Raw genomic sequence first — 57,656 nt, forward strand, 5'->3', positions numbered from 1 at the left:
AAAAAAGAAGAATTGCCGGTGGATGTACCCGTAGAACAACAAAGTGTCTCTCACTTCATACGGCATCAGAATCGTACTAGATTGAACGAGAAGCTTCGAACCATTGCTTCAACCGACTTTGACCAGTCTTCGGTATCAAGTAGAGGAGTCCTATATAATGAGAAAGTCGGAATGGTGTCTCTACCAAACAAGGAATGTCTTGAAAACAGAAAGACATTGAAAGACACAGAGAGAATAGACAATAAAGATGGCAATCAGATATATACCTTTTCTTCTGAAAGGGTAACTGATTTGAGTAAGGAATCCGGTGGTATAAATGACAATTTAACATTAAAGAAGAGCCAAGGTTTGTTGTTGGCGCCAATGAATTCATTTAACAGTGATCACTCGCTGAACAATTACATCCGGAAGAATGGTATTCTTCTTCCGGTCAAGATCGCAGCAGATGACAATTCAGTAGCCGACAATTCGTACAAAAGAGATACCCTATAATGTGTTGATGAATGTTAACGCTCCATTTGTATGTATTTAAGCCATCAAGGTTAGAATAAAGAAAACCGTCTCAAGGTGTTTGTCTTATAAACATCAAATATGATGACGTCACTCTTCCCCTTCCAACCCATACTGCATTTGAGGTCATGCAGCTCATCATTTAGGTATATCGACGACGTTTTGTCAATTAACAATGGTTATATCCATTCCAGCTCATCATTTAGATATATTGACTGCGTATTGTCAATTAACAATGGTAATTTCCATTCCTATATCGATACGATATATCCCGTGGAAAAGATACCACAGAGTCTGACACATCTGTTTCATACTTGGATATTTTACTTGAAAAAGACGTTAATGGTAATCTAACAACCAAGCTCTATGATAAACGTGATGACTTTAACTTTTCTATCGTCAACTTCCCTTACTTATGCAGCAATATACCTTCATCAATGCATACTGCTTTATATCTCTCAGTTGATTCGACACGCAAGAGCTCTACGTATGAAAAAATTTTAAAACGAGGTAAATTATTGACAAACAAGTTGATGAAACATGAATATTAGCTGTCTCGTTTAAGGTCATTATTTCCTAAGTTCTATGGTCGATACAATAACCTTGCCAGCAAATACAATTTACTATTGAGTCAAATGCTGATTGACGTTTTTCTTTCTAATTGTTAGTCCATTATTTATACACTGAATTGACAACGGATTTTTCCGTTATATCCTGATCATGACAAGGAGCACACTGCGGATGTGACTGGTCGGCAGGGGATGCTCACTCCTTCATGGCACCTGATCCCACCTCTGATGTTTTGGAGGTCCGTGTATGCTCTGCTCCTATTTTTTGTATTGTTTTATGGACTTTGATATTGAATACTGTTCGTTATCTCCATATCCTTTATTATTAGCGTCAGAAATCTTTTTAGCTATTTTTTTTGTTCTGATGCTAAAATAGTTTTATCTTAAAATATAACATTTCTTTCGGAAAATCTATTGCGTTTATGCAACAATTTGTATAATATAATATGAACCTTAAGGGATAAATTGGACTGTACAAGTGAAAGGTTTGAAGGTCAAGGCCGACCGATAATCTGGTTCTAATGACGTCGGAGAAATTATTTATTTCACGCAGACCGATGATCTCCATGCAACTTTTTACTACCAGAGATAAACGAAGAATCAAATGTTATTCCTGATTATGATCAGTTAAAGATTAACAAAATTTTGGTTAATTTGAACTCTAGTATTCCTGTCGAATAACACCGTGGAAGACTTAACTCTCTTGTGAAACCAAAGTTTAACAACTCCTAGCACGCTATAGCAGAAGAACATTTCAGAAATTAACATCTGTTTTATTTGTCACTTCAAAAGCGATCTCATCAATATACGACGGATTGGAGGTTATTGAACACGACTGACATTTAATTGATTGGTATAGTGAAGCATCCAGAAAATTTCTTCTTAGTATGTATTAGACTAATTTTATTTAGTGTGCCAGTAATTCACTCACTTTAAAGATAGTACCAAAGATCATAGTATGTGTAAAACATCCCATTACTAGAAATGTCTATCATTTCTCCTTTGATATTCGTGACAAGGGCCTTTAAAGATGACCTTGACTTGTTTTAAAATCAGTACCTTTTCAGCAAATACAAATTATCATTGAGTCAAATGCTGACTGATGTTTTTCATACTAATTGTTAGGACATAATATACACACTGGAATTCCGATATATCCTGATGTTAGAGAAGTTAAATATTTGACCGTGTACCTCTACTTGTACGTGTAAACCTAGAAGTGATTTTACACGTACAGGTAACTATCATCGTGTTCTGTTTAACAAACTGCACGTGTACCGGTACGTATAAAACGTAATTTCAGCAAGGCACTTTACAATCCATTTGTATAAAATAAATCTATGACTTAAAATAAAAAAGATGCATTGGATGTATGTAATAAATTCTCAACTTAATACCAAACAACAGCTGTAAAATATATATTCTGTAGTTTAAGTTTAAGAAGTACAAGTTCTCACCTACGAATCTACACGTCGTGTACAACTTGTAGAATTACGTGGTATGCAAAACTGATAACGTAAATCGCATTCAATTAGAGGATTTCTCTAGCTACACAATCTCCGTGGGGATCCGGGCTAGAATAGGTCCTCAGTACCCCCTTGCTTGTCGTAAAAGGCGACTAAATGGGGCGGTCCTTCGGATGAGACCGTATAAACCGAGGCCCCGTGTCACAGCAGGTGTGGCACGATAAAAATCCCTCCCTGCTCAAAGGCTGTAAGTGCCGAGCATAGGCCTAAATTTGCAGCCCTTCACCGGCAATGGTGACGTCTTCATATCAGTGAAATATTCTGGAGAGGGACGTTAAACAGTATACAATCAATCAATCAATCTAGCTACACGTAGACGTCCACGGTCATCTGCTTAACCCCTCTAATTACAATTAGGAGCACACGACGGGTGTGACTGGAGGGGATGCTAACTCCTCCATGGCACCCGATCTCACCTCTGATGTTTTGGAGGTCCGTGTTTGTTCTGCTCCTATTTTGTATTGTGTAATAGACTTTTGAGCTTGAACACTGTTCGTTATCTCTGTATACTTCATGCGTTCCTTTCTTACACGCGTTTATTTCCACAATTTACTATAGTCGCCCGAGTGGCGCAGTGGTTAGAGGGTCTGCTCTAGGGTCGCGGAGTTAGGAGTTGACCCTTACATCGCAGGTTCGAATCCCACTGTGGGACGTGGAGACCGGTCCTTTGGATGAGACTCACTCACTGTATAAACCGACGTCTCATGTCGCAGTATGTGTTAGCACGAAATAATCCCTCTCCGCTCAATGGCCCAGAGTGCCGAGCGTAAGACAAAAATTTGTAGCTCTCCACCGGCAAGTGGTGGCGTCTCCATATAATTGAAAAATTCTCAAGAGGGACGTTAAACAACAATCAAACAAAATAATTCTTTAATCCTCATTAAATAGTTAGCTTAATAAACAATGCTTGTGAATATTCTATTTTCATATTAGGAAAAAAAGTGATGTGTAAGACGGGATCAACGAATATGATGTGTTTGATGTATTTCAATGAAAATGTGAAAATTATAACACCGCCTCGAAAACAATGATAATTAAATACTAGTATGTAAATGAAGTATTCAACAGTATTCAAGATCAAATGTCCATTCAAACCATTAAAATCGGTAGAAGAGCAAACACTGAACTCTAAAAACATCAGAGGTGATATCAGGTGTCACTGAGGAGTGCACATCCCCTGCATGCTGGTCACATTTGCTGTGTGCTCCTTGTTATGATCGGGAAATAACGGGAAAAATCCGTTATCATGTGTTTAATGAAATCGTTTCGGTCAACAATGGTTTGCTAAAGTAATAATACAGTGTTATGATCGCTAGCATTCAAGATTACATCTAATTTAATAAATCATATAGCAGTATGTGTTAAAATGAAATGAATGACCTCTTTATATTTCTTTACTTAACAATTCCTCGATTTTCGACTTATCGAACATCTACTTATTTTCTCGTGATCGGTAGTTACTGAGTTTTGATCCCGTCTGCGAATGACTTAAGTAGATAAAAAGGGTAGCAGCTATTCTTTCGCCATGCACTCGGCACTTTGAAATAAAAACTGCGGGTTTTTCCGCATCGTCGGAACCCACGGGTTTTCTCTCCGTTACACTGCATTTAAATGCAGTGTCGGAACCCACGGGTTTTCTCTCCGTTACACTGCATTTAAATGCAGTGTAACGGAGAGAAAACCCGTGGGTTCCGACGATGGTTTTTCCGATGAAAAACCCAGGCCCCGTGTCATGGCAGGCGTTGGCACGATAAAGATCCCGTACTGCGCAATGGCCCTGAGTGGCCGGGTAGCGGTCAAAGTCTGCATATGGTGACGTCTCTATATTAGTAAAAAAAAATTGAATGGGACGTAAATCAATATACTAATACTATCAATCAATTAATCTGCTTATTTTCATTCAATCTACAATTAATCTTCAAAGATTCTACAATCTTATAGAAAGATACAGAAGATAAAATACAATTACAAATCCAGAAAATCAAAACTTTATCTAAAATTAATGTAATAGAATTAGAATCTAATGCTTTACCGAGTATTTAGAATCTAATGCTTTACCGAGTATTTAGAATCTAATGCTTTACCGAGTATTTACATATAAATTGTATTACAGAGGGAGAAATGGAATATATGGAGATAACGAACAGAATTCAAGCTCAAAGGTCTATTACACAATACAAAATTGGAACAGAGCAACACGGACCTATAAAACATCAGAGGTGTTTCAGGTGTCATGGAGGAGTGAGCATTTTCTGTGTGCTTCTTATCATGATCGGGAAATAATGGAAAAAATCCGACGACAACTTGACAGCATTTGACTTAATGAAAAACTGTATTTGCTGACAAGGTCATTTTATCGACCACAGAACTTACGAAATGATGACTTCTAACGAGACTGGCGATATTCTTGTTTCATCAACCTGTTTGTGAACAATTCACCTGGTTTTAGAGATTGTTCATGCCAAAATTTAATTCTACAAATGGTATTGCAACTTTTATCTATAACTGTCTTACTAAGATCATTTGAATAACCTTTTTCCACGTCCTGCAGTGGTTTTCGGAACCACAAACGTGTGGAACAACCCTCTTGCGACTCTAGAGCAAAACGCTCCAAAGATGTTTCATAAAAAATATCCTTTTGAGCATCAGTTTTTTATTGAGGAGGCACGAATTGCTCAATGAAAACTACGAAAATTGTTTTAAGGACAGATGATACAAAAAATGGATGTCTGGATTGGTATATACCGATATATTTTTGGGCCTATTTCTGTTGTAAATGGTGCAAATAATCATTTTCAAAAATATTAAGAAGTTGTAAATCTTCTATGATGATCAAAATTGTATCTTTCACCAACCATTCTTCATAATCTATATAGATTTTTGTCAATTCCAATCCCATTTCTGTGAAAGTTTAAATGAAAAATTAAAAACTTTACGGTTTAACTTGTTCATTTTACATACATAAATTTGATTCAAGTTGTTATTTTCAAAATTTTTGACAAACGTTTGTTTGTATCATCTGTCCTTTAGATGAGCATTTATTAACTACTGTCATCTTTACTTTTATTGTCTTGTGTTGTGAGCAGAAACTACTCCTCAATTTTAGGGTGACGTGATGTTTAGTCCGTATGTACGAATATTCCAGGTCTGGATACGCTATTTCATGATCTTGTTTATACCTGATAAAATCAGAGAAAATATCTAACAAAAGCCATACATTTATAAATCCACAAACAAATTACTAATTAAAAAGAAACGACACAAAAGACTAATTAATTGCACCTTTATAAGGATTGTTAATCTACAAAACTTTTACTTTCAAATATCAATATTAGAACACTTTATTGGAATTCCAAAGAGGCTAAATCTACAATTAATTGTTATTGGAAAGAAGCACAATAACATTTACATGACAGACTTTGTTTGAAGTCAGAGTCATTTGGACGTTTGACCTTTTGAACCAGAAGTTTATAAATGGAAAGTAACTAGATGCGAAGATACAGGTGGATTAGGCCCTTAGACATCGTATTCTAATAAAGGTTTTTTTGGGGGGTACCAAAAATAGACAAAACAAATTAAATAAAGATTCATGAAATTTTATTTCTTTTTGAAAGCAAATGTGGAGAGAAATTGTAATACCAAAATATCTCTCAGTCGATCTAATGCCGCTAATTTACAAAATGCATTAAGGATCGTACGAATGTCGGCATGAAAGGTAACCGTGGAAAGGTTTGAAGATTCGTCTGTCTAATCGGATGTTACAGGAAGTGGGTGTCTTCTCAGTCGTTAATTCAATTAACATCAAACCTGAAAAAGATCAGTAATTAATATCGAAAAGACACAAACTATCGGGAGAGACAGCCTCCGTGAGTTGGCCATTTTATAAAAAGGGGCACCTGTTCACCTATCAGTAAATCCTGGAATCAACAGCTGATTTCATTACGGAGAGAAAAATGGATAAAACAAACAGTTTGTCAAAAAAGAAAAGTGCCACTTTTACCTTTCTAGAAAATGGTGAGTTGCATGGATTTCTACATTTTTCATTTACAGGTGAAATTGTTCAAATTTAATGAGAATGGAGTTCTGCACTTAAAGCGATTCGATCGTATTTAAATTGAATGCAATATGTTGTAAAATGCAAAAGTAGAGTTGTGCATCTTATATAAGCAGGAATCTAAATGATCTGTCCGAAGTCAAAAATTTTCATTAAAAAATCAAGATTCTCACCCAAAAATTTGAGATTATGGAATTGTGAAGAATCCTTGGCGTGGAAAAAAACAAATGGGTAGCAATATGAAAAATCAAAAATTGTTTTTGTACACAAAATGATGAAAAAAAAACTTTTCAAAAGTTTACAGTATGGCAAATCATCACGTTTTCTCTCAGGAATATATAAGTAAGGAATACTGATGCAAAATGATTTGAAAGACTACATACATTAATTAAAACATATGTAAATAAGCGTAAGTATATTTACGTTGATATGCCAGGAATAAATAAGTCCACAAATGCGAGTTGAATGGATCACAAAATAAATTAATCATCCGATGATTTTTTGTGAGTTAATCATGGTCCATTCGAAGAGAAAACCGAACGAAATATATCAATTCATATTCTAAAAATAATATTTTCTCAAACTTTCATAAACGGTTTCTTAATTTGATTAAATGATGCATCAAGAGAATTTAAATCCTTTTTTGAAAATTTGAATATATCCATACAAATAAACTAAATTCTATTTACCAATAAACCTGGATTATGAATTTTTTTTGGAGTGTTATATTTTACATATGTATTTAAATCAAGTACTTTTATCGAACGACAATCGATTAAAGAATAAAAAATGCTTTACTGATAGCCATTTTAGCTATCTAAGCGATGGTCGTATTAGAATATCTTTATATCGTTAATATAAATCTCCATTTCAAAGAATATCAGCAGTCTCGTTTAAAGTCATCATTTCGTAAGTTCTATGGTCGATATACTGTATACAGGGTTATTTTCGCCCTTTCACACTTGCAAACAATTTTGGCCCGTTTTAAATTCGCCCAAATGAGGGTAGGGCGAAAGGGGCGAAAATTAAACTGGGGCGAAAATGTCCCTGTATACAGTAATGACCTTGTCAGCAAATACAATTAAGCATTGAGTCAAATGCTGACTGAGATTTTTCATACTAATTGTTAGGCAATTTTTTATATACTGAATTGACGACGGATTTTTCCGTTATTTCCCGATCATAACAAGGAGCACACGGCGGGTGTGACCGATCACAGAGGATGCTCACTCCTCCATGATACCTGATCCTACCTCTGATGTTTTGGAGGTCCGTGTTTGCGCTACTCCTATTTTGTATTGTTTTATGGACTTTGATATTGAATACTGTTCGTTATCTCCATGCATATCCTTCATAGATAAAGTTTTGATTGAATGTAAATTTTGAAGATAACAAACAGTATAATTAATTTCAAATTATGTAAAGTATAATCATTAATTACTCATGATATTCTGGAGATCAGGTGCCGACGAGAGGTAAGCATCCTTGTTGACCTTTCAACCCCACTGTGAGCTCTTTATAATGTTCAGGTAGACGAAAATTTCAGTAGTCGAATTCAGTATACCTGTAAACAGAGTCCTAACAATCGATATCAAACAAGTCAGCCAAAAACGACCCAATGATAGGCCATATTTGCTTACAAGGTCATTAAATGGACATTATAACGACAATAAAATTTATGAAATGTTGACTTAAATCGAGTATGAACTGAAATCCCTGAAAGATCAATTTGAAAAAATGATATAAAAACAAGGGGGAAAAATTATCGTAAAATCACAAATTTTCGTGGGTTCAAGTTTTCATTGTTTGAGTAAATACTCTTAGTTCATGGGGATTTGAATTTGTGGATGAAGCATTGTTGAGTGTTTATGTATGTAACATTTTACATTTCGTGGTGGATATGAATTCGTGGGTTAAAACAAACAGTTTGTCAAAAAAGAAAAGTGCCACTTTTACCTTTCTAGAAAATGGTGAGTTGCATGGATTTCTACATATTTCATTTACAGGAGAAATTGTTCAAATTTAATTGGAGTGGAGTTCTGCACTTAAAGCGATTCGATCGTATTTAAATTGAAAACAATATGTTGTAAAATGCAAAAGAAGAGCTGTGCATCTTATATAATCGGAAACCTTAATGATTTTCCGGAGTCAAAACTTTTCATTAAAAAATTAAGATTCTCACCAAAAACAATGAGATTAAGGAATGGTGAAGAATCCCTGGCGGGGAAAAATTGAATGGGTAGCAATATGAAAAATCAAACTTTGTTTCTGAACCCAAAATGATGCCAAAAAAAAAACTTTTCAAAAGTTTACTGTAACAGTATGACAAATCATCACGTATTTACGTTTTCTCTCAGGAATATATAAGTAAGGAATACTGATGCAAAATGATTTGAAAGACTACATACATGAATTAAAACATATATAAATAAACGTAAGTATATTTATGTTGATATGCAAGAAATAAATTAGTCCACAATTTGCGAGTTGAATGGATTACAAACTAAATTAATCATCCGATGATTTTTTTGTGAGTTAATCATGGTCTATTCGAAGAGAAAACCGAACGAAATATATCAATTCATATTCTAAAAATAATATTTTCTCAAACTTTCATAAACGGTTTCTTAATTTGATTAAATGATGCATCAAGAGAATTTAAATCCTTTTTTGAAAATTTGAATATATCCATACAAATAAACTAAATTCTATTTACCAATAAACCTGGATTATGAATTTTTTTTGGAGTGTTATATTTTACATATGTATTTAAATCAAGTACTTTTATCGAACGACAATCGATTAAAGAATAAAAAATGCTTTACTGATAGCCATTTTAGCTATCTAAGCGATGGTCGTATTAGAATATCTTTATATCGTTAATATAAATCTCCATTTCAAAGAATATCAGCAGTCTCGTTTAAAGTCATCATTTCGTAAGTTCTATGGTCGATATACTGTATACAGGGTTATTTTCGCCCTTTCACACTTGCAAACAATTTTGGCCCGTTTTAAATTCGCCCAAATGAGGGTAGGGCGAAAGGGGCGAAAATTAAACTGGGGCGAAAATGTCCCTGTATACAGTAATGACCTTGTCAGCAAATACAATTAAGCATTGAGTCAAATGCTGACTGAGATTTTTCATACTAATTGTTAGGCAATTTTTTATATACTGAATTGACGACGGATTTTTCCGTTATTTCCCGATCATAACAAGGAGCACACGGCGGGTGTGACCGATCACAGAGGATGCTCACTCCTCCATGATACCTGATCCTACCTCTGATGTTTTGAGGTCCGTGTTTGCTCTGCTCCTATTTTGTATTGTTTTATGGACTTTGATATTGAATACTGTTCGTTATCTCCATGCATATCCTTCATAGATAAAGTTTTGATTGAATGTAAATTTTGAAGATAACAAACAGTATAATTAATTTCAAATTATGTAAAGTATAATCATTAATTACTCATGATATTCTGGAGATCAGGTGCCGACGAGAGGTAAGCATCCTTGTTGACCTTTCAACCCCACTGTGAGCTCTTTATAATGTTCAGGTAGACGAAAATTTCAGTAGTCGAATTCAGTATACCTGTAAACAGAGTCCTAACAATCGATATCAAACAAGTCAGCCAAAAACGACCCAATGATAGGCCATATTTGCTTACAAGGTCATTAAATGGACATTATAACGACAATAAAATTTATGAAATGTTGACTTAAATCGAGTATGAACTGAAATCCCTGAAAGATCAATTTGAAAAAATGATATAAAAACAAGGGGGAAAAATTATCGTAAAATCACAAATTTTCGTGGGTTCAAGTTTTCATTGTTTGAGTAAATACTCTTAGTTCATGGGGATTTGAATTTGTGGATGAAGAATTGTTGAGTGTTTATGTATGTAACATTTTACATTTCGTGGTGGATATGAATTCGTGGGTCTCTTCATACCTCGAAAACAACGAAAATTAAACCCCACAAAAATTTGTGATTTCAAAGTATATGTTCTACAAAGCAATGGTTTTTTGTGAGATGTGATTTTCTAGTTTCTTGATAGGAAAAGATCCAATTCTTCCTTGTTAAAATTTTCAAAAACAAATGTGGAGCATGTTTAAGATACGGGTTGTTTTACAGTGGCTTGGAAAAGGTAATTGCATACGAGGGGCGTTCAATAAATAATGTCATTGGGGCTCAGAAAGAAGCAAACGACGCTTTTCAATGATTTAGTCTTCATGATTTTACTTATTAATCTCTTTTAATTCAAACACATGTCCGTAACATTTTTTCTCCAATTTCTGATTGTTTTTAGAACTCATTTTTGGGTTTGACCCTTAGTATACTGGAAAATGGCAGATCCAATGATTTCCTGGACTTGTTTTTTCCTTCTGAAAGGTGTTTTTTTCAAGTTTGGAAATAGAAACAAGTCAAAAGGTCAAAGATCTGGCAAATATTGTTAATGTGAAAAAACATTAACTTTCTGTTTATCCCGAAAACCCCTTTACTCTTTAGGGCATGCGGGTTTGAACGCTGTCATGAAGAAATTCAACTAGTGGATTCCTGATTCTGGGTCCTTTCTCTGATAAACCTTTCGATTTCTTTGCAAAAAACTGCTTTCTAGACACCTCCAGATATTAAACTGTCTCCCCGAATACGAATTTGAACAACAATACCACTAATATTTAAGAAAATTGCATTTAAATCTGTCTTTGTGCTCTTGCAAACCTTTGCTCTTGACAGACCATCGCCGTTTTTATTCAGTACATCTTATGTTAAAATTTGTTTTAATGGTTTTAAGCAATAGATTCATGTTCCAATATCTGTTTGAATGTAAAACAAACGTGGATTACTACAATTACTGATATTTTAAAATAATTGTTAAGACTTTTGTACACGCTGTCGTTTTCACTCATTTTTCAAAATACAGGGTGACCTTAGAGTACCAAGCTTAATTACTGTCAAACGTTTCTTAAAAACAGTGTAAACTACTCCCGATATGATGTCTATCAAATTTGCTATGTGTCTTAAAGTCAATCATACAACATCAAATATTATTTGTTGAAATTTGACATACAGTACATAAGTTGTTATAATTTTTGTTGGCAAGGAGGGTACCCATTTTTGATGCCCATTATATAATTTTTTATCATTGAAATCCACCTGCTCATTTGTCCATAAAACAGGCATCGGTTACTGTAAATGTCACATATTTCAGTGAATATTTATTTGGGATTTTTAACAAGTTTTACAGCAGCTTTAATGTAGCTTTTATTTTCACTCTAGTTTAATGATTCTTTACCATTCATTTATAATGCAGTGTCTCGAATAGCCCTTGTTTCCCAGCTTCTCACGATAAAACTATGTGATGAAAAGTGGTCACATAAACTGTTATAAATTCATTAAAGATTCAATAATGAGAGAAAGTCAAGCTTTATGTCATATGACTACTATGTTGTATGTCATCGAGCTAATGACATTATTTATTGAACGTCCCTCGTATTTTTATAATAAAAGCAGTAATTGAAATTGTTAATAAGAAAGAAATAATCTTCACAAGTCAATGTTTTCTAAGGAAGCCGTGTGTCAAAGAATTAACGAGGTAAAAAAAAAATGATTTTCAGAATCCTTAACCAGAGTTGTCGTTCCTTACACATACGTCTTATCTTTGAAATGACACACTACATCTAAACTTGATGGGGAGAGGGGGAGAAAAATGTTTTAAAGGATGACATTTGTTCCACTGGAATGTATTAATTCAAACAAAAAGTTCACATTTGACAATTTAATCATGATGTTAAAATTATATCTTGATAAACTTGAGAAAAATTCTATCTCTTAACATAAAGTTCTTTAAATGGTTCCGAAGTTTTGGATGCTGAGTTTTGAAATTAATTAGTTAATTGAAATTTGATTTGCCATAAAATATTTTTTTAGATAGATAACTTTTGTAGATGGATGCATTTTTCTTTTACAAGCACAGAAAACAATGTGATAATCTGCTTTAAAAAGCAACACTTCGTTATACATGTTTTCTGATGTGAATTAGAAATGCATGATAGTTGATAGTAAATATTACTTTTATATATACCTAATATTTTTATCTTAATGGTGAGATAAAAATTATTGATCTTTCAATTCACCATATAAAATTTTCTTCATATCATAAGACCTAATATTCATTTCAGAAAAAGCAAGTTTAATGACATATTTGGGAATAACGAACAGTATCCAAGCTCAAAATTCCATAAAACACTACAAAATTATCAGCTCCCCTTACTTATGCAGCAAAATACCTTCATCACCTGCATACGGAGTTTACATATCTCAATTGATTCTGCAGCATGCTCTATGTATGCACAATTTCTACAACGTGGTTGATTATTGACAAATTGCTGAAACTAGAATATCAGCAGTTTCGTTAAAAGTCATCATTTCGTAAGTTCTATGGTCGTTACAATGACCTCGTCAGAAAATACAATTCATCATTGAGTCAAATGCTGACTGAACGTTTTTCATACTACTAGTTATTGTTAGTCCATTATTTACACACTGAAATAACGACAAATTTTTCCGTTCTTTCCCGATCATGAGAAGGAGAAGTCATGGAGGAGTGTGTGACCGGCGGGTGTGACCGGTCTGTAGGGTTTGCCCACTCCTCCATGACTTCCGATTCCATCTCTGACTTTTTGGAAGTCTGTGTTTGCTCTGCTCCAATTTTGGATTGTTGAATGGACTTTTAAGCTTGAATATTGTTTGTTATGTCCATATATTTCAGTTCAAAGATATTCTTAATATTAGAAACAATTTAACAACTACGACAGTCTTGTTTATTTTAAAAACAAATATCTTACAGATTACTTCTACTCCTTAAGATATCACTCTCACTTTCCAAACTTTAAATGGATATCTTAAGGGACAAGCTACAGAAGTAAATCAGAATATAGTTGCTTACTTTGTAATGTTCAAGGTGAACATAACGATCAGTGATCATTGTGAAAAAAACATAAACAATACAAAAAGGAAAAGAGTGCATAAAACACAGACCCCTAGACATTCCAGTGGTGGGATCAGGTGCCTAGGAGGAGTAAGCATCCCCTACTGACCTTTGTACCCGCCCGAGTCCTCTGTATTGATAAGGTAGATGAAGTTATCCGTAGTTATTTCGGTATAAAAACTATAGACCCTTAAATCGAGTCCTTCCCCACGAAATACGTATAATTACTTTCTCTGCGAAGAAAAGCACCACTTGAACCGTTTTCTCCAGACAAATTTTATCATTAAGGCATGTAATCATTTTAAATTGTTGAAAAATACTTCACAAAAAACTGTGGTTACCCTTTTGTCTTTGTAGAATGAAAATGATTCTCAAATTTCCATTCATTTTTCAATCCTTAATTGGAAAGAGGCATAATATTTCAGGTGGTTGTAGGAATGCAAGGGAAATATCCCAGTTTTTGGTTATTATGAGTACTTAGTCTGACCTAATGGAACCCACGTTTTGTTTTACATAAAAACAACAATTCTGGATCACGTATTGTTAAGCATGTGATACTGGCATAGGTTTCTACCCCCAATGCTTTTAGTGTCTTGACAAAAATATACCTATATTGAGAATAAATCAAGCTTTGGACGTAGATTATAATAAGAAAAGTAAGAAAAAAAATTCTAATAAATTTTGTGTTTCTTTTGATGGAGAAGAACATTTTATATATAAATGTATTTTTTGTCTTCTCACATATTGATTCTGGTAATAAATAATGATAAAAACCTTAGAGCTCATAGTAAAAACTGTAAATTAAACTAATGAAAAATGGTCCGGTAGCTTCGAATGCAGATGAAGAATGAAAACAATACTAGAGAATGAGCAGATTATTTCAGACAAATTAACAGTATCAATAGAATTTGGAGCAGATTGCATACGACACAGAAAAGCGATCGTTTATTAGGTTTAATATATTTGATGACGTGCAGTCAGATGGATGATCATAAGTATTCATGCACTAATGAATAAAAAAATGATACTTAGTGTTTTATTGAGTACTAGTATGCATGCTTATCTTTTTTAACATTTCTTAAATAGAACTATTTCACTAGAAAATACCAAAAAAAAAAAAATCAACATAAAATGAACAATTCTATCTCTTTCATGGATAGTAAGTTTAGTAATAAACATCGAATGAAATACAGTATATAGCGATAAGAAACAATATTCAAGCTCAGAAGTCCATCAAACAACCCAAACTTTGCATCAGAGCAAAGACGGAACTCTAAAACATCAGAGGTAGGATCAGGTGCCATAGAGGCGTGAGCATCCCCTATTGACCGCTCACACCAACAGTGTGCTCCTTGTCATAATCTGAAATAACTGAAAATCCGTGGATCATTAAAAAATATCTTTAAATTTTCAAAGTTTAATTGATTTTACTGACTCATGTAAATAAATGATTTATACTTAAATCTTTTCGTAAAACACTCATTTCTAATTGATTTCTTTAAGATTTGGATGATTTCAATACGCCTTGCCAAGTCTAGATAGGCAGACTTTGATTTGATCTGCGTTTATCAATTTTGTATTTGTCTGACAGAATCTATTTAAAAATATATATTTTAGGTGACAGTTTTAGGACAAAAACATATACTGTATTTTTTCAAATTTCAATAATAGGGTGCAATATTTGTTTTGTGCACTCTTTAATTATTCTCAATGCATTTGCATGTGCTTTTGTTTAAAATAACGACTTATTATTTAAATACCTGCAAAACGAATGTGCCACAGGAAATAAAATATCGAATCTGAAGACAGAATAAATTAATTTTTCATATTATATAATAAATTGATATGCATGATGTTAACGTATAGAGATACTTGATTATCCTGTTACTTGCTTTAAAACTTTACAATGACACAATCATTCTTAATGCAGGGTGTTACTGATCGATAGGGGGTGCTTCCTTCTCCCAAGCACCTAATTCTGTCTCAGAAATTTCAAAATGTGTGTGCTTATGTCATGCTTACATAGTTGGCAATAACAGTATTATTTTAGAGTACCGTGCAACAACATTTTGAAGTGGAGAAGTGGTGTAATTCAGATGTGGATGCTTAAAAATTCTCAGGAATAAGGAGCGAAATCTATAGCTTAAAAACTTACGATTTTCAACTTTATACACAACCATTCTACACGATATATTAAAGTCCAGGCTTTTTGATATCATAGACTCATAGACAGCTGCTTTTTCAATAAAAATAGAACTCGAAAATTTACTTTCCTCGTCATTGGTTATTTGCAGAATTATTCTTTTAAAATGCATTTTGATTGTACACACAAGTACTCTGAAGTAGACATAAAAAAGATGCTGAAATTTCTGATTAACAGGTCTTCCAACAATCTTTTGGAATTTCCATGGGTACCAAACATCATAAGAATCCTTACAATCAAAGATACATAGCGGGTTTCATTAATGTTCAACCAAGCACCTTTCTTTATTTCTCATTAAGATATAAACAGTAGTGAAGGAGAAACTTCAAGAGTACTGTGCAACTACATGAAAAGTGGTGGATAAATTACAAGGAACTTTTGGACAATTTGAAATCATACGATTTTACCAAAACCAAAAGGTTAAAATCTTACGACTTTTTAACTTTACACACAACCATTCCCACGATAAATTAAAGTCCAGGCTTTTCGATATCATTGACAGCTGCTTTTTCAATAAAAATGGAACTCAGGAATTTCCTTACCTTGTCATTGGTTTGATATTTGCAAATTTTTTTTGTTAAAGAACATTCTGATTGTACACTTAAGTACTCTGAAGTTAACATCAAAAAGATCCTTGAATTTCTGATTGACAATATCTTTGTTGTTTTTGGAGACAAGGTCTTTCAACAATCTACTGGAATTCCCATTAATACAAATTGCGCGCCGTTATTAGCAGACCTATTTTTGTATTCATATGAGCAGAATTTGTGCAAAATCTTATACGTGAAAAGAAGAAAACACTTACTGTGGCCAACTCGACATTTAGATGTATCGATGACGTTTTGTCAGTTAACAATGGTAATTTCCATTCCTGTGTCGAAACGATATATCCTGGTGAGCTTGAGATAAAATATACCACAGAATATGACATATCTGTTTTATACTTAGAGTTTTACTTGAAAAAGACATTAATGGTAATCTAACAACCAAGCTCTATGATAAACGTGATGACCTTAACTTTTTTATCGTCAACTTCCCTTACTTATGCAGCAATATACCATCATCACCTGCATACGGAGTTTATATATCTCAGTTGATTCGATACGCAAGAGCATGCTCTGCGTATGAACAATTTCTAAAACGAGGTAAATTATTGACAAAAAAGTTGTATGATGAAACAAGAATATCAACAGTCTCGTTTAAGGCAATCATTTCGTAAGTTCTATGGTCGATGCAATGACCTTGTCAGCAAATACAATTTATCAATGAGTCAAATGCTGACCGACGTTTTTCACATTAATTATTAGTCCATTATTTATGCACTGAATTGACGACGGGTTTTTCCGTTATTTTTTCTTGGCAATGACAAGGAGCACACGGCGGGTCTGACCGGTACCTGCATGGTACCTGATCCCACCTCTGATGTTTTGGAGGTCAGTGTTTGCTCTGCTCCTATTTTGTATTGTTTTATGGACTTTTGATCTGATATTTTCGAAAATTTAAGTCGGCGACGGCTTTGGACACTAAATTCTAAAGGAAAATAATAACAACAACGAGTCATTTTGATGTTTATCTGCATAAAACTTTGAAGACACGTATTAAATTAATCACTGTATATTAAAGCCAATTTCATAACTTTTTAAAAGAACATTAAATTTTTAGGGCATAATCCACCCAAACCACTGTATCTTTCTCTTTATTCATAACCGTAACCTTAACCCTGTTATCTATTGCTATCTCTGACATAAACTTTTTTTTCAGAAATTATCAATATATTCTCATAGAATTATTCTGTATTTAAATTTTTAACCTAATTAGTGATTACAGTGTATATTGGGACACTTAAAAAAGAACTGTCATATGTCTAAAAAAATGTGAAAATTTTTGTATAGAATTATTAAGAAAGCGACATAAAGTCTCACATCTGAACACCGAAGAAAACTTAATTTTTTATGTTTTAGGGATTTTTATTTATGTCATTTCGAACCAAAATCAGTCAATAACTTTGCATCAATCCCTGCATCAATGTTTTGTTTGTGCACTCTTAAAACTGACATACTTGCAATGAATTATTTCTTCTTCATGATAAACCATACAAACAACAATGGAACAGTATGAAGATAAATATCCTAGATTTGTGGGAATTTAAAACATCTATCTTGTTAAACCATTGATCTTAGCAAAATAAGAATTGATTGTAAAAATTAATTTGGATCACTCATAATAAAAGGTCATAGCATTTTATCCGTTGTGAGAAAACAAGAACAATAATGTCACATAATATTCTTAGGATGATGTATACCTAAGATAACTTATTAAGAAGGAGCCCACGATTTATGACTAAAACATGAAAAGGCTGATTCAAGCTTCTATAGATTAAACGTGCAATAAAAATAATTTTTTTTATGAAATATGAAGACAGTTCAAAATATATAGATCAAAAGTCTAATGAAGTAATACAGGCCTGGGGGCCATAAAACATAGACGAGCTCACTTTTGATCTCAGTCTCACTTTTTTCAAAGGAATTAATAGTGGAAAAGTGAGACTGAGATCAAAAGTGAACCTGTCTAAGTTTTATGGCCCCCAGGTCAGAGTTTGCGCAGATTTCATTACATCGGAGGTGTGATCACGTGCCATGGAGGAGTGAGCATCCTCTGTCGACCGATGACACACCTGCTGTGTGCTCCCTGTCAGGATCGGACAATTCAGTGTGAGATCGCCTTACTATTCACATAAAATTTTTTTTTTTAAAAATCAGTCAACATTCGATTTAAAGATAGTTTGAATTTGCTAATAAGGTAACTGCATAAAACAAAGAATGCAAAATATTGATTTTAAACGAGATTATTGATATTCTTGCATAATTAACTTTTATGTCATTAGCTTTTTAACATTTAGGCATTGCTTTTACGAAGAGCGAGCTTGCATACAGAATCAACCTGTAGGCACAAACTCCATGTGCAGGTGATAATAGTGCATTGCTCTGTAAGTAAGGAAAGTTGAGGATAGAAAAGTAAAAGCCACCACGTTTAACAGTGTTTTGTAATTTAGCCATTTTATTTAAAAAAATAAAATGCAGATATTTCAGACTCTGTGGAATCTTTTATTTCTAGTTCACAGGGATACATCGAATAAACGTACAATAGAAAATTAATATTGTTACCTTAAAATGTGTCTGATATATCTTTATGTCTTTTTGAATTTTTTTTTTTAAAATCTGCTTCATATGGATAGAAAAATAAGTCTGCTAAAAACAGGATGCACTCGGTACAATTAACACATAGATATTGTCAATTAGAAGTTGATTATATTTTCATATCAATTTCGTGTACGCTCAAAATGTTTTTATATCTGTATTCATGCATATTTTCTTATGTAAGTTTATTTTTAAGTATGGATTTCATAGGTTAACTTAGTTTTCAATCCCATTTGCATAGCATGTAAAATAAAGAGATGTCCACAATGTATGTATATTATGATGGAAAAATATGTTTGATATAATTTTGACTTCTTAGTCAGATAATGATTTTGGAGATAGATTTAGATCCAATAAAAAATTCAAATAATTGAAAAATCACCTGTAGAAATCGAAATCTGAATAGTGAATAAAAACAATGTTCAAAAATTACCAGAACACTGTTTACAAAAATAAAACTTGGTGTCGATAAAAAGAAAAGCGATTGTTCAGCAGAATTTACAGATTTATCGACTGAAATATATGGATATTTTGATATGTTTATTCATTATTTGACAAATAAAGCCAAAAAATTAAGAAAATGATAATCAAACTAGTACTCTCGCTTTTGTAGAATCTACCTTAAAATAGTTTCCTTGGTATTCAATTTAATTGAGTTGCTATTTCTGGAGAAGATAGTATCAAATATCGATACATGTATTTGATTTACTGGATTCTGTAAATAGATTGACTTTTAATCTTAAAAAAAAACTTTATTTGCGGAGTAATTATTTAGATATATTTCTCAGATTCAATGTATCGGATGAACAACTCTAGTCTAGTCTAGGTATTTAGTATATTATATAATGTAATCTTCATTGATCATTTTTGTATTTTAGAAAAACGCAGTGCCTTTTATATACATGTACATATATACTGTATGTGAATAATATAAAAGAATAAGAAGCAAATTAAAATGTCTTGTCATTTGCAATATAATTTGATTTGAAATTCTGTTTGAACACAATCTGAATAAAATTAGATCCTTTGATCCGCTCACATAGATCGCTACCTTGATTTAAATCAGATTGTGTTTAAACATGAAAGTGCACCGAAATTGATATTTAAAAATGTTTGAGTGTCTGGTTAACAATATATTATTGTTAAGCCATTATTTACACACTTAATTGTCGACGGATTTTCCTGTTATTTCCCGATCATGACAAGGAGCACATGGCTTGTGTGACATTTCTCCAAATGATCCCACCTCTGATGTTTTGGAGGTCCGTGTTTGCTCTGCTCCATTTGTTTTGTTTAATGAAATTTTGAGCTCGAATTCTGTTTTCCACTTTCTCCATTTATTTCATGGGTAGGTTTTAGCTACTATATCATCTTACAAGCTGTTGGAATTACCATGGGTAAAAATTATGCCACGTTATAAGCATATCGTTTTTGTATTCATATGAGGCAAAATATATTCAAAAACATAATGAGAGACGAAAATACACTTTTTGGGGCCTTCATATTGCCTTTTAAATATATGGTCGACGTATTACCGATTAACAATCGTTCCTTTGATTCGTATGATGAATCGTTATGTTCCTATGAACTTGAAGCAAAATATACAACAGAATCTGACCCATATGTTTCATATTTGGATAGTTTACTAGAAAAGAATGTACAAAACTTTATGATAATTTTAATGACAAACTTTTTTATCGTGAACTTCCCTAATTTATGTATCACCTGTAACAGGATATTATTTCTCTGGTTGAGTCGAGATGCAAGAGCGTACTCCATGCACAAACAGCTTTTTAATGATGACTTTCAACGAGACTGCAGATCGTCTTATTTCATCAATTTGTTTGTCAATAACTCATCTCGTTTTACAGATTGTTCATACGTATACCATGCTCTTCCGTGTCCACTCGACAGAGAGATATAAACCTCGTATGCAGGTGATGAAGGTTTATTGCTGTATAAGTAAGGGAAGTTGATAGAAAAGATAAAGACATCACGTTTATCATAAAGCTTGTCTTTTAGACAAACGTATTTTTCAATGAAAATATCTAACTATGAAACAGATATATGAGCTCTGTGGTATCTTTTATTTCAAGTTCACCTTGATATATTGTATCAACACAAGAATGGGAATAACCACTGTTAATAGACAATAGGTCGTCGATATATTTAAATGTCAAGTTGTAGGCATCAGCAAGCGTTTGCTTCTTTTCATGTATAAGATTTTGCACAAATTCTGTTTCTTGCTAATAACGGAGCGCAATTGGTACCCAAGGGATTTTCAGTAGATTGTTGGAAAACCTGGTCTCCAAAAACAACATGGGGTGATTTCAAATTTTCCAAAAGTTCCAATGAATTTTAAAGATTTATCGACTGTGTTCTCGGTCAAAATGCGTTTTGTCGACCCTCAAAACAAACTGTTTGCCTCTCAGGCCGTCAGTTAAGTTCTTGGATCCGACAAATATGCATGTTGTCCTCGAATTCTGTCAATAAATGTTAAGTGTTCCCTCAGTGAGCCCTGAGGTCCAAGACCTATTTACTCACATTGCAAGGATATTTTTGCAATCATATCCTCTTCAATAATTGAAAATGAGTCCCTTTTCATTAGTGGGCGAGAAGTCTGTTTAGTTTTTATTAAGACGAGACACTAATGACTGGTCTCTATCTCACATAAGTAAACAAGTAATACCCAGAAAAGTATAGTCTGAATGATTTTTAAATTAAAAATGAATCTTAATTTTCCTAAGGGGAAAGGGGGCGTTACGTTGATTTATATGAAGTCTGCTGGGATTCTGTATTCTTCCTCATTCAGGAATCTCCATGGAGATCAATTAGAAATATCTGCCTAATATTCATACATCTACTTATTTATTCTTTTAACATGATCTCCCTTACACGATGCTCCTAGAACTTTTTAAACGGAAGTAGTCCTATTTATAATTTATTGTCGAAAATGAATTAACAGGATAAAATTGACAATATCCCAATAATAGATTATCATTAGCAGGATAATAGTTGATTTTAATGTTATAAAAAAGAGAAATAGGTAAAACAAATTGATACTTCATGACTTTATGTGCATTCAGTACGACTGTACTCTTTCTTAAGAACTATTGTCTGATTTGCCTTGTATTGCAAATCACAGATGTGTAGAAAACTGTCATCGCCTCTTTCAGCTGAGCTGAGAGAGTGTTCATAGAATTGTTTTATGTATGCCCAAGTCAATGTTTCTACTATGTATAGAATATTACTGCAATAAACATAGCTTTTCATCATATTTATTCTTTATTTGAACAATTCTAATCATAGTTCTCGCGACAATACTATGCCATTAAAGAGAAACCCAGGATCACGTTAATAACTTCAACACAAAAAAATACCCTGCCAAGATGACGCTTTTGTGGACTTAAAGTCAATACAGATTACAGGATTATGTATAGAGGATGTTCCCTGGTCTAATCTTTTTAAGTGTATAGAAATATAGCAAATACGATTTAATAAAACGTCATTTATTAATGTCACTGATCAATTATACAACATTCAAAGAAATCAAGTTAGCAAGTCAGGTGGAATCTCAAAAAGCACAGCAAAAACAGTTTGAACATCTTTTTTTTTGCTCTCAATGATTCTTTGAGGACTTTAAAAAATATCCAATTTTGGGGGGATTAATTAGGATGGGAATTAGTTGATTCTGAAGTGCTGGGGTGACGCTGATTGGCTGGAAACTGGTGGGTGGCATAATGACAGCAGAAAACATCAATGAACCGAGGAATGAGATTCAGGAAATATTACGCATTGATAAATACTTATAAGAAGTCTGTTTTATGATATTTTAATGATGGTATACAATTAGGCAGATCTATACATATAAGTCTGGACATCTAGGTTATGGATTTACGGGACTGGAGGCCCGCTTTACGATTAAGGTAATATTTTTTTCATTGAAAAAAAAATCTAAGAAATACACTTTTGAAATGTATGTACATGTATTGCAAATCAAGGATTGTTTGGAAAAACAGCTCATATTGCAAATAACTCCAGTCCAAAAGCACACGTAACTTTTAATTTATTTATAAGCATACATTTTAATAATACCATTACAAAGTTATAATTCTACTCAATGCGATATGTCAGTCAAGATTATCTTAAGTGAGGGCTAAATTCAGTGTTGTCTATATGAAAGTATAAAAGGGATGAATTGTCCTGAAAAATAATTAAAATTTTCCATTTCATGTAGTTATGGATATAGAATTCATATGATAAGGATTCTTGGAATCGGCAGATTATATCGGAGTGAAAGGAGTAGAATGTGTCCTTACAATGAACCAGTCTTCCTTTTGTTAACGTACAAGATCTATATTGTAAATTAAGCCACAAATAATACAATTAATATCTCACAATTTTAACAGTTTTTATTGATGAAACCACTAATTCTATATTTGTCTTCCTATTTTTCTGTGAGAGAGAGAGAGAGAGAGAGAGAGAGAGAGAGAGAAGGAGAGAGATATGGATTTCATGGTATTTAAATATTTTACCTATCTTCAAATATCCATATCTATCTTCAAATATGTGAACCTTTTTCCAAATGAATTAAAGAAAGGTCTAAATTAAATTAGAATAGGTGTTAAAATTACACCTATCTTTATATAACTAAATCTAAGTTCAAATGAATTGCATCTATCTTAATTCCATCAAAGATACGTTCCATTCAATTAAATCGATCTTTAATTCATTTGGAGATAGATACAGTTGATTTAAAGAGAGATACAATGAAATATATGAAGATAACGAACTGTACTCAGGCTCAAAAGTCAAGTTAAACAACACAGATCAGGATCAGAGCAAAGACGGACCTCTAAAACATCAGATGTGGGATCAGATACCATGGAGGAGTGAGCATCCCTTGCCGACCCGTTATACAATTAATTTAAAGGATTGGAGATGATTAAACTTCTGTTCAATTCAGTTGTACCTATCTATTAATCGATCTTAAAATCTTCGTATTTTACCTATCTTCAGTTCAATTATATGTTTCTTGAAACATCTTTATACCTGACTCCAAATGAAATAATATAAATTTAATTAAATAAGCATATCTTCAATTCATTTCCAGATAGGTGCAATTGATTTAACGACAGGTACATTTATTTTAATATATGTTAATTTGGCGTTCCATAAAGTTTTCTTGTCTGGTCTGGACAACAGTTTGAAAACCCCTCCCTGCTTCCCCCATAACCCTCCCTATCCTGCAATACCTATGAAAAAACAAGATGGTTTGTAAAACACTATGCCCCCGATGGTAACACAATTCTGAAGTGGGACGTCACAGACTTTGAGGTCACAGATAAAAAAGATTCTGTACCAATGGACACACTCATGTGAAATATTAAAGCCTTACCCTTGACAGTGCAATAGTTATGGACTAGGTTGACAACAGACAGACAGACTAACAGACAAACAAACAGACAGGACAAATACAATATACCCCCCAAATCTGTCGATCCAAAGGAATAAAAATGACAAAATTATTGGTTAGTGAACAACCTTCATTCTGGTTATTTTATAATCTGTCAAGATGTGAAGCATGGTTATTACGGTGAGTCCCACCATCTAGTAACACGTCCATGGTATATAATTAACGTCAAAGTGGGCGAGCTAAAGCTGTATATAAAAAGTTTGTATTGACGTCAAATGTATATGAAGAAATAATTGAGTTATCACATAGCCTTTATGTCGTTTTGGATCAGTTGACAGATATCAAGGTATTCCAACATATCGTGTCTTCTGTTAAATGCTAGACAAATTACAGGGAATGATATAAAATATTTAAACTATATATGAACAAGAAATGGTTCAATACATATCATGAAAAATGCAACGTCTACACACATGAAAAGTTTATTAATTATTTTACTGAAAAAATTGCCAAATGCAGAATGTGTCCTTAGAAGGAGTATAGTAAATTATTCTGATTGATATCAGCCGAAAAGTACACTCAAGGAAACAAAGAAAATGCTCTTTTATTAAAGATGTAGTTTTAAGATGCCTATTACGTGATTGCTCCAAATGTACAGAGTCGTACTTAATGAAGGATATGGAGTTTGTATTCTATTTTGATAAAAGAGTAAAAAATTCAGGATCAACCCTTCTTATATTGGATTCCTAAAGATTCTTACAGAGATATATTACAAGGTTAATCAAATGCTCTACTTAGCCTACTCCTTACAAAAATATTAATATAGGAAAAACTCCGGAAAGACTGTACTATATTCTAGGAGTATTGTAAATCAGATGTGGATTCTCATTAACTCCTAAAAACTTTTAGAAGATTTTTTTAAGTCTCCATTTTTTCTCTAAAGTCAAATGTCAAACCCTTTTATTTGTATTTTTCTGCACTTTATACAACAATTACTCTCGATTAGTACAAAAAATAGTTGTTTTTTTATATCGCAAATAACTGCTCTGTGGCAACGCACTTTGAAAAAATTACGCACTTCGAAAATTTTTTTCAAAGTGCGTTAAAATTTGGACAAAATCAACGCACTGTTACAACGCACTTTGAAAAATTACGCACTTTGAAAATTTTTTCAAAGTGCGTTAAATTTGGGACCAAATCAACGAACTTTGAAAAAATAAAATTTTATTTCAAAGTGCGTTAATATCGACCTTATTAACGCACTTCGAAACAATGTGTATGGCTTGGTCAATATTCTTGCAAATCTTAGGTATGATAAATAATTGGACCTGTTTGATAACTCTTCGGTGATGTGGTCACTTCAGGATGTGAAAGTAAGCGATTTTGATTTTTCCAGACTTTGAAATTTCTTTCCTGTACTTAATGTTTTCCAGTTTGCATGCATTTTATGTAAACTGAAATTTATTGAAAGTTTTCAACGTCAAACCAGTTATAAAATACAAATATTTGGGTGTAGCATAAGCATCAGTACCGGGAAGGGTGGATGAAGGGGAGAAGGGGTAAGCACACAAATGTTTTGCAAAGACATATATTATACATAATATATGCATAAAAATTGGGGCTTACCTTGGGGGGGGGGGGGGTCAACTTTCAATTTGCTACCGACGACTATGTACAATGTACAAGAAAAAAAGTCGGGGTGAGAGACCCTCTACTCCTCTTCTCCCTGTTCTAACTGAGGTTAAATGGGTATATGTAAATTTAAAAAGTATTTCAATAGTTATATTTATTACAAATTGATTCTCTCAATTACTAAAATAAGTCTAGAATTTTTTGTTTTATACATATTTTTTTTCAAAGTGCGTTAAATGCCCCCATGGTAAAAAATCTTTATGAACACTCTTAACGCACTTTGAAAAAAAAATTCAAAATGCGTTGAGTGTGTCCTAAATTTAACGCACGTTGATTTTGTCCCAATTTTAACGCACTTTGAAAATTTTTTTCAAAGTGCGTAATTTTTTCAAAGTGTGTTGCCACAACGCACTTTGAAATTTTTCTTTGAAGTGCGTTAAATTGGGACACACTCAACGCACTTTAAAAAAATTTTTCAAAGTGCGTTAAGAGTGTACATTATTTTTTTTTACCATGGGGACATTTAACGCACTTTGAAAAAAATATGTATAAAACAAAAACTCTAGACTTAGATTTTAGTAATTGACAAAATCAATTCTTTCGAAAAACTTTTTGATTTACATGTACTTATTTAACCTCATTGGGAACAAGGAGATGATAAGTAGAATGTCTCTCAGCCCAACTCTTTTCCTTATACATTGTTCATAGCCGTCGGTAGCTGATTAAAAGTGGACCCCACTAAAGGTAAGCCCCAATCTGTAATGCCTATATAATGTATATCTTTGCAAAACAAATGATGCCTTTGTTACCACCAAATATATATGTATATGTATTTGCATAACTGGTATGACGTTGAAAATTTTCAATAAATTTTATTTTACATAAAATACATGCAAAATGGAAAAATTAAGTACAGTAAAACATTTCAAAGAGAAAGAATTTTCAAAGTATGGAAAAATCAAAATCGCTCACTTTCACATCCTGTAGTGACCTCATCACCGAAGAGTAATCAAACATGTTCAATTATTTATCATGCCTAAGATTTGCAAGAATATTGACCAAGCCATACACTTTTTTCAAAGTGCGTTAATATGGTCGATATTAACGCACTTTGAAATGAAGTTTTATTTTGTTCAAAGTGCGTTGATCTGGTCCCAAATTTAACGCACTTTGAAAATTTTTTTCAAAGTGCGTTGTAACACTGCTCCTTTAAAAAATGAACTCCAAAATAGTGGTCATGAACAAAATGACCTCTTTAAAAGTCACTCTGATTTTACACAAAAATATTCTGAAGTTGAAATTAAAAAGATATCTAAATTCCTTATTGAAGTTTTGATGGGTACTTATTGTTCTCTTTTATAAGTGGACTTGTTTTAATATTCTTAAATAGAATTTTTATAGCCCCTTTACATTTTTTAAACATTGTTTTTAAATTTTTAAAAGATCGTTCACTGTTCAATATAATCATCTTTTCACTGGTTAAGAGTTAAATGCTTAAGTATGCACAGGGAAACATTTGTCTCGCAAGGTATCAACTGATAACAAAAATTGAACAAATGCCAGCGGGCATTCAGAAAGTCACAGCTGATTTTCTGTTGAATTTACTTTTCTTTTAAGTCGAATGTCTTGTCAGATCAATGTAATAATATACAATCATACAAAGACAGGAGAGAGAGGAGGACAGACAGACAGACAAAGAAAGACAGAGAGAAAAGGGAAAAAACTAGACTTCTGTATTTGTCAAAGAAGATGGGGAACAAGGCGGGCCGAATGCCTATAGCGTCAGATATTAAGAAATCATATTCAATATGTGAATTGAGTATTTAAATTAACTTCTCATTATTGAAATTTATGAAATTATTAGAAAAATACATTTTCTGAGAGAAAAAATATCGTAAAAAAAAAATTTCTTTTATAAAAATATTAGATGGTATTCGTGGGATTCGAACCCCCTAAGCAATAAAAAATCCGACGTATCTTCCTGCATTGTGACTAACACGCTAACCACTATGCTACAGGCTCATTTTGATATTGAGCATTTAAATCATGTTTGTGGTATGACCCTTAACTTAATGGACTTAAATTATTTTTCGGAAAGATGCGAATGTCTTGTCATAAAAGTGTACTTTTAAGGTATACTTGGTCTTCGCTCCATGTTTTTGTCAACCAAAAATTTCATATTATATTGCAAACTTTTAGGATCATCTTTCAAAAAAACTGGAGTGAAGACTCACTCATATTGAAAAATTGTGTTTAAGTAAGAGAAAATGATCGTTTTTGTTCTTTTTAGTGTGTATATGCTTTTTCATAGGCAAATATTTTCAATCTTTGTGAGATTTTTGTAAATTATAGAAATTTTACATTAAATATACTTTATTATTAGATAAAATATCAAATAAAATTTAGATATAATTTGGATTTAATTTTTCACTTCTTATCTGTCGCATTATAGGCACTTTGCCCGTCTTATCCCCCCATCTTCTTTCCTAAGACAAAGGACTACGTGCTGAAGCAAGCTTCGTTAAAAATAAATCATTTATCAGAAAAAAAACTGAAGTGAACATCATGCCCAAATTTACATATTTTTATCAATTCACTCACTATGCATGTGTTGTTATGGAATTTAATTGGAATGTTTGTTAGCCTCAACTATGTTATGTCATTTTACGATGCTCAAAGGACATGCAAGGCAAATAATTTCTACATAGGAGAAGGGATTGCTTGAATTATTCAAGACATGAAGATATCACTTTTCCAAGTCTTTGACATGTAAGTTTTTCTTACATATGCAAGTGAATTGTATTGGTTTCTGGAGTTTTTTTTACGATTCAACGAGAAATTGACTCCGTGACATTGAGAATTTCCCCCTTTACATTCTTTTCTAACTTAATTCACAAATGATGCACAAAGGATAATGATACTCTCCAGATAAAAATAATTTGCACTTTTTTGGAATCTGCAACAATCGTAATTTTAGTCTTTTTTTCTTGTTTCGATTTAAGTATTGCACAGCTGATTGTGTCCCTCGGTAGGTTGTTTTCTACCAAAGATGTGATTTTGCAGTACAATTTTATGCGGACCAACACAGAAAAATGCATGTGAATTTGAATAAAAAATTTCTACACTGAAATAAAATTATATTCACTTAATTGTTTAACTTTTCTCTAATTAATTCATTTTTTTAATCTTAATGACATACAATTCATTTATATGATGTTTAACATCAACTTGGCAAGTCATTTTCGAAACTAGTTGGATTTTATATACTAGTATTTATAGATTTCACGAAAAACGATAACAAGGACCTTTGGCTTATAAATGTTAATCACATGCAAAACCCGAACACATGATAGATATATGTACGTGTCCCCAAAACATTTTTGCTCCTTTGGTCATGCATTGGCTTAATTTTGATTTCTTTTTTTTTTATTTTCTAACGTGATCACGTTTCAGTGTCCGAGGTGTCATTACCAACCTTCAAATTTATGCAACATTATATATAATACAAATATGGTTACACTGAGCTATACATATAGTTTGTTGAGAAGGTCAATCTTTAAATATATTGACTCAAAAAAGAAGTTGTCGATGTGTAACGTGCAACGCGGCCGAGCTTGGTGTTTGGTGATATGGCTTGTATCACCAGACGTTACACTCAGGTTCGTTAACCTGTTAACTCAGGTTTTTGTTCTCTGCACGATTATAAGCCTCGAGTTCGACGGCTAGCCGGATGGCTTCATTCAGGTTTTGAGGACGAGATTGTTTTATGCGGATCCTCATCGCTGAATCTACCAAGGCATCTATGAATGCATCTTTGGTTTTCTCGCACATCACCAGGTGCTGATGCGTAGGCCAGATTGGTAAGTCGTCTAATGGCCTGACCTAACTCTGGTATTGACTCAGATGCTCTTTGTCTTCTTTCCTTGAGCTGAACACGATACAGATCTGTTTGGTTAGGAGGGGAGAACCTCTCTTCAAGGGATCTGACCAGTGTCTTATAGTCCTTACTAGTATCGCTTGGCAAGTCATCTAACACTGACTGTGCTTGGCCACGCAGTGATAAAGCTAAGTAAAGACCTTTCTTATCCTCTGTCCAGCCATTAACAACTGCACAGGCCTCAAAATGAGATTTGTAGTCAAGCCAGGAACTGGTTCCGTCATATGTGGCTGGCTTGATTATATGGCCTGTCTTGGCATTGTCTGTCCCCGTTGACTGCCTCTGTAGTTTTGGCGTGTCGAATAGATGACCCGTAACAACGTCGTCAACCCCAACATTTGGCGTGTAGCTTGGTTTGCCTTCGTCTGGAAATCTAACTTTAGGCCGTGCGCCGTACTCGTCAAATGACACATCTCCTGACATACCGGTATTATCAGTACTGTGTGTTGCATATCCAGACTCTCGGCTTGCCGCATTTGTCTGACCACCGTCACTGGTTGGCGTTCTCATCCTTTCTAAGATCTTCTCCACTCGCTCTATAGTTTCTGACACTTTCTTAGACGAATCCATGGTCAACAAAATCCCGACGCTTGCCACCAAATAATGTAACGTGCGACGCGGCCGAGCTTGGGTGTGTGGTGATATGTTTTGTATCACCGAGGCGTTACACTTAGGTTCGTTAACCTGTTAACTCAGATTTTTGTTGACCAATACGATTATAATCAAATATGTACAAATACAATGGGTTTCTTCTTGATTGGACAACCACTAACTGTGGTCAACGGTGTCTCCCGCAAGTAATTTTCTTCTTGCCCTGCCTCCTCTCTCTCGATCTATACTACCAAATGACTGCCTTATTCAGGTCTTACGCTTTTGGGTAGTCTACAACACTTCACTGTCTATCCCCCGCAACTGCCTGCCTTATTCAGGTCTTATGACCGTGTGTAAGAGGAGAAACAAGCTAAGGTTTAACAACTCCGTCACCAGAGAGGTCTCAAAGGTCCTGTATTTCAATTAGTATTATCCCGATGCAGTCTCAGTACGATGGCAGATTCATACTACTTGTATGATCGTAAAATTAATATTTTTTAGTGTTTAAGAAATGAAAAGAAAACGTAGGTCTAACGTTTGTACGAAACTAAACAACAACCATTTCCGTTTCAGATGATATAAAACATATTTTGTACGTTAAAGTGAGAACTGGTTGTTTAAAGCGCAGAAAGTCATAATTCCTATAGAAGTAATGGAAATCGAGGAAAATAATTAGTGTTTTTTTTTTTCATTTTCATTAATGTTGCGAAAGAAACGACCAGACGTTTCAATTCATCAGAGTCGGATTCACTTATTTCACTAAATAGTGGTTCCCCGTGTTTCAGTTCTTAAATATTACGAGACACACAAAAAATTCAAGTTAACAGTTATCACATGGATATTTTGACATACGAGTATATATGGAGGTAACGAAAAGTATTCAGGCTCAAATGTTGTTGTTATGTTACCGTCATTTTCCAGTAAGTTATCTGTGGTATCTTTTTTCAAGCTCACTGGGATTGTATATATCTTGTAGACATATGAATGAAAATAACTTTTGTTAATCGATAATTCGTCGTCGATATATCTAAATGTCATATTGAATGCGTAGTAAGTTTTTTTTTCTTTTCATGTATAAGAGTTTGAATAAGTTCTGCTTCATATGAATGCAAATATAGGTCTGCTAAACACTGAACGCAATTGTTATCCCACGAATGTTGGAAGACCTGGTCTCAAAAAATCATAGAGATATTGTCAATCAGAAATTCGAGCATCTTTTAAATGTCAACTTCAGAGTACTTGACTGTAAATCAGAATATGTAGAACAGAATAATTTGCGAATGATTATGTCAAAGTAGGTATTTCTTCTTCAATAACCTAAGAACCAAAACGCAGTCTAAACTTCTTCTATAGCAGAAGTGTACCCCTTTTCTATATATTTTTGGCTAATGCAGATTGAATTAAGTTCTTTTTAATTACATCACGATAAAAAAAAACCTGTTATAGTTTCAATTGATATAATGACAAACATTATGAAATCTTTCAAGTTCTTTTAAAATCAGACTTCTATAAGGAGTTCGATTCTATGGGAAAATAATCAAGTTCTTTCATTTTTGAAGGAAAAAAGTCCAATGTTGTGTTTTAATTTTCGTTTTGAAATGTTGCATTTGATTTCTCAACTATTTATTCAAGAGATGCATGTCATATTTTTTTAGGAATTCAGACGTATAGAAGAATGGTTAGGAAAAAAGACATAGTGAAAGTGTTTGTAATCTATCTGTCTCTCTGCCACGTTTGTCCTGCTCATCCCTGTGGTGAGAACCCACTCCGCAGCTTAATCAGCATATCAGTCAAAACAGGTGCGTGTTATTAGCATATCAGTCAAAACAGGTACGCGTTATCAGCATATCAGTCAAAACAGGTGCGTGTTACCAGTATATCAGTCAAAACAGGTGGGTGTAATCAGCATATCTGTCAAAACAGGTGCATGTAATCAGCATATCAGTCAAAACAGGTGCGTGTAATCAGTATTTCAGTCAAAACAGGTGCGTGTTATCAGCATATCAGTCAAAACAGGTACGTGTTATCAGCATGTCAGTCAAAACAGGTGCATTTTATCAACAAATCAGTCAAAACAGGTACGTGTAAATAGCATATAAGTCAAAACAGGTACGTGTAATCAGCAAATCAGTCAAAAAGGTCCTGGAAAATATTAATATTTCCTGCTTTTTTACCAATCCTGGTTCATTCGCATACTACTCACAACAGGTACGTGTTTTCATTATAAAACCGGTGCGTGTTCACAGTATAGCAGTCAAAACAGATGTGTGTTATCACCATATCATTCGAAACAGTGTCGTGTTTACAGTTTATATTTGCACATAATGCAGAGTTTTTGTCCTTTTCGTACGCTTCTGTTACCTTTTTAATTTTGTTTTTAGGTGTTTTTTGTCCTTTCTGTTTTTCAAATATTGAGATAACCGACAGTAATTTAGCTCAAACGGCCATTGAAATAATATAAACACGTACAGACTGTTACGTTACTTGATAGATACATACCTTTATGTAATGTATAACGTATGGTTGCAGATTGGACGTAATTACAAGATAAAACTCGTTTAAAAAGTATTTACCAGTAATTTTTCGCAAACTTTTTATGTCCTAAAGTGCAGTCATTCTTTCACAGAAGATTAAAATTTAATGAGGAAATGTTTTTGGGGTTAAACTCTAGACAGTTTTATGCTGGATTTGGAATATAACATGCATGGTCGAAAAAGTTTGTACTTTCAATGAAATATAAATATTTCGAATAGAAATAAAGGTGAAAATCCTTTGAGAAAATACAAACTAGAAGCAGAGGAAACACGGATCTCTAAAACATCAGAGGTGGGATCGGGTGTCATGTAGGAGTGAGCATCCCCTGTGGACTTGTTACACCTGCTGTGCTCTTGTCATGACCGGACAATAGGAAAAAGTCCATACACAATCACAATTCAGTGTGTTAATGATACTGAAAGACAACTGATAAAAAATGCATTTTTGTGATTTAAAAGTTTCGTAGGTTAAAAGAACTCATACCCATAAACACGCATTTCCAACAGAATCTTTACAAACTTCGTCAGTCAATTTTCACGATAGGGCTAGGTATCAAGACATGTAAAATACGTCATTTTGTTGTATGTCTTGTTCAAATCAAGCTAACCATTATTTATTACTTCCCTTCTTTATATCCCTACGTCTTATACCCCTGCATTTCATTAGAGATACAAAATCATTGTTAAAAGAACCCCTCAGTAGTTAGTTCACATCTTGGTCGATGGAATATGTCTCAAGTGTGACAAAAACTATTTGTCTTCATTAGGAAGCAAGAAATGTGTCATCCTTAATAAATATCTATAAACCAGACGCAGAAGATGGTAACAGCTGTATTTGGCACCGAATAGAATGATGATATATACTATTCGTAAAAATTCACCTTCAAAGTAAAAATTGTGTTAGTTTTAAATTAGGCCTCTAAGGGCATTTACTAAGAAACTCTTAAAATGTGATCAATTACCATCAGATAGTACTTGATCACATTTTAAGAGTTTCTTATACCTGCTCGGTAATCTGGAAATGAAATATTCAATGGTTAGCCTTTAGATGTCTCTGATATCTATAGTTTTAATGATTTACATCAAATTTGCGTTTGACGTATTCTATTTTGTTATTTAGAATAGCATAAATTAGGCTATTTTATTCACTTAAAGTAAATCTTTTCTAAATCTGTGCTTTAATGAAACATATCAAGGGGTGTTCAATAAATAATGTCATTGGAGCTCGGAAACAAACAAAAAACCCTTTTCTACGATAAAGTCCTAATAATTTAACTAAAATATTCTCCTTTAATTGAAACACATGTCCATAACATTTTCATTGAATTTCTAACTGTTTTTAGAACACATTTTTTAGTATGACCCTTCTTATACTTGAATATGGCGAAGCTATGATTTGCTGTACTTATTTTTTTACTTTCTGATAGATGTTTTTTCTAAGTTTGGGAAATGAAACAAGTCAAAGGTTGAAAGATCTGACAAATTTTGCTGGTTTGACAAAACATTAACTTTCTGTTTATCCCCAAAACTCCTTTACTCTTCATGGCCTGTGGGTTTGGACGCTGTTGTGAAGAAATTTAATGTACTGAATTCGTCATTCTGTTTCTTTCCTTTCAAAAACCTTTCAATATTTTTGCAAAAAATTTGTTTTCTAGACACCTCCATAAATTGAACTTCCTCCCTGAATATGAATTTGAACAACAAGACCGCTAATATTTAAGAAAATAGCATATAAAACTGTTTCTGTGCTCTTGCAATTCTTTGCTTTTCTTAGGCCTTTGCAGTTTTGTCAAGTGCATCTCACTGTAAATTTGTTATTAGGGTTTAAAGCAAAATGGATTCAAGTTTCATTATCTGTTTGAATTTCAGACAAACGTGGATAAGTACATTTTTTTGATTTTGTTAAAATTAATTGTTTAGATATTCCTACACGTTGTCGTTTTCACTCATTTTTCAAAATATAGGGTGACCTTTGAGCATTTAACCTTTTTACTATCAGATGTTTCTTTAAAACAGTGTGAACTACCCTCAAAATCATTTTTATCAATTTTGCTATGTGTCTTAAAGTCAATGAAACATAATCAATGATAATTTGTTGAATTTTCGCAAATCTACATTGGTTGTTGTAAGTTATTGTTGCCAAGGAAGGTACCCTTTTCTGATGCCCATTATATAATTATTTTTTATTAAAATCTACTTGTTCACGTGTCTATAAAACAGCCATTGGTTGTTGAAAATTTCCTATATTTCAGTTAATATATTTTTGGGATAATTACAAGTTTTACAGCTGCTTCAAAGCGTTTAATTTTACTCTAGTTTTTTGATTTTTGACCATTCATTTTTAATGCAGTATCTCGAACAGCCCTTGTTTTCCAGCTTCCCACAAAGAAATAATGCGATGAAAAGTGGTCACATCAACAGTTATCAATTCATTAAAGATTCAATAATGAAAGAAAGTCAAGCTTAATGTCATATGACTTCTATGTTGTATGTCATCGAGCTAATGACATTATTTATTGAACGCCCCTCGTATGGAGATAACAAACAGTATTCAAGATCAAAAGTCCATAAAACAATACAAATTAGGAGCACGGACCTCCAAAACATCAGAGGTGGGATCAGGTGCCATGGAGGAGTAAGCATCCCCTGCTGATCGGTTACACCCGCCGTGTGCTTCTTGTCATGATCGGAAAATAACGGAAAAATCCGTCGTCAATTCCGTGTATAAATAATGGACTAACAATATTATGAGATGATCTTGAAATGTACCTAGAGTAATGAACGTATTTGTTTTGTTTACAGCATAAATGTATGTACAGGATCGTTCTTCCGTACATGATTTTATTATTGTTAAATTTTGAATTTCTTTTTTAAGGTCATCCATTACGCTCTGTTCTTCTTGCTTTGAGGGAGATGAATGGTGTGATGTATAAAGAACTCCAGAATAACTTTCAGCGATATGCAGGCTGTATTGGAATCGTGGATACAGGTTACTTCAAACGTTCGGCTGCTTCAGTTTCACCTTACAAGCGCACACTCGACAACGACCAGGATCATATAGAGGCTTTAGATTTATTTAAAACTTGGATTAAACGGTGGGTATTTAACATTGACTATTGTTTCTATTTTTGTGGTTCTATTTGTTTCATGTTGTTTCATGCTTTCGGTTTAAATAGGTCGCCAGATCTGTTCTCACAAAACTTTCAGTAACAAATAAATATTTCAAATATATATTCTTTAATATTGTATTACCTGTTAGTCTTACAATTTGACTGAAAACAGTCAGTCAAAATCGGACTTAATAGTACATTGTATTTGCTGACAAAGTCATTATTTTCCAAAAATTGACTCTAAACGATGCTTTTAATACCCTTGTTAAGTCAACTTATTTGTAACTATCTTACCTCGTATTACAATTTGTATATACTTGGATCATGCTCTTACGTATTGTTTCAACTGAGAGACATAAACTTTATAAACTGCATAGCTTATAAACCTCAAGTGATATTTTTCTGAATAAATAAGGTTTTTTTTCATAAAAAAATGAAGTCATCACCTTTACCATTAAGTTGATTTTATTAGATGAAATATATGGAGATAACGAATATTATTCAAGATCAAACGTCCATTAAACAATACAAAATAGTAGTAGAGCATACACGGACCTCGAAAGCACAGAGGTGGGATCAGGTGCCATGAAGGAGTGAACACTCCTGTCGACCGGTCATACCCTCCGTTTGCTCCTTGTCAAGATCGGGAAATAACGTATAAAACCATCGACAATTCAGTGTGTATATAATATGGCCTAACAATTAGTATCAAAAACGTCAGTCAGCATTTGACTTAATTATAAATTGTATTTGCTGACAAGCTCATTGTATCGACCATAGAACTTACGAAATGATGACTTAAAACTGTTGATATTCTTATTTCAGCAACTTGTTTGTCAATAACTTACCTCGTTTTAAAAATTGCTCATACGTAGGGCATGCTCTTGCGTATAAAATCAACTGAGAGATATAAAACCCGTGTGCAGGTGATGAAGGTATATCGCTGCATCAGAAAGGGAAGTTAACGATTGAAAAGTTAAAGTTTGGTTAAAAATTCCAAGGAAGTTTTGGGCAATTTGAAATCACAAGATATTAACAAAATCAAGCGCTTAAAAACTTACGACTTTTCCACCATTCCCCACAAAAAATTAAAGTCCAGGCTTTTTGATTTCATTGACAGCTGCTTTTTCAATAAAAAATGGAACTCGTAAATTTACTTACCTTGTCACTGGTCATTTGCTAAATTATTTTTATTAAGAAACATTCTGATTACACACACAAGTACTCTGAATCTGACATCAAACAGTTACTTGAGTTTCTGCTTGACAATATCTATGTTGTTTTTTGAGACCAGGTCTTTCAACAATCTTTTGAAATACCCATCGGTACTAATTGCGCCCCGTTATTAGCAGACCTATTTTTGCATTCATATGAAGCAGAATCTGTGCAAAATCTTATGCGTGAAAAGAAGAAAACACTTGCTGTGGCCTTCTACTCTACATTATACAGTTATTGACTGGGCATGAGCGCAACATATGATTTGTTGGACCTGAAGGTGAAAATGTTGCCCTTGGTCTGCTTTGTTGGACCTGAAGGTGAAAATGTTGCCCAAGGCCGCAGGCCAAGAGCAACATTTTCACCTTCAGGTCCAACAAATCATATGTTGCCCGAATCCCAGTCTATAACTGTTTTGTTATACCCTTCACTGCTCACTTAAGCTTTAATCAATACACGCTATATTATCAATTACTTTATAAGGAAACTTATGGCTTAATCAGTAAATATTAAAACATCAAGCTGAGAAAGAACAAAATCAATTTTATTTTTATTATATCACAAAAATTATTTATCACAAAATATATTTTTCCCTTCTTCCTTACCTTGCTATTAGCAACAACTCTTGCAGCTCTTAACTTCGGCCATTTCCGTGTCGCCGATATTGAACGATGATTACTTGTAACGTAGCTGTGACGTTGCGGTCTAACAATTCTTATGTTGGACCGGCAGGCCGGTCAATAGTGAAATTGTTGGACTGTTGTAATAAACGTTTCTTTTGTTGGACTTTTTATTAGTAATAAATATGTAGAAAGCTATTTATAAGGGTATAACAATTAAATATATCGACAACGACGTATTGTCAATTAACAATGGTAATTTCCATTCTTATGTCGATACGATATATCTTTGTGAGCTTGAGGTAAAAGATACCACAGAGTCTGACACATCTTTTTCATATTTGGATATTTTACTTGATAAAGACGTTAATGGTAATGATAAGCGTGATGACTTTAACTTTTCTATCGTCAACCTCCCCTACTTACATGTATGCAGCAAAAAATCACCTACATACGGAGTTTATATATCTCGGTTGATTCGATATGCAAGAGCATGCTTTACGTATGAACAATTTCTAAAACGAGGTAAATTATTGCCAAACAAGTTGATGAAACAAGAATTTCAGCAATCTCGTTTAAAGTCATCATTTCGTAAGTTCTATGGTTGATGCAATGACATTGTCAGCAAATAAAATTTATCATTGAGTCAAATGCTGACTGCCATTTTTCATACTAATTTTTAGTCCATTATTTATACACTGAAGTGACGATTAAAGACGAATTTTTCCGTTATTGCCCGATCATGATAAGGAGCGCATGGCGGGTGTGACAAGTCGGCAGGTGATGCTCACTTTTCCATGGCACCTGATGCTTTAGAGGTCCGTGTTTGCTCTGATCCTATTTTGTATTGTTTTATGGACTTTTGATTTTGAATACTTTTCTTTATCTCCATATGTTTCATTGTTAAATTTTCTTTAACGTCTTTTTCAACTATACCATAGTATATTATCCAAATATAAAACAGATGTGTCGGACTCCGTGGTATTTTTTATTTTTTATTCAAAGGGATATTTAGAACCGACATAGTAAAAAACCTCGTTCTAGATTAAGAGTTGTTCATATATCTGAATGTTGAGCTGAAATAAGCAGCGAAAGGTTTCTTTTCATGTAGAAGTTCCTGCTTCATACATGAATACATAATGAATTGGCTAATAACAGGGATGACTTATATGTATAGTGATAAATTCCTTGTATAACTTATCAATTTTGACCTAGTACATGTACATACATTCCTGTATAACTTGTTAATCGTGATTGTGTATTGTGAATTCTAAATATATAGGAGTCGTTGATACTAAATTCTATCTATATGTTTACGTACATGGGTTGCTGATCTAACAAAAGTACATGTTTCTTGTTAATAACCGACTGATTTATGAAGTTCGAATTCGAGAATTTGCTTTACTTGGCATATTGTATGGAGGATATGGAGATAATGAACAGTATTCAATATCAAAGTCCATAAAACAATACAAAATAGGACCTCCAAAACATCTGAGGTGGGATCAGGTGCCTATAATGAAATATGGAGATACGAAGAGTATTCAAGCCCAAAAGTCCACTCAAATAATACAAATCAAAACCACAGCAAATATTTCTACATCTGTTTTACACCACTTCACACAAAAAAAATATTTTAATGCAGAATTTCTTACAACGTAAGGTGGTGGAAGTTCCATTTTCAGTTGAACATCCACAACGTATATCCACATTTATTACAGTACATATTAAGATAAACAGATGAATTGCATCATTTGAAAAAAAATATTATTTTTAAAACTAGGTGTTGTCTAATTAAGACGAATCCGTCGACTTATTGAAGATAAAAAGAATTGTAACTGACAGAGCAAAATAAAGTTTCTCTTCATTAGTTTCAATATCTTGGTCAATGGACAAATAAATATTACTAGGTCTAAAAAGAAATATTACCATTATATTCATTTTTTCCAGTTCTGACGCAAAAGTGCATCGAAATGAACTTGATAATAAAAAACAGTGATTATTATTAAAATGCTGATTATGAGAAGAGCCACAATAAGGATTAGGTCCAGTGGCGGGTAAAAATCGGCAAAACATGTACAGAAAACTGTCAATTTATCATAAAAACATTTTCATAAATATTTGTATATTTTATTGCAATGGATGAGATATGTACAAAAAATAGTATAGTAATGAAAACAAGTTTTTATTGACAAATTAAAGTACAGGCTTTTTGTCATCATAAACAGCTTTTTATTTAAAATAAAAGTGCCATTGGTCATTTGCAAAATTATTTTGATTCCCAAACTTTATGACAAACGTGATCATCTCACCTTTTTTTAAATCTTAATCTTCCCTTGTTTTTGTAGCTCATTTCTTATTACCTGTATATAAGGTTTTATGACTCCTAGTTGAGTTGATATGCAAGAGTATGCTCAACGTACAAACAATCAAGGCAAGCTATTGACAAACAAGTTGATAAATCAAGGATATCAACAATCTATCATTACCTTGAATGAGGAGTGATGTTTTCATAGTAATTTATATAACATTTTTCACACATTGAATTGTCTTAGGATTTTCCGTTTTTCTCGATCATGACAAGGAGCTCATTGCGGGTATAATCCGTTGGCAGGTACACAATATAATTATATTAAAGCATTTTATAGAGGAAAAGGATTGCCCACGAGAAATTTTCAAAAATTTCATTAATTAAGCAGTAGTTAATTAACAAAAATTGCATTGAAGTCTATGGGGAAAAGCGTTTTTTCAAAATAAAAATTCAAATAATTTGAATATCAAAAAATCCTGCGGTGAAAAGATGCATTGAAACATTATAAATAGAATGATATTTGAAAACATTTTTTTTTAATCTCATTAGGACACATCCCACTAACCTCTGATATTTTAGAGGTCCTTGTTTTTTTTTTGGTCCCTATATGTATTGTTTCAATAGACTTTTAAGGTTACTGTTTGTCATCTCCATATTTCTTTTGAAAATCGTGCACACAAATAATTACTAGTTGATTTTTTGAAAGATGCTTGAAATTCTGATTGACAACCTATATTTTCGAAATCATCTCTTCCAACAATCTATCGGAATTCTCATGGTACCTACTGCGCCCTGTTATTAGCATGCCTATTTTGTATTTATATAAAGCAGAACTTATTCAAAAAATTAACTCTGCAATTAGATAAATCGACGACGATTTATCAATTTAAATAGTTTCTTCCATTTCTATGTAAACTCAATACACTATATATCCCAAAGAACTTTGCAACTTAAAGTCTGATACACCTGTTTCATATATCGTGACCTTGAACCTTGATATTTGACCTACCTTTCAAAAATGCTATTTTTTTCTTATAACTTTTGATTGAGAAGAGAAAGGGATTTCACATTTGACATGTGTATTACCCGTGACAAGATATTTCCGAGCATGCTATGATTTCTGGCCCCTTGACCTTGACCATCATGTTTGATCTTATTTTTTCAAATAAGTCAATTTTGGTAATAAGTTTTGAATGACATATGATAAGGCGTTCATATATGACATATGCCATAAATAATGACTTCTAACCACAAAGACACCGAAAGCGGGGAACCACAATTCTTTGAGTTTGCTTGTTTGCGGAGTAGATGCTTCTCCTCGTGTCATTAATACCTTACCTCCTGGGGCTCGTTACATAAAGCTTGTTAAGATTTTGGCTTTAGTGGGACATAATATATCTGACTTAAGCGCCATTTTAGAACCCTTCTAAGTCCTGCTTAGGCACGCCACAATTCCTAACATAAAGACATGTTATTTTGCATCACTAATGAATTATGTAGACCTCATCAATGTTTTATAACCCTTTTTTCCTTCAGTAACTTGCGGTGATCCGTCGTCATCTGTGAACATTTTAGAGTGAGCATGAAATCGTCTTATGTTTGCGAGCATGTTTACAAATGAACAAATAGTTTTGCGGTCTCTTTTCAGTAATTCGGGAGGTTGATTCTCTTCTGAAATCGCCCCCAACAAGCACATTTTCCTTCAAAAATAGCACTCTAGGTTGTTTAAGCAACTTGAATTTTCCTAAGAAGTAGAACTGTTTTATTAGCGGCAGTTTTTCTCACGTAAGTTTACGATAAATGATCTCAATTACATGTTTCAAATCAGGACAAAGCTTTTTCAAATCAAAGAGAGAGAAAATCATTTTATAGATACATATTACTAATATCACATTTGAAAGTCTCCCTCCCAACCACTTTGGACACCATTTTGTAAGAGATTTTGATTTGTATTTAAAAAGCAATCTTTACTTCTTTTCAACAGAAAACTGCACAGTCTAAACCTTGAACTCTAGAGAAAACTTACAAATTATTTATATTTTCAGTTATTATCTTGGTTCTTATTAAATCTATCTAAAATATATATCAATCTAGGAGTCATTTTTTTAAATTGAGCTATTTGTCTTTAATCTTTAAATTGGTTACGTTATGTAAAATTTTAGGATTCAGTGTATAACTACAAGGAGTATATGAAGTATCTTAATTATATTACCCTAAATTTTACTTCTCATACAGTGTAACATTTAACGTAATGATATATGTTGCTTAGAGAGAGGTCGAAAATACATTATAGATAAAAGGCATACTAAAAGAAGATTCCTCGTGTATTGTAAATTATTAAGACCACAGGGAATACACTTTAAAATGTATAATTCTATCAAACTGTCACAGTTCTGTTTGAAATGTCTCACGACTGAATTAATTCCCTTATTTGACGTTTTTTGGCGGAATAAACCTAATCTTCACATTTTCTCTGTTAAATTGTTAATAACGGTAATTTCTCTGGGGAATTACCTTGTTGACAGAGAATAATTAATAAATAGATTTTACACTCTTCAGATGAAGGTCTGCTTCAAACATTCCAGCTAAAATTCAAGGACTGTATTTAATAATTATTGAATATAAAATATCGCGATTAATGAGGACCTGGTTCGACCTGATCCGAGGTCATTGGGTAAAAAACGACTTCTTGTGTTTCAGTAGCTGCAATAATGTATCCCAGATTTTTTAATCCGCTAATTTCTAGTGCCTCCCTCCCCCATAAAAAGGAGAGGGCTACATTATTGCAGCTAGTGTTTCATCATTCATCACATACTTTAATTTAATTATCTCTCGAGAAGTTTTAAATATTTGAAAAGTTTTAAGGACATAATTGTGCTCACTGTGTCCAGCTGTACATTTTCAACAAGAAACTCTCTCTCTCCGCTTGTTTTACCCAGATATTTTGTTTCTGTACAGTACATTGATCTGTGTTCGTAATTAAACAATAATTTATGAAGTTTAAATTCGTGTTCCTATTTTTGGAGAATAAAGTAATTCCATCTTTCAACAAATTAGGTAACCAAAATACCTTATCTTATCACGTTCAGAAAACATATTCATAGAAAAATGGCTAAAAATCATTGATTTTCATAAGGATTTATGAACCCGTAGCTAAGGAAATGAACTTCCTTGGATACCAGTCCCTTCATACGTTAAAAAAAATTTAGTTGTGCTTTAGCATTAGGTAGGACAAAATCTTTTTTATATCAAAGTCTTTTGAAAAAATAAAATTTTGACTTTCAATTTAATGCTAGATGCTTGCTGATTTTGACTCTTAATAATTTTATTTTTATGAAATATCAATGCATATGATTCAATTCGTGTTTTTTTTTCTGTACAGTAGACTAATTTGAGTCGTTAATTGAGTTAATAATTGTATTTTTACTTTACCAAATCAACAGCTTAAAAACTTACGACTTTTTTTTAACTTTATACACAACCATTCCCCGCTATAAATTAAAGTCCATGCTTTTTCTATAAAAATGGAATTTGTCAATTTACTTACCTTGTCATTGGTCACTTGCAAAATTATTTTCTTAAAAAACATTCTGATTGTACACACAAGTATTCTGAAGTTGACATCAAATAAATGCTTAAATTTCTGATTGAAAATATCTAAGTGGTTTTTAAGACAAGGTCTTCTAACAATCTATTGAAATTCCCATGGGTACCAATTGCGCCCCGTTATTAGCAGACCATTTTTGTATTCATATGAATCAGAATTTGTGCAAAATCTTATGCGTGAAAAGAAGAAAACGCTTGCTGTGACCTTCAACTCGACATTTAGACATATCGACTACTTATTGTCAATTAACAATTGTAATTTCCATTCTTATGTCGATCTATATATTTCAGGGTGAACTTGAGATAAAAGATACCTACATATCAGCTGTTTATTTATTTAAGTCTGTGAAATAAATGTTGAAAAAAAAGAAAAAAAAGATTAAAATTACCACAGAGTCTGACACATCTGTTTCATATTCGGATATTTTGCTTGAAAAGGACGTTAATGGTAATCTAACAACCATGCTCTATGATAAACGTGATGACTTTAACTTCCCAAGTACTTATGCAGCAATATACCTTCATCACCTGTATACGGAGTTTTTTTTTTATTGTTATAACACTTTCACATGTACTGTATGATAATTTTGATCTATTGGTACACAATTACATTCGATCTACACACAACACATAATTATACTTATAGAATGTGAAAGTTGTTTTGAAGAAAAAAAGACGAAAAAGGGGGGTCGGCAAGAAAAAAAAACGATTCTTCTATTACAAATAATACAAAAAAGATATAAAACCACTCAAATAAGGTATAGGATGTATATATATATATATATATATATATATATATATATATATATATATATATATATATATATATATATATATATATATATATATTCATGTATATGTAACTCTTTTGCTTACAATGTATCGCAAATATTTTGCTTTTCGTATTCCTCATATCTGCAACTCTTCAGCAACAAAAATTTTTCAATAAAAATTCTGTGATCCTCTTTAATACAGCTTCAGCATATATATTTGGAACATTCTTATATTTTCTGGCAATTGTTTTACAATAAGTTTTAAAGGTCTTGAAATCTATAAACATTCATATTTTCATAGTTAGCAAATATTATTGCTTGTCTATTAAAACTACAATGAAAATTAAACTTATACAAATCCTTACCACCTTTATCATGTTTATAAAATACAAAAATGGAATTTGGGATATGTGTTCCAGTTAACATAGTATTTTTATTTTCATCACTGTTTATATTTTTCAGTCTATCTAACACTGCTATTCTAAGACCATTATAATCAACAAAATTTGTTTTCACTTTCAAATTTATTAATGAGTCGAGACTTACGAAACTACCCTCATTGTTGAAGAGTTCAGTAAGAAAAACAATGCCTTCATTAGAATATTTTTTCCAAAAAGAAAGATTTATTATTAATTTTAATCTTTGGATTATTCCATATATGATCAAAGAGCACATGCCTGTCGTTCTCTTGATTTATCTTAATTAGCCTTGCCCAGCTTGACAGAACTTCTTTCCAAAAACATTATTTAATCGTGTTGAGAGATTCAGAATGTAATCCAAACCCCTTATCCAAAGATTGTTTATATCTATTTTAGTTCAGCTTCAAATAGTTTTACCCAGCTTGCATGTGAGTTAATAAGTCTTCTGATCCACTTGATTTTAGAGCAGAAATGAATTCTGTATAATCAATCATTTTTAGGCCTCCATATTTATAGTCCTGGATTATCACATTTTCCTTTACCTTATGAATTTTGCTATCCCATAGAAAATAATACATTTCAGTCTCAACATCTTCAAAAAATCTGACTTAGGGTTTGGTAAAGTAAGAATTAGATTTGTTAGTTTAGGTTATATTAAAGTTTTAATTACTGTTAACCTTCCGATTGGGGTAAGTTTCCTCAAACTCCACTTACTAACAAAATTTTGATTTCATTTAGCTTTATGGAATAATTAAGATCGAGCATTTCATCCAAGTTTACGGAAAATTTTATTCCTAGAAGATCAAATATTGAATTTTCTCAATCAAGCTTCCACCTTGACTGATGAAATACTTCCCTTGAAAATTCTTTACTTCCAATCCACATCATTTTAGTTTTTAAGAAATTTATCTTTAAGCCTGATATATTAGCAAAATAATCTAATTCTCGGAGAATACCATCCATGGATCTTGGTGAACCATCTGAGAAATTTCATCAGCATATTGGGAGAGTTTGTAATCTTCACCCTCAATTGTTATACCTTTTATATCTTGATTATTTCGAATTAAGATTCCAAGAATTTTAGCACATAACAAAAAGAGATAAGGTGAGATCGGATCACCTTGTCTACATCCTCTTTGGGGGAAAAGATACTAGTAGTCCGAAGTAAATCCATTTTGTATAACACATGATTTAATACCATTATAGAAGGTTCTATTCCAGTTTTTAAAAGAGGGTTAAAAATTTAAAAAGTCAAGGGTTTGATATATAAAATTCCATGAGATTGTATCAAATGCCTTTTCAAAGTCAATTAACATCAATAGGCCAGGTATTTGATTACATTCTTCTGTATAATGCATTATATCATATATCAGTCTAACATTCTCTCCGATAAATCTACCTTTTGTAAATCCAGTCTGGTCTCTGTTTATCAATTTGCTCAATTTAGTTTTCATTCGTTCAGCAATGCATCCTGATGCTATTTTATAAACAACATTTAAAAGACTTATGGGTCGCCAATTTTTCAGAAATTGTTTTGGCTTTCCTGCTTTTGGGATACAAGTAATGATTCCTAATTTATTTGAGTCTGAGAGTTGAAGTTTTTCATTTGAATTATTAATTGCTCTTGTAATAAAGGAGCCAATATCTTTCCAGAAAAAATTGAAAAATTCACATGTAAATCTATCTGGTCCTGGACTTTTGTCATTTTTCATTTGTTTCAGTAAATTAAAGACTTCAAAGTTTTTTCCTGGTCCTTCAAGACTGTTTGATTCCTCTCTACTTAATTTGGGAATATCACATTCTTTAAGTCTTTCATGAATATTTTCAGATTCTACATTTTCCCTTTTCTTATATAAGTTTTCATAGAAAGCTTTTGTTTCATTTAATATCTCACTTTGGGAAGAAACAATTGATCCATTTCCTTTTCTATTTTAGGTATTTGCTTACAAAATACCCGGTATTTTGAAGGTTTTTCTCCCTCCTCAATCCATTTGATCTTTGACCTTATGCATTGACCTTTGAATTTTATATTCTTTATTTCTTCTCCTTCTCTTTTCTTTTCTTCGAGTTCATTATTAATTGATCTGTTAAATTCTGTTCTAATTCTAATATTTCTCTCTCTAACTGTTGTTCTCTTTCAAAAGTTTTTTTACATGTTGAAAATGAAATTGATTTTCCTCTTATTTCCATTAACAAGATATCAAGAAAGAGTTGGTCACTAATGGTAAATTGAAAAGTACCATTCTCGATGCAACCTATTTTTTCCATATTATATACTGGGCAAGAATATTGAACATCCTCAATCTTACATTTTATTTGTTCAATATATTCTTTTTCATGTAGCAGGGAATTATTGAATTTCCAGAAACCCTTTCCCATTTTAAATTCATTTAATTTACAATGTAATAGAACTGTTGAATGATCAGAACAATGACTATTTTCAAATTTGACACAAGAATTCATAGCTATCATAGATTCTGATATCAGGAAATAGTCAAGTCTAGCTTGTTTGAGTGGATTTTTTCGTCTCCAGGTAAACCTTTTTAAAATTCAAAAACCCGCATACGGAGTTTATATATCTCAGTTTATTCGATACGCAAGAGCATGCTCTTCGTATGAGTAATTTCTTAAACGAGGTTAATTATTGAAAAACAAGTTGATGAAACAAAGAAATCGGCAGTTTCGTTTAAAGTTATCAATTCGTAAGTTCTATGGTTGATACGATGACATTATCAGCAAATACAATTTATCATTGAGTCAAATATTGGCTGACTTTTTTCATACTAATTCTTCGTAAATTATTTATATACTGAATGGGCGACGGATTTTCCCGTTATATCTCGATCATGTCAAGAAGCATACGGCGGGTGTGACAGGTAGTCAGGGAATGCTCACTCCTCCAGGGCACCTGATCCCACCTCTGATGTTTTGGAGGTCCGTGTCTGCTCTGCTCCTATTTTATATTGTTTTTTGGATTTTTGACCTTGAATACTGTTCGCTATCCCCATATGTTTCATCTTATGAAGTATCAAAGCTTATGAATTCTGGGTTTTTTTTTCTGTACAGTAGACTAATTTGAGTTGTTAATTGAGTTAATAATTTTATTTTTATGAAGTAACTAGGCTGAAATATTCTGGTTGGTTTTTTTCTGTACAGAAGACTAATTTGAGTCGTTAATGGAGATAACAATTCTATTCTTATGAAGTATTAAGGCTTGGTTTTTTTTTGGGGGGGGGGGGGGGGGGGGGGGGGGGTTATTTTCACTCTTCAGTAAACTTATTTCAGTCGCTAATTGAGTTAATAATTCTATTTAATTTTTATGAAGTACCAAGGCATATGAGACTGTACAGTAAACTAATATGAGTGGTTAATTGAGTAAATAATTCTATTTTTATAAAGTATCAAGTCTTATAAATTCTTTTTTTTTTTGTACAGTAGACTAACTTAGGTTGTTATTAACGGAGTTATTATTTTTTTGTGAAGTATAAAGGCTTATAATTTTTTGGTTTGGTACTGAAGACTAATTTGAGTCGTTAATTGAGTTATTAATTCTATATTTATGAAGTATCAAGGCTTATGAGTTCTGGTTTTCTGTACAGTAGACTAATTTGAGTCGTTAATTGAGTTATTAATTTTTTTTTACGTAGTATCAAGTTTTATTAATTATTCTGTACAGAAGGCTAATTTGAGTCGTTAATTGAGTTATTAATTTTATTTTTGCAGGGATTCCAGTCAGACGGATCGTTTGTCACTTCTTAAGGAGGCAGAGGTCATCATGAATAATGAACTTTCTCCATTCTCACGACAATTTGAGGAGGACTACATTACCAATACGTGAAATACAAGTCTTTGTAATTAGCTGCAATAACTTTCGCCGGTATTCAAATCAATTATCTCCATCTTTTATTTTTCTTATAGGATATGATTTTAAATAAAGGTGCTTTTCCATACTCTAGCGTTCATTTTGTTTTTGTGCAACTTTTAGGAATGGATGCTAGATTATCTACTCTTTATGTAATAAGACTGCAGAATTAAATTAGTCGACATTGTCTCGTGGGTTTTGGGAATGATCAATGAAAACTTCACATTCTTTACATTCTCAAAAACGACGATTCCTATTTACACGGATTATTTCAGTATTTAATGAATTTTCAATTTTCACACGTCATGCATTATGCTCAAACTCATGAATTCAATTTATAAAGTAATTAATTAATTTCCTCCATGTACTTAAAGGCTTCGAATTCAGACATAAATCACCCAGCTCAGTCAAACTTCAGATTAATTCATGAAAAATGTGACGACAAATACAGAGATAGATGAAAAACAGATCTCATGAAAACTACAAACAAAGCAATTCTTTAAACAGGCGTGAACACAGTAATTCCAGAGGTAAGATCGGGTGCCTATAAGGGGAGTAAACGTCCCCTGTTGTACGTCACACCCTTCGTGAATCGTGTGTATTGATCAAATATTCGGATCATTCCGTAGACAAATTTAGTACAAAACAGTTCACGAAGGCTTAACAAGTCAGCAAAAATACGACCAAGTGATAGGTTATACTAGTATTTGCTAATAAGATCATATGAACGACCATAGAATTTACAAAATGTTAACTTTAAGCGAGGTTATTGAAATTCCTGTGACCTCAACTTATGTGTGAGTATCCTGCATCGGTTCTAAAATTTGATCTAATTCACACACAAGTCCCTTATATTCCGTTATAAACTGGAGACAGTTGATTTTGGGTGTCTGTTACGGGTTGAGCACCATAGAAATTTGGTTTTTAAATAGTTATTTATTATACATTCCAAACACTCAACTTAATTTTACATTTGACAAATTCTTCTTGATAGGTGACTACATTTATCGTTTATTTCAAACCTCATCATCAACAGACGAGTCTGTGGGGAATTCAAGATAACATTTATTCAAATTAAATTGATATCGAATTTAGTTGGAGGTATTTTTAATCCATTCTTTGAATAAATGCTTTTTATAATTGAAAACATCCTTAAATAAGTCTGCAAATCGATACAAACGTCCCTACATAGCAATGTAGAAGATTTTGTGTCATAACCCAGAAACCCTATCTACAAGGATATGAATGACTTTTAATCCAATTTGCATTAAACATCGGTAATTATGAATGATACAACACAAATTATTGATTACCATTAAAATACATAACTCACTTACATTCAAGAGCTCCCTAATGGTTTTCTCTCCTTTTTTGCAGAAGACTCTTTAACAGAAAATACTTAGTATCGATGTTACGATTTTGAAGCAACAGCAAAAGACTTTTTAAGCATTTTTAAAATTATACGTAATTTGTGAAATAGGCAGAAATTGGCCGCATCTGATATTCATTTGAGGCTCACTAAATAAAATACTTCAAAATCAAGTTTCAGATTAATTTTTAAATTTCTAAAATGAGGTAAGTTTTTGACAAACAGGTTGATGAAAGAAGAATATCAGACGAAATGATGACGTTTAGAGTCATCATTTCGTAAGTTCTATGATCGATACACTGACCAAGTGTCAGTAAGTACAATCAATCACTTATTCAAAAGCTGATGGACGTTTTTCTTACTAATTGTTTGGGTATTATTTGAACACTGAGTTGTCTGCGGATTCCCCCCCCTGCTATTTTCCGATCCTGACAAGGAGATCATGGTGGGTGTGACCGGTCTGCAGGGGATCCTCACTCCTTCATGGCACCTGATCCCACCTTCTTGTTTGCTGTGCTCTTTATTGTTTAATTGATCTCTTATACTTGAATACTCCTCGTCGTCTCCCTATATTTCATTTCAACCGTTTAATTGACCCAGTCAGCAAATGTGTACTTCGTACCTAGACGGGAGATCAGTACTTCATAGTTATCTTCTAAAGGATACAATGATTGTTCCAGTGAATGATTTACTATAAAATTTATCTTTACTCTAATAGAATTTGCAATGCAATGAAGGAGAAATTAACTTCGGACGTACTGTATTATATCATATTTGAGAAGTGATGCAAAAGAAGTAGTGATTCTTTAAAACCTAATGGAATTGGATTTTTTTCAAAAATATATATATTTTTTTTACAAACTTAATGGCGAAAAACATGAATTTTTAAAAGGTAATGCAACCATAGCTTACAATTAAGACAAGGCTCTTTAACTGTTTTTTTTTCTTTCATAAAAATAAAATCTTAAGTATTCGAATCTTTTGATTGATCATCGACAATTTTTTGGTTAAGAATTACTCTGACTCTACACGCAAGTACTCTGAAGTTGATATTGAAGGAAAACCGACAAAGCAGGTAACAAACAACATATATTGTCTTTGTTTTTAAAGCTAATTACTCAAATTGCATTTTGGAAGAAATGATTTTTAATTCTGCAAGTTGTAATTCTACAATCATAATTCTAAATCATACCTGAATGTCAGTTTTAAATTTTGTTAATTATCCAGTAACAATCAAATTGACTTTGATTTACTACATGAAGGATATGGATATAACGAACAGTATTCAATATCGAAGTCCATTAAACAATACAAAATAGGAGCAGAGCAAACACGGACCTCCGATACTTCAGAGGTGGGATCAGGTGCCATGGAGGAGTGAGCATCCCCTGCTGACCGGTCACACCCGCCGTGTGCTCCTTGTCATGATTAGGAAATAACGGAAAAATCCGTCGTCAATGCAGTATATAAATAATGGACTAACAATTACTATGAAAAATGTCTGTCAGCATTTGGCTCTATAATAAATTGTATTTGCTGACAAGGTCATTGTATCGACCATAGAACTTACGAAATGATGACTTTAAATGAGACTGCTGATATTCTTGTTTCATCAACTTGCTTGTCAGTAATTTACCTCGTTTTACAAATTGTTCATACGTAGAGAATGCTCTTGCGTATCGAACCAACTGAGAGATATAAACGCCGTGTGCAGGTGATGAAGGTATATTGCTGCAAAAGTAAGGGAAGTTGACGATAGAAAAGTTAAAGTCATAACCTTTGTCATAGAGCTTGATTGTTAGATTACCATTAACGTTTTTTCAAGTAAAATATCCAAGTATGAAACAGATGTGTCAGACTCTGCGGTATCTTTTATCTTAAGCTCAACAAGATATATCGTATCGACGTAGGAATGGAAATGACCATTGTTCATTGACAATACGTCGTCGATATATCTAAATGTCGAGTTGAAGTCCACAGCAAGTGTTTTCTTCTTTTCACACATAAGATTTTGCAAAAATTCTGCTTCATATGAATATAAAAATAGGTCCGCTAATAACGGAGCGCAATTGGTTCCCATGGGAATTCCAATAGCTTGTTGGAATACCTGGTCTCCAGAAACCACATAGATATTGTCAATAAGAAACTCAAGCATCTCTTTCATGTCAATTTCAGAGTAATTGTGTGTGCAATCAGAATGTGTTTTAACAAAATAATTTTACATACGACCAATGACCAGGTAAGCAAATTTACGAGTTCCATTTTTATTGAAAAAGCAGCTGTCAATGATATCAAAAAGCCTAGACTTTAATTTATCGTGGGGAATGGTTGTATATAAAGTAGAAAAGTCGTAGGTTTTTAAACTGTTGATTTTGGTAAAATCATTTCAGTTATTTTTGAGAATAAGAAATCTACTCGGCAGCTCAATAATAACATATACGAGGGTTGATCCAAAAGTTCGTGGAATTTCTTTCTAAAATTTTATCGTATTTTGATGAAATTAAGCAACAGGCATATTCATAAAAAAGAGCCATAATGCAGCAATATTGGAAAATTTCACCACTTTCCAATTACCAATAAGTTCACACGAGCTTTCTGAAAATGGATAGTCGGTAAACCCCTAGGAGACTTCGACGTAACGTCAAATTAGATATGTCACGTCACGTTATAGAAGCATCTCGCTCAAATGTCCAATTATAATACGTAATTCTACAAAATGCTGCCCTTTTCTCCATTTTATTCTCTCAAGAAAAGCCTGGGCATCCTCTGCAACAACTTATTTTCATTTTTTACTCATATTACAAAAAACTACCCATCCTTCCATATGATGTTCCGACTTCAGTAGCAATGTCAAGAACAGTGCCACAGCCAACAACGTCCATGAACGCTTTTAATTTTTCTAGGGGGATACGTACGTAAACAGAACCTCTAAAAAGCGACCACAACTTTTATCAATGTCCATGAAAGTTCTATTTTTCTTAAACTTCTTATGCCACTGGATAACCAGTAACTAAATGCATTTTTCCCAAGCCTATGTCAATGAAATACGCGTTTAAAGTATAGTGATACCGTGATTTTCAAAAAACGTGTGGCTTGACCGAAATTTTACGTTATTCAACAACTTAGAGATGAACAATACACCATCAACTTATAAACTAAATATCCAGTAAAATCAGTAAAACTCTCACACACAGGTTTATAAAAGATAAAACAATCATAATAATGCAATAGTTTTCGTTTTATACCACATAGGGCGGTTTAATTCTTATTTCACGAATTAAGAGTATAAATGATAATAAACGCGTTAATGTCTCCCCCGCATTTCCAAACAACCGTTTCTATGGCAACTGCCATGAAGTTACTATCAAAGATATTTAAAAAATTTTTAAATTTAAAATATTCATTAAGTGTCTATATTTTTATTTGTAATTTTCAACCACATCCACTGAAAAATGAATAAAATATGAAGAAATTCCAACAACTTTTGGATCAACCCTCGTAGATTTAATTAATATCATTTTCTAGTTCTATACTTGTATGTAAACTTATGGTAAAATACTTTTTAAAAGTGATATGTATAGTGGCAAATTAAACAAAAAGGGTAAGGATACTGAACAGTGATAAAGCTATACTACAAACAAAACAAATCTGTAAACAGGGCGGAAAACAAGGTTCCAGGAAATTATACTGAGGTTGGATCAGGTGTCATAGAGACGTAAGTTTTTTTTTTTTTACCAACCATTCAAACTCACTGTGAGCCCCATGATTTGTTGTTTAGGAACCAGATTGGCTTCCAATCAAAGTATTATTTCTATTCTACCATTATTCAAAATTATTCAAACGTTTGTTAATGACAATGTCTTGTTAATCCCAGTCAAAAGCAGATCTTTAAATCTAAATTGCACTTAGTCATAATAATCTCGAATTAAGGATATCCGATCCTCAGCCAGGAAGGATAACTCCACAAATTAATATTTAATTTGAAATGCATCAAAATCAAGCTTGAAAATGATTTTTACATGCAACAATTTTCATTTTATTCATCTTTATAAAGTTCAAGGTTTTTGGAAGTCTTAGAAAAGGTCTTTCAAAAGTTGACATTTGGAAAAACATAATACAGTTTTAGAGAAATAAGATGTTCTTGAATCCAGCCTTAGATGCCAGTGCTCATTAGCATGATATGAAATAAGAAGTGATTTGTGGTGTCTTGCAATGATAGCAAAAATAGAAACTCAAGCATCTTTTTGATGTCATCTTCGGCGTACTTGTTTGTACAACAGAATATTTTTAACAAAATAATTTTGCAAATGACCAATGACAAGGTAGTAAATTAACGAGTTCCATTTTTATTGAAAAAGCATGTGTCAATGATATCAAAAAGCCTGGACTTTAATTTATCATGGGGAATGGTTGTGTAAAAATTGAAAGGTCGTAAGTTTCTTAAGGTGTTGATTTTGGTAAGATCTTGTGGTTTCAATTAATTTTTCAAAAGTTCCTGAGAATTCTTAAGGTAGGATTCTTCTCTGGTTTCTGATTAGATGGAATATTCAAAGACTATTAGTACATTTGTTGATTTGTCATATATTTATATGTAAGAGATCTAAAAGGCCATATCTTTCTTTCCTCATCACAATTACTTAACTTTAAATAGAAATGGTAAACTGCGTTTGAAAACTAGCAGGGACTATATTTTTGGCGGAATGGTGGCGTATGAAAATATCTTCTTTTCTGCCTCTCAAAATAATAATGGAACAATGAATTTAGTTATAATTTTTACACAATCGAAGACTTTGAGAAATTTTCAAATGTAAGTTAAATTAATAATGAGGGACTAAACTTTCAAAATATATCAAATAAATGTGATTTTTCAAACAAACTAGAACTATGTTAGCTTTTAAATGCTTCCTATCAAAGTGCAGATTTGAGCCAAAAATCCATAAAAAGTATTTTTTCTCTCTTAGTAAACGATCAAAACTTTTTGTTTTTGTATCATTTTGTACATTTATAAGACTACTTTATTATATGTGAAAATAAGAAAAAGTATATAGGAAGCATATGAAAATAACTTATATATCCTAAAAAATTAAGAAAAAAAGAGAAAATTCGGATTAGCCAATATCCAGTTTAGTTAAATTATTTATGTAAATTTGGTAATATCATGCTATAGACCCGATATAGTAATATGTTTTTATGCAAAAAGAAGAATCTTTAAACTTTTGAAATAGAAGTAGGTATCACATGATTGGCAACAGTATTTTTTTATTCTTAATGTCAAGGAAAAAGATAATGACCTTGACATGACCTTGCTTCTACTATAAAACGGTCAAATTTAATATCACTGATACTATCACTTACTGATATTGTCTTCTTGATTCTGTGAAAATTTCATTAATTTTTAAATATTAGAAATATGAGAAGAATCCTACCTTAAGTATCCACATCTGATTCACACCACTTCTCGAATATATTAAGTTGCGCTGTACTCTTGAAGTTTCTCCTTTACTATTGTTAATATTTAAGTGAGGAGTAATGAAAGAGGCTTGGTTGAACATTTTCTGGAACCTGCTATGTATCTTTGTTCCTAAGGATTCTTATGAAGTTAATTTCGGAATCCAATATAAATATCAAATTCATTTTGGTTGTTTGGGATATTGAAAATATTCAAAACTGATATATGATTTTGAAGAATTTTTTCCTGTGAAAGGGAACAATGTGTATTAGTTGTATTACCACTTTTAGAATAAAATCCAAGTTTTTCAAAAATACAATTTGTATAATGGGCCTTACAAAGGAAGACAATGTTGTTACCTGCTTTGTTAGCAAGGACCAGTACGTACTGATCATGTAATCCCTCAATTCTTTTTTTCACTTCTGGGTTATTGAATACAGAGGGAAAGATAGTTTTCATATTGCAAATATTGACAATATAAAAACCTATCTTTCTTCTGTCTTCCACAATGCAGAAGTGAACAAAAATTAGATAGATTACACGATCAGTACTTACTGGTCCCTGCAGACAAAGCAGGTAACAACATTGTCTTTGTTAAGCTTATTGAATTGTATTTTTAGAGGAACAGGAATTTAAGATTGCAAATGGCATTTCAACTTATTTCCACATCCCCCTTTCTTCAAAACCATGTATCATACAGATGTATATTTTTCAAATAACCAACGATCACAATGAATTTGAATTAATATATTCCACCAAGCATCATTCTTTGCTCTTCACTAAAATATTATCAGCAGTGAAAAAGAAAATTCAGGAATATTGAGCAAAAGTTTATTCGAGAAGAATTGTAAATCAGATGTGGAAACTTAAAACTCCAAGAAACTTAGACAATTTGAAATCACAATAATTTTACCAAAACCAATAACATTAAAATGTGGCTTTCAACACTATCCATGATAAATTAAAATCTAAGTGTTTGACACCATGGACAGCTGCTTTTCTCCAAGTTGATACTAAAAAAGATGCTTGAGTTTCTGAATAACAATAACTATGTACGTTTTGGAGGTCAGGTTCTTCCAGCAATCTGTGGGAATTCACAAGGTAATAACTGCGCCTTATATTAGCAGACCTATTTTTGTATTCAAATGAAGCAGACTTTTTTTTCGAAAAATTCTATATGAGAAGAAGAAAACACTTACCGCAGTTAACAATGGTCACATTCATATGTCAACTTAATACATCCCAGTGACCTTAATATAAAAGATACCACAGAGTCTGACACATCTGTTTGTTATCTGAATATTTTACAAGGAAAAGACATTAATGGTAGTAAACTTACACTAAAGCTTTATGATAGATGTGATAACTTCATGCTTCCATTACTTATGTAACAGTAATACCATTATCATCTGCAAGTGCATGGAAATGACATCTTTCAATTGATTTCGATACGCAAGAGAATACTCTACGAAAGAACTCATTCTAAATCAAGGCAAGATATTGACAAATATATACATTTGTGGTATCTCTCTATTATATAAACATACAGAGAGAAAATATCTTCAATTCTGTATGAAGTTTGTCAGAGGTCAGAGGTCAATACGTGACCTAATCACACGGCGCAATAATATCTACCGGTACATAAATTATAAAATGACCTGCTCTACTTGCTTTTCATGTATAAAAATGAATAAAATAAGCAAGTAAAATGATAGCTATTTTATTTTAAATGTAAATAAGTATTTCATACAGTTTTGGGGCTA

The 57,656-nt window shown here is 32.6% G+C and overlaps 2 protein-coding genes across 2 annotated transcripts in view; both read left to right on the top strand.

The window, feature by feature from the left end:
• Positions 1-1,055, top strand: part of LOC134276628 (uncharacterized) — a 3,474-nt gene extending 2,419 nt beyond the window's left edge. Inside the window, exon 4 of the mRNA XM_062758872.1 lies at positions 1-1,055. This exon is cut by the window's left edge and continues 652 nt beyond it. The gene's annotated coding sequence lies outside the window, so the exon portion shown is untranslated.
• Positions 1,056-8,559: 7,504 nt separating this feature from the next.
• Positions 8,560-49,154, top strand: LOC134276611 (uncharacterized). Its single transcript, XM_062758842.1, has 4 exons — positions 8,560-8,629; positions 32,281-32,424; positions 36,035-36,254; positions 48,937-49,154. The coding sequence occupies exons 1-4, from the start codon at positions 8,560-8,562 to the stop codon at positions 49,049-49,051; spliced, it is 549 nt and encodes a 182-aa protein (XP_062614826.1). The 3' UTR covers positions 49,052-49,154.
• Positions 49,155-57,656: the final 8,502 nt, after the last annotated feature.

The sequence above is a fragment of the Saccostrea cucullata genome, unplaced genomic scaffold (genome assembly GCF_032062105.1).
Source record: "Saccostrea cucullata isolate Sc308-1 unplaced genomic scaffold, CSIRO_AGI_Scuc_v1 ctg590, whole genome shotgun sequence".
NCBI classification, from domain to species: domain Eukaryota; kingdom Metazoa; phylum Mollusca; class Bivalvia; order Ostreida; family Ostreidae; genus Saccostrea; species Saccostrea cuccullata.

Bases quoted from the DNA above. Each gene is read 5' to 3' on its own strand.
- LOC134276611 (XM_062758842.1), top strand. From the start codon at position 8,560: ATGAATTCGTGGGTTAAAACAAACAGTTTGTCAAAAAAGAAAAGTGCC. The intron at 8,630-32,280 runs GTGAGTTGCATG...ATATTTTTTTAG, and splicing joins TTTTACCTTTCTAGAAAATG to GAATTCAGACGTATAGAAGA. The intron at 32,425-36,034 runs GTGCGTGTTATT...TTCTTTTTTAAG, and splicing joins CAGCATATCAGTCAAAACAG to GTCATCCATTACGCTCTGTT.